Source organism: Silene latifolia, chromosome 9 (genome assembly GCF_048544455.1).
Source record: "Silene latifolia isolate original U9 population chromosome 9, ASM4854445v1, whole genome shotgun sequence".
NCBI classification, from domain to species: Eukaryota; Viridiplantae; Streptophyta; class Magnoliopsida; order Caryophyllales; family Caryophyllaceae; genus Silene; species Silene latifolia.
Genome location: NC_133534.1, coordinates 80,445,442 through 80,517,530, shown reverse-complemented (window position 1 = coordinate 80,517,530; position 72,089 = coordinate 80,445,442). Strand labels below are relative to the sequence as shown.

The 72,089-nt window shown below is 38.4% G+C and overlaps 2 non-coding genes across 2 annotated transcripts; one reads left to right on the top strand and one right to left on the bottom strand.

Moving 5' to 3' along the window:
- Positions 1 to 50,251: 50,251 nt before the first annotated feature.
- LOC141603765 (small nucleolar RNA R71) lies at positions 50,252 to 50,358 on the top strand. Its single transcript, XR_012525619.1, has one exon. It is a non-coding gene; the product is annotated as a small nucleolar RNA R71 (small nucleolar RNA).
- A 3,175-nt stretch (positions 50,359 to 53,533) lies between these two features.
- Positions 53,534 to 53,640, bottom strand: LOC141603970 (small nucleolar RNA R71). The gene has a single exon (XR_012525802.1). It is a non-coding gene; the product is annotated as a small nucleolar RNA R71 (small nucleolar RNA).
- Positions 53,641 to 72,089: the final 18,449 nt, after the last annotated feature.

Sequence of the window (72,089 nt, the reverse complement as noted above, 5' to 3'; positions counted from 1 at the left end):
CCATACTAAGATAAAAATTTCATAATTCAAAATTATATAAATAAAATATGACATTCATCAATGAAAAATGCAGCATTATTATATGATCTAACATGACAAATTAATGTGCTAAATTGCCCTACTCAAACCTTATATCGTATATAATCCGGTTTTATGGAAATGCGTGATACTTAAATTAAACTTAAGCCCAAGTTAATTATATTAACTCTCTTAGGACTCAAAAATTAGTCTTCACTCAATTTTTGACTATAATTCAACTTGGTGTTGTATTATTGCTTATTAAACTTCTTTTAATCATAACAATTATGAAATAATTCCCAATAAATCATAAAAAATTGGAAAAATTCGAAACCATATTTTTGTAAATACTGGAATATTACCACGATTCCAAAAACTCAATAAAATGTGCCCACAAAATATTTATAATTTATTTCATTAATAAATCGTGTAAATCATAACTGTTACCATTTAATTCCAAATTAGACATACAAATTATGGAAAAATCAAAATAAAAATTTTGAGCATTCTTGAATAATTTCCAGAACCTGGAAATGGCAAAATTTCAACCAAAAATTTTGAATTTATTTTTATGACTAATAAAGTTGCCCTTTTATCGATTTTATCACATAAAAATTAATAAATATACCAAATCAATCAAAATTAATCATGAAACTTTAGATCTGATGTTCATATCAATTATACAATATTAGAAAAAAATTTCATGCCATAAAATTCATTTTAGCTATTTTTGCTAAAAATAGTCACTATTTATATCATTTTAACCATTAAAATTATAAATCATGCATAATAAATCAAATTTATCTAAAATTTTACATACAATCTGTAAAATATGCATGTGATATCATATTAAAATTTCATGGCCTATTTCGAAGTTTAAATATTTTAGTCATTTAACCTCCATTTTTAGCATTTTTATCTCATAAAAATCATAAATCATGCAATATTAATCACATTAATATGAAATTTTACATACAATAAATAAAATATGCATGTGAGGTCATACTAAAAAATCACGGCCAGTAGTGAAGTTTAACTATTTTTAGTAAATAAAAGTTCATTTTACTCAATAAAATGTAATTATTTCCCTAAAAATCATTAAAATAAGCAATAATCATCCATAAATCATAAATATGACCTAAATATATTTTAGAACCAGAATATATAACATGCAAAAAATTTCGTGGCTTTTATCCTTATAAATCACTAAATATCTAGTTTTAATTAAGTTACATTTAACTCGGAAAAACAAAACCGATTATGCATGCAACACCAAAGCTCTGAACCAATTGTTAGGTTATTGTACCCCAATTAGACTCATCTAATCATTTTCTAAATTACCCATAATTTATATACTAGTGGATCTAGTTGCATGCATGATAAATTTAACAAAATGAGAAGAAGAAAATGATGTTCTTACATCACATGGACGAATTTAAAGGGCACTAGTTTTGGACTCCTTCCATTAGTAGATCATGAGCTATTACCATTATGGATGATCCTCCATGAACTCAAACTTTCAAATTCGAAAGTCTCCTCTTGTTGCACCCAAGATTCATTCCAAAACTTTAGTAAAATTATTAACTAGATAATATTTACTAGAACCTTAAATAATTATTTCTAATATTCATATTATTACTACACTAGTAATCTTGTGGTAATATTAGATTTTAGAACAAATTATATCTATAAAACAATTTTATGGAGTAAGAGAGAATTTTTAGATGAAGAGAGATTAAACTCCACTCATCAAAATAAAGAACAACAACTTGTCTTAAAAGGGGAGGGGGAACCGTGTAAAATGGAGTGGGAAGCACAAATTGCAATTTTCTATTTGCTTTTTGTCTTACCCATATACCTAGGGTAGGTCTAGTTAGTGTAGGGTAATTATGGTGTTTATTTGCATAAATAAGAACACCCATCATCACCCCTAATCACCCCAATTTCGTTCCACCCTTGATAAAATGGACATCCATTTTACAACTTATATTTTGTTATTTGTAATGTGTGACATGTGACACATAACATATCACAAGTAATTTTAATGCATATTTAACAAATTAAATATCATTATATTATCAAATAAATTACAAATGATAATTTAAATGGTAATTCACAATTACATATATGTAAAATGGGTCATTTTGAATTTAGTCAATATAATCTACAACATCTTGTAATTATAACTAACTAATTACTCTTATCTCAAATGTTTCACAAACATTAATCAATTTTAGTAATATAACAAATTAATTACTAAATTGAATCTTATTTAATCACATTACAATAAGATATATAATTCTCACTTATAAATAAATTTGTTCAATTTAAGGATTTAAATAATCCATATCAATATACGATTAATTAAATTTTCAGTTTGGGAATCATCCTATAGGTGTGACATTCAGGGATCAACTGATCACCACCGTCAAACGACAGTAACGTCAAACTCTAGTTAGCCAATCATTACTGATTAATGTTTATCAGTTGACTATATAATTGAATCATCCCTTACGTATTCTTATTATGAGATTTAATTATGATGTTTAATCATGTGATCGCACTATTGTTGTGGACACGTACTCCAACAGAAACATACCATAATCGTGTAAATTCGGCAAGTCAACGGTTGACTAATTCTACCTCTAGAACTCTTGGTTGACGAATTTCCTTAAATCCATCTACTAGCCCCGGATTACAAGATCGTCTTATACCCCGTTGAGTCCAACCAACTTTGGCGCGTGATAACCGTTTACCACCCTACTTACCCGAGGTAAAAAGAAAACACCCCGGTTCGGTTAGCGTGGCTCTAATGAACAAGGGATTCGTAGGTGTTACTAATTGGTTAGGCTAATCTCAATTTTAGTTATGTGAGAGATCTTGTCAATTTAGTCATAAATTCCCTATAAGTGAACTAAGTCGGTGAATGTAAATGACGTGAATTGACAACCGCGAAAGTAAAATGCATGTGAATGGCGATTTTGGCATGCGCGGAAAAATAAAAGCAAGCAAGCATATGAATAATCCTAGTATGGCCTCCTAGTTAATAAAAACTAGACTATTACATATCGGAATCAACTCCCTGGTTCCTTGCCTCTTCATAGGAACATCTTCCAAAGGGGCTTCTTCTAGTGGGATTTGGAACAGTTTTAAAAAAATAGACTCCGTCTCGATGTAAATCCGTCTTTTGGAAACGCCGGTAAAAATAACTATTACAATTAAATTACATAGCTATTCCTATTATACATTAATTAATCAAATAAATAAAAATATTAATTAATTACAAACCGACGATACGAGATCCTATTTAAATTACAAACAAATCGCTATTCCCATTCATTTCGGGTAATAACGATTAAAATAAACTAGGCCATACTAGGTACAACAAAATAAATACTTTAAATAAATGACAATCATTCATTCAACATAAATAAATATGCTTAAAATGCTGTAAAATGATGCCAAAATCGCCCTATCTTACAATCGTTGGTATCTTGCTCGGTTTTGTGGATTTAATCGATTTTTTACTTGTAAAAATCAATAATCAACTCTTAAATCTCATTTAAGTCCAAACTAATTTTCCAAACTATTTTGGACCTCAAAATTAGTCCTCACTAATTTGATGATAAATAATTAGTTTGATTTGGTGATATTTGCTAATTTAATCGGTAAAATCATAACTTTTAAGTAATAAATCCAAAATAATTGAAAATATCACAAAAAATTGAAACAAAAAATTTTGAGTATTCTGGAACACTCCCAAGAACACCAAAATGTCATAAAAAAATGCCTAAAAATTTTGGATAAAGTTTATGAAGAAAAAGATCGATATTTATCGGTTTTTAACCACTAAAACCAATAAACATCAAAATAAGGTGAAATCACATTTTAAATTTCACTTTTCACTTTTAAATCTTATTTCTAAATGTACATAAATTTATCAAGGGCAGGAACAAATGTTTCAAATATATGATTAATTTAATTCACTTTTATCGACTTTTATCTCATAAAATCAATAAACATGCAAAACTTCAAACCAACCTTCGAAAATTTACATACAATCTTTATAAAATACGCATGAAACAATATAAAAATTTTATGACCCGAATCAACTTTTAACTATTTTTAGTTAACTCTTAACCAAAATACGGCATTTTGACTCGGTTTTCTACAAAAAACATTAAAAATAGCAAAACAACTTCACAAATCACCAAATTTTACCACAAACCTTTTAAGATCAGTAGGTATACATGCCCAAAAATTTTCATACTAAAACCTCTTCTATCATAATTTTTGAGTTTTTCAAATTATCTCATAATTTGTTTAATATGCTTAAAATGAACATGCAAATTACAAGCCTAGCTCATAATACCAGTTGAAAGATCATAGACCTAAATTAGAATCTATAATTAAAAACAAATTATCTCATAATATGTTATTATAGTGATCTATGTAACATGCATGCTAATATAAAAGCATAATAATAAAGATTAAGGAAATACAATTTCCTTACATTGATTTTGACGGTGAAAATGGGCACAATCAAGATCTCCTATCTTGATTGTTCTTGAGCTTAAAATAAAGGACGATCCACCTTACCAAATCTTCAAAGAGAAGATCCTCTAACAATATGCACCCAAGAACAAATACCCAATACCTTACAAATATTAACAAGATATTTGATAAGATATACCCTTGATAATATGTGTAATATTACTAACAATCTTAGTAAATATTTTATTTTTACTAACAAGTAACAACTTAGTAAATAATTTTTATTATTTTAGAGAGAAGAATAATTTTCACATACAAATGTTCAAGTGTCTAAAAATGAACAATTGATGGAGTGTATAGGAGGGGGTGACCGGTTAGGAGAGAGAGGGACTGTAGTGTTGATTTTGTCTTATTTTAATATGCCCAATGGCGCATAATTTAGAAAAGAACAAAAGCATTTTTGGGAAGAAAAAATGTGTAAGTGGAATGATTGTGTTTAAAGCAACACACAATCCCATTTACACGATTTCCATGACCCATTTACGGGTCGAAATCGGTTCTTATATTTGTCGCACAAATACGTGTAATTTTACTTTAAACATCGTTTTATGTTTAAATGCTTCCCAATAAATTTAGTCCAAAATACTCCGTAAATATATTTGTACCGCTACACATATTATTTAGGTACTGATATTAATCACATTAATCAATTAGTACTATTTTAGTGAATTAACAATTAATTAACTAAAACCCGTCTCATAACATTTATTATTCAATTATCGCATAATTAAATAATAACTGCCGCGCCTCGAGTTCGCAACTCGAAATCTCTCTAAAAGGGATCGACTAACCTTTTAGTCTATAAATCAAGGGACTAAATAAATTGTATCTCATACATTTAATTAGTTGTCAATTGGGGTTCGGTCCTTTAGGTGTGACCGAAAGGGGTCAGTTGATTACCGCCGTCTCACGACAATAACGTCAAACTCTAGTCAGCCAACCGTTATCGATTTACGTTAATCAACTGACGAGGATCAAATAATAAATATCCTTATGATATTCCTTTAATGCGATTTATTATGTAAACGCACTATTGTGGAGGACACTAACTCCAACACATCCCATGCATCTTCATAGGTTATCCTCTCTCACAGAAGGGGTACAGAGTTTATGACATAGTGGAGCAAAAGGTCTTTGTGTCCAGAGATGTCAAGTTCCATGAAGGAGTGTTCCCTTGCAAAATCAAAATTTTTGCTCAGTTTATACCCTCTCCACACTCTGGGAAATACACACTTGAATAATCTCCACTAGTGAGCACTGCAGCAGATTTCCTTGACACTCCCAGTCACCTTGCTGATCAGCAAGTTACTTCTGAAGTCCCTACTTTCACTGAACCACCACTGGACTCTCCTCACTCTATTGAAGTCAGCACTCATTCTGAAAGGCCTAGAAGAGATAGGAGAGCACCAGCATGGACCAAGGATTTCCTTGTTAGTAACCCAGTCATGGCTCCCTCCACAATAGCTAATGTGGTTCAGCTTCACTTGGACAAATCTTTTGCTGGCCATGTCAGTGTCACAAGCACTGAGGTAGACCCACTGACTTTCCAAGATGCTATTCAAGATCCCAAATGGATTCAGGCTATGAATAGTGAACTCCAAGCCTTGCATGATAACAACACCTGGCTCCTCACTGATCTCCCTAAAGGTAGGAAAGCCATTGGATGCAAATGGATATATAAAACCAAGTATAATCCAGATGGGACTGTTGAAAGATACAAAGCCAGGCTTGTGGTGCAGGGATTCAGACAAATGTATGGGGTTGATTATGATGAGACATTTTCACCTGTGGCAAAAATGTCTACCGTTAGGGCCCTCCTTGCTGTCATTTCCATCAATGATTGGGAGACATGTCAGATGGATGTTGCTAATGCTTTCTTGCATAGTTTGCAAATTGCTGAAATCACTTTATGGCCTCAAACAGGCTCCTAGACAGTGGTTCTTCAAATTGTCTCAAGTCCTGGTTCAGTGTGGTTTCAGACAATCTCATGCAGACCACTCTCTATTTATCAAACAACACAATAACAGCACCACTATTGTCCTAATTTATGTTGATGATATGGTGATTGCAGGTGACAACTCAGCTGAAATTCATGCTCTCAAATCCCACCTTCATTCCTCCTTTCACATGAAAGATCTGGGATCTCTGAAATATTTTCTGGGATTGGAAGTTGAGAGGAGCAGCGCAGGGATATTTATATCTCAAAGGAAATACACTTTGGACCTACTAGCCTTCTTTGGTATAGATAAATCCAGAGCCATACAACTACCTGTCAATCCAGTCATTAAATTGGAACCAGGGAAAGGTACACCTGGTCCGGTTTAAAATCGTCGTCAAAAGTTACCAACCAAAACAATATTTATAACTTTACAAACTACTCTTAGCAAAGAGGCAAGTAAAGGTCGGATCCCAAGGGACGGGTATTGATGTAGGATTTTCAATTGTAAATGGTCATGTCTTAGGGTCTCACAATTTGGGTTGAGATATGAGATCAACTAAACTAATCAACAAGATAAAAGTAAAGCAATGAAAACAAGCAAGATGATTAAAAGGGGTGTAAACAATTGATTAAAGGCACTAGGATGTCATGGGTTCATAGGGGATTCATGGGAGTTGATCATACAAACAAGTTCTCAATTATATAGCAACCACTTATTGTTGTGATGGGATCGAGTTGGTGTATAAGCTTACAATCCCTAAGAAGGTTTGGGTCCCGGAGCCAAATCGATTAGGTTGTACAACACCTACAAGTCGAATTAATCCTTCCTATTCAACTATATGCATGGTCTAATGAGGCTTGAGTTGGTGTATAAGCTTACAAGCTTCATTGAAAAGATAGGTGATGGGTAAAAAATGTAAGGATTCATAGGCTCGCATTTCATCAAACATAACATGTGCATAAGTTGAAATCACAACAAGCAAGCAATTTAATTATGAAAACATATTAGATTAAGCATGAATCATTTCCCATGTTGGTTTCCCCTAATTCCCCATTAACCCTAGTTAAGGAAACTACTCACTCATGATCAAGTTTAGCATGTTAATAAGGTTGTCAATCATACTAACAAGGCAAAACATGATGAATAAATGAAAGTGATTAACAATAATTAAACAAGGTTAAGAGAGAATTATACCTATGAAGATGATTTCAAATAATAAAGTAAAGAATAATAGAAGTACTTGATGATTGATGGAAGGTTGTCAATCCTCCAAATAAACCCAAATAATCTTCTAATTACCCAAAATAAAGGAAGAACAATAGAGAAATTAAGGAAAGATTAAGATGTGATTATTGTTGAGAATTGTATTACAACTAAATTAAGACTAATTTGAGAGAATTACAAAGTGATTAAGGATGGATTAAGATTGCTTAAGAGAGTATGCTAATCTAGGTAGTACAAAGGGGTATTTATACTAAAGATTAGGTACAAAGATTAGGGTTACTAAGGGCTTAAATGACAATTAAGACCCTAAGAAAAGTTGAGGAAATGCTCCTCTTGAAGGAAATGAGCAGATTCCCGTGCTAGTCTTGCCACGATCCGCCCGTCCTGTGCTGTGGCACGGGCTCTCTGATTTGCGATCCGCTCGGATCCAGGGGGAAGACGCTCGGATCTTTGCGCTGCAATCCGCTCGTCTTGGGCACAAGACGCCCGGATCTTGCTGTTGTGAGACGCCCGGATCGTGCCTGATCCGCTCGGATTCCTGGGCAGACTGCTTCTCTTCTTTTTCTTCTTAACAATCAGCAAGGATCATTTCGGGGATGCAAGGATCCTTTCATCATTGCCCATTTCACTTTATTATCTACTTAGGCCTTCTAGTGTTGTCTTCTCTTTGATGCTTGGTCATTGGATGCGATCAATTTAGCTCCATTCCGCCTCATAAATGCAAGGTTAGCACTCCTTTCCTACCAAAGGGGACAAAACCTCAAAGAATATGCCAAATGGGAAACTAAAGATAGTAAATGACCCAATTATGTGCTATAAAGCATAGGAACAAGGTTAATTCGGGACTAAATGTGCTCAAAAATGAGTCACGTCAACACCTCTCCCACAACCAGACATATATAGGAGACTGGCTGGGAAGCTCATTTACTTGACTTTGTCCATACCTGATATTGTAATATCCCGATTTATTTCACTTTTTACGGGTTTCAAAATTGATTGTTTTATATATAAACAAATAAGAGGTTAATAAAAGAATTAATAAAAGAAAAGAAAATAAATCAACACTTGGTTCCTTTGTTGAGTCGGTCTCTTTTTCCCATCTTAGAATATATATAAGCCTTTTCCCTATTTCCTTTGCTCTTCTGTATAGAGTCGTCTTCTTCTTAAACCCCCACTATCTTGATTTTTCTTATTTTCTATTTATGCTGCTCTATCAAGTGATATTGCTGCGACAATCATCAATTTTTCGTTGTATTCAATAATTCATCAAGCTTTTGATCCTATTTTGTCCGTAACCGATAATTCTTACTGTGTCCTCCATGAATATGACATTGGTCAAGTTCTCTGATTTAAGGTAACACGATTCTATCGATCCTAATATTTTTAATATTGTTCGAGGTTGTATGTATTTTGGTTTTATCTGTCGTTTTGTTGTAAACGTGATTATAGACGGTGACTAATTATGATTGTTACGCAATATTATACATAGTAGTATTTTTATATTTTACCTAGAATTCTAGATAGGTATCTGACTGTGAGACGGGTAAGACGCTTGATGTGGATTTTATGAGTTATGGGTTTTAAATTTTGTTAAAAGCTTTAGATCGAAGGATGTTTGGTTATGGGTACAGTGAGCAAGGAACATTGATTACCTTTAATTTAGTTGAGCTAGCTGATGATGGTGATATTGTCATGGTAAGAATTCAATGGGTTTATTGCAATCATGACGATAAAAATAATGACGAGCAGCACTTGAACTTTTATATTAAGACTATGGTTTTTAGAAGATTGAGGTTTCGATTTTGTGTATTGTGCTTTTATCGTATTGATCTTTTGACCTTGGATAATGGGTGAGTAGCTTAGAGTTTTATTCTAAGTGTTGAGCACGGTTCTTTGAACCTTTGACGATATTGATATTGAGATTGAGATTGGTTACTGGTATTGAGTTATGAGTTATGGGGCCTTTGAGCCGAGTTATGTTAACGGTCCAGTGTGACCATGGTTACTGAGTTAGTTATATTGTTTGAAATCGATATTGAGATGGAAATATTGTTTCGCGGTTTTATCCCGCCGGTTCACTCACCCCTTGTCCTTGGCTTAGGTTCGACGATGAGAATACAATACTTGGTGGAGTATTATATTATGAGACAGAGTAATGAGTAAGACGGAGTAGCGAGTTGAGATTTGTTTAATTATGGTGGCGAGAGATAGTATTATATTATGGAAATAGAACGGAGTTGGTTTAAGATTGAGATTAGTCACGGGGAGTGGTTTTATTATTCTCTGTGTTTATTTTTATTTTTACGTGTCTGTGTTTCCACGCCATGACCAAAAAGTATTCTGCTTATATTGAGGTAGTATCTGTTTCTCAGCTTTCCGGCTGACGTGTTTTCTCCCTTCGGGGCTACTCGTCATGGGGTAGTTCCTTTCTGTCTTCTGGTTTCATTTTCAGGTTGCTTCCGCTGGCTGTTCAAAAGGATTTGTTTTCAAGTCAAGTTTTTATTAGAGACATTGTAAAAGTTTTATTTCATTTTCGATCTTGTATATTTTATTTTAAACTTTTGTAATAAGAGACTTTGTATATTAATTATAATATCCTTGTATTTCGGCCATTTTTGTATGTAAAAGTTAGTTTTAATTTAGCCGAAAAATCAGGGGTGTTACAATTGGTATCAGAGCGGGTACTTTCTTGGTCAGGTGTTGAGATCCTCATATCTTGACGCCAATTTTCAACTTTTCTAAGTATTTTCTTATACTGATGTTCGAGTCTTTTTTTTGGCTAACATTTTTTACTATTTCAAATTTCGATTTAACGTTTTATTTTAAATTCGAGGACGAACTTTATTTTAAAGAAGGGTGGATTGTAATACCATTAAAAGTTTTAACTTTATTTTATTTCCTAAATTCGAACTTCGGGGACGAAGTTCCTTTTAAGGAGAAAAGATTGTAATATCCCGATTTATTTCACTTTATACGGGTTTCAAAATTGATTGTTTTATATATAAACAAATAAGAGGTTAATAAAAGAATTAATAAAAGAAAAGAAAATAAATCAACACTTGGTTCCTTTGTTGAGTCGGTCTCTTTTTCCCATCTTAGAATATATATAAGCCTTTTCCCTATTTCCTTTGCTCTTCTGTATAGAGCCGCCTTCTTCTTAAACTCCCACTATCTTGGTTTTTCTTATTGTCTATTTATGCTGCTCTATCAAGTGATATTGCTGCGACAATCATCAATTTTTCGTTGTATTCAATAATTCATCAAGCTTTTGATCCTATTTTGTCCGTAACTGATAATTCTTACTGTGTCCTCCATGAATATGACATTGGCCAAGTTCTCTGATTTAAGGTAACACGATTCTGCCGATCCTAATATTTTTAATATTGTTCGAGGTTGTATGTATTGTGGTTTTATCTGTCGTTTTGTTGTAAACGTGATTATAGACGGTGACTAATTATGATTGTTACGCAATATTATACATAGTAGTATTTTTATATTTTACCTAGAATTCTAGACAGGTATCTGACTGTGAGACGGGTAAGACGCTTGATGTGGATTTTATGAGTTATGGGTTTTAAATTTTGTTAAAAGCTTTAGATCGAAGGATGTTTGGTTATGGGTACAGTGAGCAAGGAACATTGATTACCTTTAATTTAGTTGAGCCAGCTGATGATGGTGATATTATCATGGTAAGAATTCAATGGGTTTATTGCAATCATGATGATAAAAATAATGACGAGCAGCACTTGAACTTTTATATTAAGACTATGGTTTTTAGAAGATTGAGGTTTCGATTTTGTGTATTGTGCTTTTATCGTATTGATCTTTTGACCTTGGATAATGGGTGAGTAGCTTAGAGTTTTATTCTAAGTGTTGAGCACGGTTCTTTGAACCTTTGACGATATTGATATTGAGATTGAGATTGGTTACTGGTATTGAGTTATGAGTTATGGGGCCTTTGAGCCGAGTTATGTTAACGGTCCAGTGTGACCATGGTTACTGAGTTAGTTATATTGTTTGAAATCGATATTGAGATGGAAATATTGTTTCGCGGTTTTATCCCGCCGGTTCACTCACCCCTTGTCCTTGGCTTAGGTTCGACGATGAGAATACAATACTTGGTGGAGTATTATATTATGAGACAGAGTAATGAGTAAGACGGAGTAGCGAGTTGAGATTTGTTTAATTATGGTGGCGAGAGATAGTATTATATTATGGAAATAGAACGGAGTTGGTTTAAGATTGAGATTAGTCACGGGGAGTGTTTTTATTATTCTCTGTGTTTATTTTTATTTTTACGTGTCTGTGTTTCCACGCCATGACCAAAAACTATTCTGCTCATATTGAGGTAGTATCCGTTTCTCAGCTTTCCGGCTGACGTGTTTTCTCCCTTCGGGGCTACTCGTCATGGGGTAGTTCCTTTCTGTCTTCTGGTTTCATTTTCAGGTTGCTTCCGCTGGCTGTTCAAAAGGATTTGTTTTCAAGTCAAGTTTTTATTAGAGACTTTGTAAAAGTTTTATTTCATTTTCGATCTTGTATATTTTATTTTAAACTTCTGTAATAAGAGACTTTGTATATTAATTATAATATCCTTGTATTTCGGCCATTTTTTTTATGTAAAAGTTAGTTTTAATTTAGCCGAAAATCAGGGGTGTTACAGATATTGCCTACTCTGTCCAACTCTTGAGTCAATTCCTTAATGCACCCACCTCAAATCATATGCAGGCAGCAAGAAGGGTGCTCAGATATCTCAAGTCCTCACCAGGCCAGGGGATCCTCTTTCCCAGCACCTATGCAGCTCAACTCACAGCATATTGTGATTCTAATTGGGCTTCATGTGCCTTCAGCAGGAGGTCCACCACTGGCTTCTGTATTCTTCTTGGAGACTCTCCCATTTTATAGAAATCCAATAAATAAACTGTGGTGTCCAGATCCTCAGCTGAGGCTAAGTATAGAGCTATGGCAATGACCACATGTGAAGTGACATGGTTGGTGCAATTGCTTCAAGACTTGGGGCTCAAATATCTAGGACCAGCTCATCTCAAGTGTGACAATCAAGCTGCCCTTGCCATTGCAGCAAACCCTGTCTATCATGAACGTACAAAGCACATAGAGGTTGATTGTCATTTTATCAGGGAGAAAATTCAACAGGGCCTCCTCACCACTTTCTATGTCAACACAAAGGAACAAGTTGCTGATATCTTCACTAAGTCCTGCACTATCTCACAACACCATCACCTTCTCTCCAAGATGGGAGTTATATCTTCACTCCACTCTCATCTTGAGGGGGAGTGTAAAGAGGGTAGCAGGAAGCACAACAGAACAAATAACAGTCGAAGGACTCAGTAAGATAAAAGAGTTTATTCATATTTGAAACAAAGGAAGAAAAAGGAACTAAGGACAAACTAGGATAATGACATATGCAATATAGACTTCCTAGTTTGCCGGCATATTAGATTTACACTTCAATCCTTTGGTCTTTGTACAACTCAAGCTCTTGTCCACTGGTTAATAACCAATTGCTTTGTATTTACGTTACCCTACCCCCTTGGTGTAATTACTTCTAACTTCTACTCCCTCCGTCCCGGTCAATTGTTGTGCTTTGCTTTGTAGACACTATTCATAAGATCAATTGTTGTGCTTTGCTTTGTAGACACTATTTATAAAGGAAGAGAATAATTAAAATAATTTCCAATGCATAATACAAATATCGTCAGGAGGGATCTTGTTTCATTCGTCTTAATGAGCACGTTAAAAATATCAATTTTTTATAATTTTCATACTTGTAAGTAAAGATATTTACGAAATAAAATGAGCATTGACAAACGTGTAAAAGGCAAAGGACAACAGTTGATTGGGACAGAGAGAATAACGAGGGACGGGCAAGTTATAGATTGTCTTCATATGTCGAAAGTGGAATAATACTTTTGAACATGAAAAATACTCCTATAGTCCTATACCACGGTTTCACAATAAGATTTTTTTGAAGGTAAGGAAACTAAATTAATCCTCTGGTTGGACCAACTTATCTCATCCTTTTGAATGAGAGAGGTAAGTTGAAGCCACCGGCTTTCAAACCACCTCGAAAGCGTTGGACATGAATGTCCAATAGAAGTCATGAAGTCAACAACCTTGTTGGCTTCACGAAAACAATGTTTAATTATCACTTCATCAAAAAAATGAACGTCTAATTTTACATGTTTGATAATACTAGAAATTTCCCAAAAATTTTGCCAAGTACTACAGATTGAGTTAATAACACATAAATTATCACCCTCTACGATTAACTTTGGGATTCCTAAGATTTTAGCTGTTAAAATGCCTTCTTTTAAATCGAGAGCTTCCGCAACAAGAATACTATTGGATCCATATTTTTTTTTGCTCCTAACAAAACGACATTACCATTACGATCTCTTATAGAATATTCTAAAGCAGCTTTATTGTCTTCTATTCTCGATCCGTCAAAATTTAGCTTTAGAAAACCGTTTCTAGGTTTCTCCCATCAGATTTCTTCCTTACTAGAAGTTTTTCTAGCTGACTCGTGTTTCTCGAGATTGTTGAGATCCTTATGTCTAGTCTCATTCCAGGTCTTAGTGCTGTTATTACATAAAGTAATAAGTTTGCTGATATTGATATGAACATTATTAAATATAATGTCATTTCTATAAAACCATGTATTCCACCAGCAAATAAAAACAATTTTAGTGAAATCATCTTTTGGAATTAAGTCTTTGAGATAATTAAGTTTCATTATAAAACTTTGACTTGCAATATTATCATAAGTTGATAAAAATTGTTGAACCTAATAATGTTGATGGCTTGGATAACATACCCAATCAAGGGACATTCATAAAAGAAATGATCTTTTTTTTCAATAGGATAGTTGCACAAAACACAATGAGGTGGGACATTAATATGACTTTTGAGAAACTTACCTTTCGTTGAGAGGACGTCAACACCGGCTTTCCAAAGAAAAAATTTTAACTTTGGAGGGATATTCAATTTCCAAATCCACTGAAATTCACACTTGTCAAGAGCTTGATCGAACAAACCTTGCGCTAACCAAGTTGTTGTTCTGGTAGAGAAATTTCCATCCAGTGACAGCGCCCAGATGAGAGTATCTGGAATTTCATTATGTGGTAGTGGAATGTTAGTAATCTGATTCACAATATTGTTATTCACTAAATTGGATAGTTTACAAACATCCCATTGTTTGTCAGATGTTATGAAATATTTAACCAAAAGATTAAGATCACGACTACTATCATCATCAACCATACTACTCGTAAGTGGGTGTGAGAAAACCAAATTATCAAACCAAAATTTAATGTTGCTACCATTACCTACCTGCCATCTCAGTCCTTTTCTAAATAGAGTCCGAAGACTCATAAGTTTACGCCGTTGCCGAGAAGGACTGAATTAGGCTTATGATCAAAGAGTGAACAATTTCTCAAGTATTTTTTAGTTATCACTCTGACTCATATACTTTCCTTATCCATAAGAATTTTCCATAGAAGTTTCATTTGAAGAGCTTTATTAGCTGCTTCAGAAGATTTTATTCCCAGTCCACCAAAACATTTCAGTAAACAAACTTTATGCCATCCAATCAAATTAGGGGAGCGTTGTGAAGGATTTATTTTCCGGAGAAAGTCTTTGTTAATCTTATCTAATCTATTATGGATTGATGAGGGAAGAAGGAAGCTTTGCATTTGAAAAGTTCCCTTCAAGGCTAAATTAGCATTGACCAGAACTAGTCTACCTGGTTGCGATAAAGAATTCGCTTTCCATTTCGATAATTGGGTGCAAGAAGATTGAATAATACTGTCGAAAGTATTTTTAGTTACTCTGCTATCTATTATAGGACATCCTAAATACTTACCCAAATGAGCTTACTCGTTCATACGGAGAATACTTCTAAAGGATTCCCGTAGAGTTCGCTCAATACTTATAGTGCATTAAAAAGTGGATTTGTCAAAATTAACAAATAAATTGTCCTGATATCGTACAAAATTTATCTAAAATAGACTTAATGGTTCTGCAACTCTGATTAGAGGCTTTAGCGAAAATGATAGTATCATCCGCAAAAGTGAGAAACGGGAGTTTCTCAACCCCAGATCCAATTCTAATACCAATATAACTAGAACTAAGATCACTATTATTTTGTACAGATCTTGCTAAAATCTCGGCGCACATAATAAATATATACGGCGAGAGTGGGTCTCCCTGTCAAATACCTCGAGTGGGTCTAAAAACGTCTCCCGGTGTTCCATTTACTAACACCGAGAACGAAATAGTTTTTATACATTCCATAATCCAAGAAACCCATTTTAGCATTAAAACCCATGTGCTTAAAAGTTTCCTCAATAAAGTTCCATTCTAGTCGGTCGTATGCTTTCTCCATATCAAGTTTAATTGCAATCTAGCCACCTTTGCCTTTTTTACGTTTAAACGAGTTAAAAATCTTGTGTGCTATAAGAATATTATCTTGAATAAAGCGATTAGGTGTAAAGGCACTTTGAAACGGGTGTATAATCTTATGCAAGACACTGCGAAGATGAGTAGCCAGGATTTTCGAAATAATTTTATAGATTGTTGAACAAAGACTAATAGGGCGAAAATGATTTGCTGTTTGAGAATTATCAATTTTAAGAATCAACTAGGTTTGTGACCCGTGAAAATCACGGGTTTATCTTTTTTAGTTTTTTTATATTATAGTATTGTTAAGATTTGTTCGTGCAATTAGTTGATCCATTTAAAAAGATATAGAGTCTTGAAATACATAAAAGTCAGTTAGTTAATGCCTTATTTCTTTGACAACTTTGGTTTATTTTCAAAACTATAGATTGTACTTTAGTTCTTATTTTGAGTAATATACAAATAACATGTGGTTTTAAAAAATAATACATTCAATGAATCCAGTTGTGACACCTCCATATAACAAGGAGCCTTACTAAGACCTTCCCTAGCATATAAGGACATCACCATCTCGGTTGCCCGAGGAAAGTAATCATCAAAGGTCAATAAAAGAACATTTAAACTGTTTACAAGTGTTACAACCAAACTGCTAAAAGAAAGGTACAACTCATCACTAGAAACTATATCCTGTCGTAACTCGTGAGGATTCATCCCAGCCCGGACTCCAGCAACCATCCAAGACAACACCTCCTAAGACTCACTGCTCACCATAAGGGATCACGGCAGACACAACAAAGCAGACAAAATAAGCCAAACAAGGTCAGTAACTGAGACAAGACACAACAAACATAACCAATCTATGACAAGCACAACCAAACACACACACACACAGTCACAACCACTCCAACCAATCTTCGTCACCGACTGTCCACTGGACCAGCCCTGCCAGTTGGGGACCGCAGCCGTTCCCACCTAAGCCCCGCTCATCATATCGAGCGATAACCCTGTCCCATTAATATGCACATCCCCTCCCGTGGCGGGTTCCACGGAGGGCGAAACTAGGGCGTGAAGCCACTCCCGCAAGTGACTCGACTCAGCCGAGGACGTACCTCAAGAACCAGAGATAATCAACCACAGACAGCTGCAATACAACAACAACCAACAAACTGTATACACCAACCGATCACCACATATATCCCTAATTAAGTCGGGTAAATTGTTGGGTTGATAATTATGTTAAGTTATTTTATTTAACTCGCGTTGTATCGATACAAGTTAATTGAGACGGGTTTATATAGGATTCGAAATGTGAGCTAACCATTTGAGTTGGGCCATTAACTATTCAGCCCAATTAAACCCTAAGCCCAACTAAACCTAACTAACCCTAATAGTATACCCTAACCCTAATAACCCTACCCAAACCGCCTCCCTCATCTCACACTCCCTCAACCCGCCTCCCTCCTTTCTTCAGATCCAAACACCATCTTACACGCAATTCGAGAGAGAGAGAGAGAGAGTGGCTGTTGTCGGTGCAGCAAGGACGAGCAAGGGACTATTGTCGATGACCTAGGGTGGCCGTGGTGACTGTTGTGGTGGCAGGAAGGTAAGAACGCAACTCACTTCCTCTGTTTTTTCTTCTTTCTGTCGGGTTTTTGTGGGAGGGTGCGTGTCTGTTAGAGGTGTTTCTGGTGGTGGTTGTCGGGGTATATGGGTAGAGTGGTAAGGGACGAGTGAAATGGTGGTGGTTATGGTGGTTTTAGGTGGTGCTAGTGGCGGTGAGAGGTGGCAGCGACAGGGGGTGCAGCAACGGGTTTTATACACGGGTTTCAGGCGGGTTTAGATGGGTAGCCTTGGGGTGGTGCCACCGTCGACTAGGGGGAGGTCGACAAGGTGGTGCTAGGTTGTCTGTGTTCGTGGGCTGACGGCGAGCAAGGGCGTGGTGGTTTGGCAGGGGTAGGGTTGTTGGTTGCGGTGGTGGTAAAAGGAAAACAGGAGGTGTTTGGTGAGCCGTGGTGGTGAACCAGGCCAAATGGCGGCCATGGTTGGACTCGCCGGCGGCAGTCGACCCCAGTGAGGGGTGGCCGTTGGTGGCTGGGGCAGAGTGGGGGTTTGGTCAGGTGGTTGTCACGGTGGTGAGGTGGTGCGTGGGGTTGTGTGAGTGAGTGTGAAGGGACGGTGGTTGTGGACGGGTTGTATTTGTTTTGAAACGAGTTTTTATTAATTTAAATCGTTATAATTCGTAATGAGTCGTATTCTTAATTAATTAATTTAATTCCCGAGTCTTCTAAATAATTAATTAATGTAATTCCCGAATTATTTAATATAATTAGAAATGGTTTTTGAGTCGGGTTTGTTAAAATGAAAAGTTACTATATCGGGAAAGTTTCCATTTTGGGAGATTGCTATATTTAGTAGTTAGTAATTATAAATATTATAATTGTCTTAGGTGACGGATTCGTGAAGGATCGATAATCAAATTCATTGCTTTACTTTCTGGATCGCTTAATCGCTTAATTGGAAATTTGGCACTTTGAGGTAGGGAAATACACTTGTCCTATTATCGTCATAGTTGAATTGTGTTGACTTGATTCCTGGTTGTTGATTTACGTTATCATTTATATTTGGGAAGTGATTGACTGAATTTATCGTATTGAGTATGATATCACAACATCGGGTATCTGGCATGACTTTATGATTTATCGATTCGATGAATTATATACATATTGCATTGCATTAATTCTTGTTGAGCATTTCATATGCATTGGAGTTGGAGGATGATGTGGTGGTGATGATGTGGAGATACGATGTGATGTTGTGATAAGGCCCGGGCGTTCGCAGGACTTGCCCTGGTGTCCTCATTTGTTGGTGGCAGATCGGCTTCGGTCGATATATAGTCTACCGGGATCGGTATGGGTGGGCGTCCGGGGTATGAGATGTGTGTGATGAGTTGAGATGGAGATGGAGGTGTCGGAGTATCATGCATATCATATTTCTTTGTTTTATTGTTTTCCTACTCAACCTCGTGGTTGACCCTGTGTATTCGTGAACACCGGTGATGAACCGTTTTATGGGGAGCAGACTTGACTTGGGGTTTAAGAGGTAGGACGGGAGCTTGATGGGCGTGAGACACTGGATCAGACGACCTAGTAGCTAGATCATCATCTAGAAGACTTCACTTTTATTTACGTCAGTTCTTGTAATTTAATTTAAAAGGAGAATTTGTAATAATTAAGTTAAAATATTAAATAAATTGCCTTGGAGTTTAATTTGTTATTCACTACCTCGGGAAACCGAGATGGTAACAGTCCGTTTTATTAGAGAATGTCTTGACGAGGACTTCTTTTATAAACCGGGGTGTTACAAAGTGGTATCAGAGCGAACGATCCTCAGGCCTAAACCAATGAGCCCAATGAACATAGGAAGTGTCTAATTAAAATGAACCCCGGGATAGAACTGTTAGGAGCACACTAAGGTAAGGTATGAGTTAGGGGCCCCCTCACACCGAACCAGCGGCCCTCTCAGTTTGACCCGGAAACCCTGAGTGTATATGAGAGAAAGGGTAGAAAAGTTGCTTGAGGTTGAACATGAAATTCATATATCGTTGCCTAAGTGTTAACTGATTGATACATTGATTATTGCATAAAAGAGTTGATGTATACCTTGAGACCCATATATTCTAACCATTCTGCAGGACAACGCTACGGTAAGTATTTTGTATGAATGATGACGTGATCATATAACGTTGTGGAAATGAGAAATAAAATTTCGAGTTCAGGTTAATAATCAATGAAGTGTTGTGGTAGTCGTGAGCATGAAAATAATTGCGAGTCGATGATAGTTACCTAGGTGGATGTTGAATGATGTGCTGATAGTACTATTATGTCTAGTAATATGCGGTTATGTGATCCCAAAGCCATGCTAGTATAGTCTTGTGACAGTAATTAGAAACACTTTTGAATTACATGTTTATAGTCATAGCAATCGTGATTTAGATGTAAGGAGTAGATCGATATGCGAAGGGATTCTACGGGATAGATGTTTACGAAAGTACAGTGTGAGATTTAAGTTAGGATGGGTTAGTATCGATAATATGGTTGTAAGAGTTTGGAACATAGAAAATGAACGACTTAGTGCTGAAACTTGCTTTGTTTGATTGTACTCTTTAATTGACCTTACTGCCATTTCTTTTCTGTTTATTGCCTACGGATGAAAATTTTATGGGAGATAGCCTCGTGAGTTAGTGTTCATTTGGCGTTGGTTTCATGCTTATAGGATATACGGATTAGGAGTAATAAATATTTTAGTGGGCTGTGGTCGGGAAGTTTCGTGCAAAGTGATGTTTGACCAACGATTTTGTAAAAATCCTCATTTAAATTGTATTAATCATTTTCGCATAATTCTAACTCCATCAGTCATAAAATTCGCATATGTTTTCAAATTGATAAGCCACGAAAATTCTTGATGTCTCTATATTAAACGGTAGGTTTTGCAAACTGACCCAAGTTTTGGACCAATTCTTTGTCACATGTTTGTTTGGACCAACTGAGTTGTAAAATTCTTTAAAAATGAAATTTTTGTGCTTTAGACCTAATTCTTTTTCCCCTGTGTTTTTATCTCTCCGTGTTTTATAAAAATAATATGAATCAAGTTTTAATCGAACGGTTATTTATTCGTGATCTTTGAAAGTTACAACGTGAAACATGACTTGTAAATGTGTGTTCTAGGTTGAGTTTCATACAGTTGTTTGATTAATTCATGAGCCTTAGTAATGTGAATTTATAATGCTTTATATGACGATAGTAGCACGCATGTTCAGTAGTTATGTATCTTAACAAGTGATAAAATTAAAACTTAGTTGATAACATTGTTGGCATGATAGCGTGAGTAAAATTGGATAGCTTAAATTGATTCTTAATCAAGGGTGAAATATTTTAAACGAGTCCAGTTGTTGCATATTTTATGTATGTTTGGCATGTTGTAATATCTCTAGTATGTTCATCATATTTGCATGGTGGTCGGATATATATAAATATAAAACTAGGTTGTCATATCTTGGTAAAGTTGATGGCGTTAAAAGTTAATTTGATTGTTCTAATATACTCGCATGAATAATTATAATAATTATGTCTAAATGTTTACATATGTAAGATAGTAATGAGTATGTCTAAATGTTCACACATGTAGGATGCATCTAAGTTCTAATGTCTTTCATATGAGTTGTGTGCCAATAGTTATATTTATTACCTTCATCACATTAAATTATTTCAGTTGGACCTAAAACTATAACATGATAATAAACAATGTTGTAATTCCTTATTGAATATGTTCGTTATTATATTGTCATAAAATGCTAAAGTGATTCTTGCAATTGTATGGGTGTGATATAAAGGAAACTGTTTGATATAACATGACAATTGGCATATCTATATTCTCGAGTCGTTACTATCAATTATATTATAATAAAAAAAAAAAATTGTCATGATAACTATGTTGGCAATTATAATGGGATAACTCTTTTGATGATTCACATGATATGCATTGGTTTAAATGATAGTCATTATAGTTACATTTAATTGAGCCTACGAGTTGCCTAATTATTCAATCATGCAAATCAGAGAAGTTGTTCAAGTTGCTAATCTTTTATCATAGCTAGTGTTCTACACAGTATATGATGGCAAATGTATATGTTTAAACTATTTATACAATATCTCTTGTTTTGAGGAAAATGAATTATACTAAGTTGCTGGACACAATTGAATGATAGGGTTGCTAAAATGTGAAACATAGGTGTGATATGGAAGTAATGTTGTCGTTGTCATAGATCATATGTAGTTACTTTTATTGGGAAACATGTTTTCAGAATTGATATCGTGCAAACAATTTTTATAATTTAAAATATGAATTATGAGTATGTTGTTGATTGCTTAAATTCATCGACCTAATTCGTGACCTAAACCAGTGAGTGAGTAAATGGTTGTATGGACATGTCAATAAGATCCTGTGATTGTGATAGATAGTAGTGGTAGATCTATTTCTGTGATATGTTTACAAATGTGAGAAGTTCTTAAATTGTTTTGTTGATTTTGCTCTCGCTCGTTCATAGTCTATAATTGATCATCAAATTTGTTTAGTTGTGAAACCGTGTAAACCATGATTCCTTTCTTGTTGTTCTTTTAGTTTGATGTTGTGTTTTTAAGTTACGCATGAGCTAGTAATAAATGTTACTTGTTGACAACCAGTTAATTCCTTAATAAAACCTTGTTTCGACCTTAATGTTGATGCGCAATCTCTTATCATGTATTCTTTCCTGTCACATGTGGTTGATAATGATTTTGTTGCATAGGTATAATGGTGGTTACGAGGACGTAACCATGTTTTTAGTTGGGTAGGATTGTAAAATCTTGATGCTTAATTTGCACTTGTTTGTAGGTTATAATTGACCAATTTGACGTTTAGTTGTGGGGTACCTATGCAAATGAGTTCTATATGTTTTGTTCCTACTTCGGTTAGTTGATTGATGTGAAAAAGGAGAGTGTGATTAAACTACTGGTAATGAGTTATGAGTTGGCCTATGAGCCGAGTGATGATTACGGGAGTTATGTTTACGGTCCAGTGCGACCATGGTTATTGAGTTACTTGAGTTTGAGATCGGAATTTAGATGGAAGATGACGGTGTTCTCAGATGATTATATAGTTGTTATATATCTGTGTTCCCAGGTAATTATTAGTCGTAGTTAGTTGGGTTAAGTAAAGATGAGTTAAACTTCGGGACGAAGTTTATTTTTAGGAGGGCAGAATGTAACATTCCGTATTTGTTATGTTAATTGTTGTGTCAAAAGTGTGTGTTAACCGAGTTAGAAATGCGTGACGTCCGTAAGTACGATATACAATACCCTTCAGAGGTTTGGGTACGGGAGCGAACTTCGGGACGAAGTTCATTTTAAGGGGGGAAGACTGTAATACCCCGTATTTTTATATAATTAATTAAATGGATATTATTATTAAATATTATTGATTATACATTTTATATCCCTAATTAAGTCGGGTAGATTGTTGGGTCGATAATTATGTTAAGTTATTTTATTTAACTCGCGTTGTATCGATACAAGTTAGTTGAGACGGGTTTATATAGGATTCGAAATGTGAGCTAACCATTTGAGTTGGGCCATTAACTGTTCAGCCCAATTAAACCCTAAGCCCAACTAAACCTAACTAACCCTAATAGTATACCCTAACCCTAATAACCCTACCCAAACCGCCTCCCTCATCTCACACTCCCTCAACCCGCCTCCCTCCTTTCTTCAGATCCAAACACCATCTTACACGCAATTCGAGAGAGAGAGAGAGTGGCTGTTGACGGTGCAACAAGGACGAGCAAGGGACTATTGTCGACGACCTAGGGTGGCCGTGGTGATTGTTGTGGTGGCGGGGAAGGTAAGAACGCAACTCACTTCCTCTTTTTTTTTCTTCTTTCGTCGGGTTTTTGTGGGAGGGTGCGTGTCATTAGAGGTGTTTCGGTGGTGGTTGTCGGGGTATATGGGTAGAGTGGTAAGGGACGAGTGAAATGGTGGTGGTTATGGTGGTTTTAGGTGGTGCTAGTGGCGGTGAGAGGTGGCAGCGACAGGGGGTGCAGCAACGAGTTTTATACACGGGTTTCAGGCGGGTTTAGATGGGTAGCCTTGAGGTGGTGCCACCGTCGACTAGGGGGAGGTCGACAAGGTGGTGCTAGGTTGTCTGTGTTCGTGGGCTGACGGCGAGCAAGGGCGTGGTGGTTTGGCAGGGGTAGGGTTGTTGGTTGCGGTGGTGGTAAAAGGAAAACAGGAGGTGTTTGGTGAGCCGTGGTGGTGAACCAGGCCAAATGGCGGCCATGGTTGGACTCGCCGGCGGCAGTCGACCCCAGTGGGGGTGGCCGTTGGTGGCTGGGGCAGAGTGGGGGTTTGGTCAGGTGGTTGTCACGGTGGTGAGGTGGTGCGTGGGGTTGTGTGAGTGAGTGTGAAGGGACGGTGGTTGTGGACGGGTTGTATTTGTTTTGAAACGAGTTTTTATTAATTTAAATCGTTACAATTCGTAATGAGTCGTATTCTTAATTAATTAATTTAATTCCCGAGTCTTCTAAATAATTAATTAATGTAATTCCCGAATTATTTAATATAATTAGAAATGGTTTTTGAGTCGGGTTTGTTAAAATGAAAAGTTACTATATCGGGAAAGTTTCCATTTTGGGAGATTGCTATATTTAGTAGTTAGTAATTATAAATATTATAATTGTCTTAGGTGACGGATTCGTGAAGGATCGATAATCAAATTCATTGCTTTACTTTCTGGACCGCTTAACTGCTTAATTGGAATTCTTTGGCACTTTGAGGTAGGGAAATACACTTGTCCTATTATCGTCATAGTTGAATTGTGTTGACTTGATTCCTGGTTGTTGATTTACGTTATCATTTATATTTGGGAAGTGATTGACTGAATTTATCGTATTGAGTATGATATCACAACATCGGGTATCTGGCATGACTTTATGATTTATCAGTTCAGTGAATTATATACATATTGCATTGCATTAATTACTGTTGAGCATTTCATATGCATTGGAGTTGGAGGATGATGTGGTGGTGATGATGTGGAGATACGATGTGATGTTGTGATAAGGCCCAGGCGGGTTCTGCAGGACTTGCCCTGGTGTCCTCGTTGTTGATCGCGGATCGGCCGGTCGATATATAGTCTAGGGGATCGGTATGGTGGGCGCCCGGGGTATGAGATGTGTGTGATGAGTTGAGATGGAGATGGAGGTGTCGGAGTATCATGCATATCATATTTACTGTTTTATTGTTTTCCCTACTCAACCTCGTGGTTGACCCTGTGTATTCGTGAACACCTGTGATGAACCGTTTTATGGGGAGCAGACTTGACAGGTTTAAGAGGTAGGACGGGAGCTTGATGGGCGCGAGACACTGGATCAGACGACCTAGTAGCTAGATCATCATCTAGAAGACTTCACTTTTATTTACGTTAGTTCTTGTAATTTAATTTAAAAGGAGAATTTGTAATAATTAAGTTAAAATATTAAATAAATTGCCTTGGAGTTTAATTTGTTATTCACTACCTCGGGAAACCGAGATGGTAACAGTCCGTTTTATTAGAGAATGTCTTGACGAGGACTTCTTTTATAAACCGGGGTGTTACACCGGTATCCTCATTCAGCTCATGCCCCATACTCTCCATGCTAGGCTACCATCCGCCAATGTTCTCAACCATTTCAGGTCGAGTAAATAATCTCTATCCATGGTAGGCACTCGGGTGGCTAAGGGAACGTACTCGGAGGAAGCCTCAAAGGAAGCTAGCGTTTCAGCTAACCGGGTGGCAATCGCACCACAACTCAGGAACCTAGTACTAGAAGAGGCCATCAAAGCAAGGCTGGCACAAACCATAGCGGGGGCATTGAAAACCACTTTCTCGGTCCGCTCAGGGTTAAGATAGGCCATCAGAAGCAATAACTCGTGGGAGTTCAACTTACTCATATCAGGCCGCTCATAAAGAAGATTCGACACAGCACGTAGGAAGATCCTCAAGGTAATATGTTGCACATCATTAATCAACATGTTACTAGCGATGGGGGCTGATTTCCCGGTAATACAGGGCATAAGGCGGCAAACCCCGCACTCAGCTGGAATGTCACAGAGAGATCCCTTGGGAGGCTTAGCTAAACCAAGGTGGGAGGCAAACAGGTCCATGGTTAACATAAAAATGGTATTCATAAGACGGAACTGCATCGTCTGCGCAGCCGGCTCGTACATAAACGAGCTCATGAACTCCAAGGTCAGAAAAGCATAGGAATGTTTCCGTAAACGGTACAACCCAGTGAATCCCAAAGTCTCAAAAATATGACAGACATCCGTCTCAACACCCAGGTCCTCTAAAATAGTGGTGTCCACACAGCGAGTTGGTCTCATCTTGCAAGACTGTAAAGCGACAAACCTCTTCCGTTGGTTATAGTCTACAAAAACTATCGAAGGGTACTCTGGTACAGCTAGTACTACTGGTCCACTACCCTCCCCAACTTCGGGCTGGGAAGCCCTACCCCTCTTACTTTGTCGGATCCCAAAGTTTAGTCTCGGCATCTATTCAAGACATATAATTTAAATACACCACATGTATGCACCAAAACGTCCAAAGGAAGCATATTTTTTCATGGAAGACTCATCTAAGTACACACTATCACCAACAATTCCCAATTGACAAGTAAAACTCAAATTTTCAAAGTTCAGACGGTCTTTACAGCTGCGAAAATTTGTCATGATTGACATAAATTAACTCAACTATTACAACTTTTAGGACTCAAATCTTCCAATTACATCCATGTACAACACAAATTTTCCAAATGTTTACCACGAATTTCAATTTGGGGCACTTTTAAGACGGAGTTTTAAGGCAAATTTTGAGGTGAAAATCACAAAAATCAACTTCCCACATGATATATATAACATACATTACTCAATTTTCCCCTTTTTAAATACAAAAGACAACCAAAACCCAATTCAAAATCTCAAATCCCTAAAATTTTGAGTCACATAAACCCCCTTCTTGATTCGATTTTTGCATAACTAGCAACAATAATCAACAAATTGAAGCAACTAGATCATATGGTAACAATTACAAGCAAGATTTTATGCATATAAACTGGATTTCTCAACAAACACCAACCCTTATACATGCTTTTAATCAATTAAAACATAAGAGAAGATGAATTTCCTTACCTTGAGGAATTAGCAAGTAGAAGAACGGATCAAGCAAGAGAAACACAAGAATCAAGCACCAAAATTACAAGGCAAGAGAAACTGGAGAGAGAGACTAAAAATTTTAGGGTTTTTGATGAATGAAGAGTAAGAAGGAAAGAAGGTGAAAATGGTATATGAATCCCGTATTACACCCGGGTACTATTCACTTACTCGATCGAGTGTCTAGGGTACTCGATCGAGTGCCCTCTACTCGATCGAGTAGGCGCTATTTGATCGAGAATTTGTAGGAAATTCCTACTTCCTCGACGTCATAGCTTCCTAACTAGATCGAGTGAGGTCTACTCGGTCTAGTAAACACTCGCACTCGGTCAAGTAAAGTTGGGTACACGGTCGAAATAACGAGGTGAACTGAAGATTCCTGCAAAACAACATCACGTGTCGATTCCAAACCAAGTTCGGAAGTCGTCACTGGTTATCATATTCATTCACATTATGCCATTACTACTCAATTGTATCGCAACGGTTTCATCACTCAGATTCATATCATATTATTCTACAATGAACTTCACACGACATTATTTACCACATTATTGAATTGCTCATGTATTCATTTAATGCACTACCTTATAATTAAACCTTTGGCTACCATTCCGTTAATAAACTTATAAACACATTACTCTAATCGCTCCTTTAACATCAAATTTATAGGCATCATTCAAGTGTACTAGTAACATGATCATGCTTTAACCTAAGCAACCAATCTACTCAAATTAATCATATCATATGCGGAAGCTTTCAGCCATACATGTATCACGTTCATCAATTAACAGTATATAATTCTCATTACAATTCTATAACTCTTTTAATTACCATTATTAGCACTATTATAAGACTTATAAATCCGTATAGAAACTATCATGACTAACGACTTCAAACAAACACAGTCATTACCACATTTCATATCGCATCACATGTTTCTACTCTTGTCACATACTTCTATCGTATAAAACCTTTCATGTTCCTCATTATCATCATACACCCATGTTAGTTCCACCAAAACTTTACCATACATGTTTCTAACATAACTATCATGCACATGTTAACTTCAACATAGACTCGACCGTAATCAATCCCAACACTATCATCATACATATTAAGCACATAATGGCCGACTCAACATCCCCATACCCAGTGACTGGCTTAAGCACAATGGGGCCAGGATTTTGAAATGAGGGCGCCTACTCACCCAAAATCTAGCATCAGCTGGGGCTCCAATTATACATACACCAGGTTCATTTTATTAGACTCACTACGTTCATTAGGTTCATTTGTTACAGGTTCCAAAATCGTCGCTCTGATACCACTTTGTGACACCCCCATATACCAAAGAGCCTTACTAAGACCTTCCCTAGCATATAAGGTCATCACCATCTCGGTTGCCCGAGGAAAGTAATCATCAAAGGTCAATAAAAGAACATTTAAACTGTTTACAAGTGTTACAACCAAACTGCTAAAAGAAAGGTACAACTCATCACTAGAAACTATATCCTGTCGTAACTCGTGAGGACTCATCCCAGCCCGGACTCCAGCAACCATCCAAGACAACACCTGCTAAGACTCACTGCTCACCATAAGGGATCACGACAGACACAACAAAGCAAACAAAATAAGCCAAACAAGGTCAGTAACTGAGACAAGACACAACAAATATAGCCAACCTATGACAAGCACAACCAAACACACACACAGTCACAACCACTCCAACCAATCTTCGTCACCGACTGTCCACTGGACCAGCCCTGCCAGTGGGGGACCGTAGCCGTTCCCACCTAAACCCCGCTCATCATATCGAGCGATAACCCCGTCCCATTAATGTGCACATCGCCTCCCGTGGTGGGTTCCACGGAGGACGAAACTAGGGCGTGAAGCCACTCCCGCAAGTGACTCCACTCAGCCGAGGACGCACCTCAAGGACCAGAGACAATCAACCACAGACAGCTGCAATACAACAACAACCACAAACTGTATACACCAACCGATTACCACATATATTCTGCCACACAATTACAACAACACAACAACCACGACACAACAACCGACACACTAGACCATCTGCAGAAACAGAGTAGGCGAACCTACCTTTAACCAAACGCAGCGATTCCTCGATTAGCCACATGACATCAACCAAGTAAGCATCTCTAAACAAACCATACACAAGCCTATTACTACCTCTACAACCATACAAAGAACAACAAAGACAAGGACGATGATGATGACATACCTACGCATCTCACATCGGCGTTAAGACCGCTACCCGACTCAAGCAACTCATCCTCAAGGCATTAGCATCCTCAAAGGCTCCCATGGAAGGTATTTGGTGAAGGGAAGGAAGGGAGGTGACCCATAGATCTGGAGGAAGGAGGCGGAAATGATATGCGGTTTTGACAAAACACGATTATAAACCCTCGTTGGAAAGACGCTACTCGATCGAGTAACTGACGTACTCAATCGAGTGACCCCTACTCGATCGAGTGCCCAAGCTACTCGATCGAGTATCCTCTACTCTATTGAGCACCACCCTTTTCTAAAGCCAAACAAGGCATAAGATAACTCCGGCACGCGTCACTAAGGCTATTGTCTGTCCCCAAAGGTCGGTCAACGTTGGTCAACGGGTCCCTAAATGGACGGATATTACACCAGTAATTCATGACACCCATTTGGAAACCCATTCAACAAATTCATTAGTAACCCAACCAATTGATCAACATCCGAGCAACATTCCATAATCAAATAGGTAATGTAAATTGTAAATTATAAATTGTAAATAAGAGGTTAAACTTAGTTCAGATGATGTGTATGTTACTAAAATTGTTGAAATTACACATACCTTACCGCACCTTCACTTCTAATCTTTTAACTGTTTTGGCTTCTATTTTATAAGTTATAATATATTAAAACGCATGTGAGGTGAGAGTTATTTTAACTTGGCATGAATGAGAACGTGTCACCAGTCATTGGACGAAACATGAATAATAAATAAATCGAAATTAAATTTTATATTATTGATCCTATAATTATAAATACTAGTATTGGTGCCCGGCTTCACCCGGGCTACCTCTACTTACCATTAATTTTTTTCATTAAATAAAATTACTTAAAGTTGCATAACCCATAAATTTATCATTAATATATTTTTCTATGACATATCCTAAAATTACGATGAAATAAAATTTGAGACCAATTCACTACTCCCGCCATTAATATTTTACACTTATTAATGAAACAATAGTAATACCATTTCACTATTTGCCCGTAATCATTTTTACTTTCACTACTCCCGCCGTAATTATTGTTACTGTCACTACTACCGCATTAATATTGATAATTTCACTACTCCCGCCGTAATTATTATTACTTTCACGATTGCCGCATTAATATTGATTATTTCACTACTCCCGTTGTTGTTTCTACCATTTTCACTAATCTCGCTGATAATATTGTTACTTTTATTATTCAAATGAGTGATTACTATCATATAACTATATCCAATGTTACTACAATTCTTTTCTTTACTGACGAAACTATTACTTTTACTACTTAAGCATGCAATTTTAAGCGGATTATATATTTATATAAATATATAACAGCATTAAATCAAATCGAACCAATTACGCAATATTATATATTATGGAATCTAACTTGAATTATTTATAACCTACTTATATTATATTTGTGTATGTTAAATAATTAACATTTGTATACATCTAATAAACTATAAAGTTTGATAAAATTGCAAAAATTTTAAATTTAATATATAATTTTATGATGATAATAATAAATACCATAATTGTGCATGTTTATACTAATTAATTATTTTATTTTAAGAAAATTGACCATCTTCTAGTCTTCTATAAATATTTAGGAAAATTACTAAGCATCTTCTTTCTTTTAGAAATTGTCCATCTTAATTAATTATTTTATTTTAAGGAAATTCACCATGTTAATTAATTATTTTATTTTAAAGAAATTGACCATGTTTTAGTTTCTTACAAATGTTTAGGAAAATTACCAAGCTTCCATATAATTTAATTTTAACCCAAACTATATAATTTTTGCATTGAGATCCCTTAATCGGGTCCATCACACGGTGCTAGTGATTTAAAACTATATAGTATAATTAATTTATATAACTTTCTTTAATTACATTAAAGTCTCTTGGTTTCTGAAATTAATATACTATTGATATACATTAAATCAAATCAAAAGAATTATGCAATATTATATATTATGGAATCTAACTTGAATTATTCATAACCTACTTATATTATATTTTTGTATGTTAAATAATTAACATATCTATACATATAATAAACTATAAAGTTTAATAAAATTGCATAGATTTTAAATTTAATATATAATTTTATGATGATAATAATTAATACTATAAGTGTGCATGTTTATACTAATTAATTATTTTATTTTAAGGAAATTGACCGTCTTCTAGTATTCTATAAATATTTAGGAAAATTACCAAGCATCTTCTTTCTTTTAGTCTCCTTGAAATTGACCATCTTAATTAATTATTTTATTTTAAGGAAATTGACCATCTTAATTAAATATTTTATTTTAAGGAAATTGATCGTGTTTTAGTTCCTTACAAATGTTTAGAAAAATTATCAAGCTTCTATATAATTTAATTTTAACCCAAACAATATAATATTTGCATTGAGATCCCTTAATCGGGTCCATCACACGGTGCTAGTGATTTAAAACTATATAGTATAATTAATTTGTATAACTTTCTTTACCTACATTAAAGTCCCTTGGTTTTTGGATTTAATATATAGTATTGATTCGCCTTTAAAACCCCAGGAACATGGGTCAATGAACATGAACAAAATTAATTTCAAAGTTTCTGAAATATTAATTCTTTTTTATGAAACTAAAAATAATTAGTCATTCACATTCATGTTGTTAATCTTGTTGTTAGTTTATAATATATATTATATTATTGAGTGGACTGGAGAGAGTATTTATTTAAGTAATTCTAGTATTTCCCTTTTCATATAGTCATCTTTGGAATACTCCGTATTTTATAATTATATAAATAATATTATATTGTATTTTATACGAATTATGTATGAGACAGAATAATAATAATAATAATAATAATAATAATAATAATAGTAATAATAATAATAATGATAATAATAATAATAAGTTGTAATAATAATAAAAATTATAATAATATGAGATACGAGATACGATACATGTATACGTATACCGCACTCACCATATATATACTCCACCCTACCTTATCCATCCCACCCTATCCTATTGTAATCCCACAAAATCCTCAAACATGAGAGATGAGAGGAAGAGAGAAAAAGGAAGAGAAAGTGGAGATTATGTCCTCCGCCTCGGGATCGTAAGGTAAAACCATCTCACACTAGTTTTTATATTATTTTATTTAACCCGACTCGACCTTGACCGGACACAGACCACCGTTGACCACCCACTGACCCCGTTGACCACCCAATTGGAGGTTTGACCGAGTATATATACATGTTTATAGCTGTTTTGTGTGACCGTCTTAAGACGGGTTTTGAGCCATAATCCGTGACTGACTTGGGGTAGTATTGGGTGGGTTTTGTCGAGGATAGTGAGGAGAAGCTAGTGGTGATCTTGGGTGGTGGATTGGGTGGCTGTAGGTGTCGGGAATGGGTGGTAAATGAGGGTTGTACGAACTGTTTTGTGGTTTTTGTCATTGTTGTTGTTATTGTTGTTGTTGTCGCGTTTGGAGTTGTGGTGGCCGTGGTGGGAGCCAAGGGTGGCGGCTGGGTCCACCGTGGTCAGGGGAGGCCACAGTGGTGGCCGGCGCTTACAATGGTGGCGACCGGTGGTGATTATGGTTGTGTTTGGTGAGGTTGTTGGTTGTGTGAATGTGTGTGTGTTGTGGCGGTTGTGTTCGGTTATGGCGGCTGTTGCTGGGATTTTGGGTGCTGGCCGTGGACTACCATGGCTGCTGGTGGTGGCCCACGGAGGTGGCGGCCAGTGGTGGTTGTTTTGGTGGTGGTTGGGTGTTGACCGAGTCTTAAGACGGGTTTTTGGATAGCTTTAAGACGATGTTTTGTTTAATTAATTATATACTTAATTTAATTAGAGGTAAGACGGGATTTAATAATTAAATAATGGGTCATAAGTCGGGATTTGAATAGCTTAATTAAGACGGGTTTATATTTAATTAATTAATTTGTATTTAATTTAATTAGATTAGTTAGTAATTAAATATATTTGATTACTTTAATTAGGTGACGGTTTTATGAAGTGGAGTTATTATTGGATCGGGTTTGCTTATGGAGCTTGCGAAAAGGTAGGTTTATCCTACTCAGTTTTGATAATGTGTCTATTAGTTAAATGAGTTGTTTGTCATTAATTGCATTTAACAAGCCGGAATTTGGCATGTTATACGGTATCTTGCATTTATTGTGTTTGTCATGTATATTGGAGGATATTGTGGCGTTGGTTGGTTACTTGTTCTATGGAGACAGAAGGCGGTTGGGAGACCGTCTTCCGCTTGAGTCGCCTACTGGGGTTTCCCACCCCAATAGAAATGTGCATATTAATGACTTGAGTTTTGGAGGGACGCGTGTGGGTGAGGCACAACGTCTGGCAGGGGACCCGAGTCGCTCTTGGGCCTGGTACCACCGATGTGTTCGGAGTACCTTGTGTGAGTATGGTGTCGTGGACGTGTTCCTGGCACCAGTGGTTGTGGGTACGTCTGGGCGTGTCGCGGTACCGGCGTGACGGTTGGATAATTGTGTGTCATTCATATCATGGTCATGTTGTTGACTCACACACTTGAGTTGTGTCACACTTTATTTATCGTTACTGACGTTTGTTTGTCTGTGTAATTGTCACCTATCTCTTTTGGGGTGGCCTGTGTCGATCCATATGATGTTCTTTGGTCATATGAAGAGCAGGTTCAGTACAGATTGTTTGGATAGCACGTGGGAGACGGGACGAGCTTGATGAGTCACGAGACGAGTATAGTTGGCTAGAGAGTATAGTTGTCACGAGTTGTACTTTCATTCAATTGTTCACCTTTATGTAATCATTAAACATTATGTTTATTTATAAAATGTTCTTTTATCGAAGTTTTGAAACACTACCTCAGGAAACCGAGATGGTAACGCTCCAATTATCTTGGCCGGATAGTTGGGGTGTTACAAAGTGGTATTAGAGCGACGATTTGGGAACCTAAACCAATGAACCAAAATGAACATAGGAGTGTCTAATAAAATGAACCCGACATGAGTACAATAGGAGGTCGGTTTTGGGTGAGAAAGATCCCTCATTTCAAAACTAGATCATATTGTTTCGGTTGGTCACTACGTGGGTGGTTATGAGTCGGGAAACGTAAAGTGAAATGTTGCATGATCATGTGTCTTATTATTTTGTTTAGCACCTTACATGAGTTACTTAATCAATCGAAATGTTGTGTGATTACATGTAGTTTTGATCATAATTAAGTACCTTGCATGATATCATTATTTATGATGTGGTGTATCTTATCATGTGAAAACGTGCCCATCTTTAGGCGTTTTAATACCGTACATGTTTGAACTTCATTAGTGCCATAGTTAGAATGTGAGTAGTAATGTTTGTTAGTAGATAAGTCATTAGTATAAAATGATGTTTGTTAGTCGGAAATTGCAAACCATAGAGGGGCAACGAACCGAGTGCGAGCTAGTACCCGACCGAGTACATGTCACTCGACCGAGTGAACCCTATCACTCGACCGAGTAGACCATTTTCCAGAAAGTTGAAACTTTCTGGAAGTGAGTCACTCGACTGAGTGGACTCAGCAATCGACCGAGTGCCAATTTTTGGGTTGTGAATTTCGCAAAAATTGCATTATTGCCTTATTTTATCTCCTTATTCATTCATTTAAGATCATTTTGCTTGTAAAAATCATTGTTGATTGTTTGTTGCTCGAACTCAAGTTTTTACTCTACTTTAGTTCCTGAATTTGACTAGTTTCACCATGTGAGTGACGTTTTCTTTCCCCGTATCTTTCCAATTTGATTGTGCTTAAATCTACGCTAACTTCTTTAAATTTTGTCAATTAATGGCACATTTCGTTTGATTCATAATATTAATCTTATTTTTACATCAATTATGATGTAAGTATGAAATTTCATGTTCAATTTTACCCAATTTTTTTTATGAACTCGAAAATATATGTTCTTGAGTCAATAATTTGATTTCATGTTTGTTGTTTGGTTGATGGTTTAACAAGGACCAAAACTTGGTTGTTATTGCCAACTTTCTTGTACATTTGAAAATTTGCCTTGAAAATTTTGTTGCAAAATTTTCGAAACTTTAAGGTTCATTCCTAAATTTTGATTTTTCGTGTTTGAAACTTAGTTTAATTAACTAATGAGGCTATTGTCCTTGTTAGCAACGACATGTATCATCTTGAATTAAGATTTCATTTTTAAGAAGTTGCCCAAATCTTTTGAAATTTCATCTCAAAGGGAATATTTTTGATCTTCGCTTTCAAATGTGGCCTAATTATTCCTTGGTGCTTAATCCTTGTTGATGTAGTATTATGTTGATCCAAATGTTGTTTGAATGAGGTTAGGTATGGTCTTAAAATTTAAAAATTTTGTTTTAAAGTTTTCTTGACTTAATTGAGTGATATGACTTCAATTTTGTTAATAGTACTATACATTGCTTTAATTTGAAGATCTTATCTTAAAATTTAGCCATTTTTTTTAAATACCATAGGGTATATGATTAAATTTTACATGTTCGTATTTAAAACCTGGTTTCCTTGTTTCACAGTGTTGCAATTTTGCTAATAATGTGTTGTGGTGAGTCATGGGATGAATACTATTGGTTGAAACCTTGAATAATGTGTTAGAGATAATTTGGGTTTGGTTAATGTAGTGAAGTAAGTATTGTGAGTAAGGAATATTGAATGGAAATGAGTGGTATATGAGTGTATGTTGACAAAGTAGAGCATGGAAATCAAGAGACATGAAAGGGTAATAGGGAAATAATGAACGTTGGAGGAATAAGAATTTTATGCTAGTAGTGGTGTGGTGATCAAGAGAGTAATATTTCATTGTCTAGAAGTGTTAATGTATTTAGAGGGTTTAAAAGAAGGATTTAAGTGTGGAATTATTTATAGACATCAAGTTTTGGATTTGGGATAACTAGGAAGATGAGTTAGCCTATACAAAGTTGTGAGTGAGTGAGTTAATTACATGAGATGACCTTGTAAATAATAAGACAATGAGTGGTGATATTTGCGGTTTGGGGGAGTATTATTTTGCGATACAAGTTATGAATGTGTTTATTAGATTAAAGGGATACGTTAGGTCGTGATTTTGTATGTGATTTATGTTTGGAAATTGGGAATACAAGAAGGTGATTTAGCTTGCGTAAGGTGTCTTGAATTGAGTAGAATGATTGTCCGAGGTAATTGTTTTTTAGATAATGAGCGATTTGTGATGTAGGTCGAACCTTTGTTGATTTATTGAACTTAGGGATAATGAGTGAGGTTTGAGTTGCATATTGAGGGATATTGTTGTTGAACATGACTTGGAAATTTTGGTTAATAAATAAATGAGATTTGAATGGTGGAAGAGTGAGGAAGTAATTGAGGTACCGAAGGGTAGAATAAAGTGATAACTTGGGTTGTTCATAGTTGTGAGAATATGTAAATCGAATTTAAGGATTGATGAGAATTGAGAGATGGCAACAAGGATTTATGAAATAAGATAATAAAAGGGTATTAGATGGAATTTGAGGCGATCAATGAGATTTAAGGGTGCAAGATGTCTAGTAAAAGTCGTAGTAATAAATGAATGGCGAAACTATTTAAAAGTTGGTGTATGTACACGTGTGATATGGTAATTGATGGATATATTACTATACCGATGTCGGTTTTTCGGGGGATGTTATACTGTGAGACAAAGAGACGAGATCGCCCTTTTAAAGTCGAGTTTTCGGGGAATGTTATTTGTGAGATAAAGTTGTGGATTTAGTATTACCAAGCTTGGTTTTCGCGGTAATGAGAGTAAGAGTGTGGCATATAATATTTGAGAATTTAATCATATTGTTGAGACACTTAATTATTGGCGTTATATAGGGTAACCGTTTAATTTAAGTATGCATGCATGATGTGTGAGAGTAGTTTGTGAGATTTTGACCTATCAATGATAGTATAGATGTCGTTTGTAATGTTGCCTCCCAATCGTCGAGTGAAGCCCCAAGGTGTAAATCGTGATCTTGTTGTAGTACCTAATTGAGTGATGAAGTAGAAAAGCTTGGAAACGAGTTTGAGAATGAAAACATCCTGCCCAGGTGGCACTCGACTAAGCGCACCATCAACTCAATCGAGTGGCCTCCTACTCGGCCGAGTGGCCTCTTACACTCGACCGAGTGGTCTGCTTTGACCCTTATTTTGTTAATACTCGACCTAATATTGGGTCTATACCTTTATCTCACGGTTACGTTAGTTGAGTTATGTTTGGATGAACATGTTGACCTTACATAGGTGATATCCTTGTGAATTGTTCATACAATGTGGCTTTTGAGTGAGATATAATTGAAAGTTGTTGGTTGACATGTGTAATTGGATGACAAGAATGATATGATAATCTTGTTCGACTTTGTGTTAGTTGAGGTGATTTTGTTTTTATGGTGTACAAGTAAGATGAAAATGCAAGTTATGTGTCAAATAGTGGTCATTGCATGATGGTGACTGAGATCTTCCGTACGAGCGGAAGTATTGATGAGGAATGGGAACGGATATGGAAACATGTGTGTGATCACATGGTGGATTTGACGCGGTATATGCGTGGCATACTGGCATGATGTCCGGAAATGGGAATGTTGAATATGGTTGAGTCACATAATGAGAAATTTGCATTATTTGAGTGTTTCTTGTAGTCCGCATATTCGTGATTGATGTGCATACATGTGAAAGCATGAGATTTGACGTGATATAGATATGTAATAATAATCAAATTATAACCCGTGATAGATATGTTTACATATAACAAACATGAATTTGGAGTTGTTTATAGGACTTAGATTGAAACCGTGGGTTTGACCTAACGCTTGACTTTTGGGAGGCTTGTAGATGGGGGGGGGGGGTTATATCGATGGAATTATAACTATACGAGATCTGATTATGGATTTGCAATAGGTAAGAGAGAGTGTTGAACCTGAAACATAAGCATTTGTGGAATTTGGTAATGAGCGTATGAGAACACATTATGCGGTCTGACAGTTGAACTTCGGGACGAAGTTCTGTTTTAGGGGGAGTGAATGTAACAATTCGAAAATTAAGGAAAGAGAAAGTACAGAATATGAGAAAGTAGTGAGAATTCAGTGAAGAACTTTGGGATGAGTACGATGTTTAGAAAGAGCGTATACGGTTGATAGACATGTGCGGTGCGAGAGAATGCATGAGATTTGTGGAAAAGAGAGAGTGAGGTAAATTTCGGGGACGAAGTTCTTTTTAAGGGGGGAAGATTATAATACTCCGTATTTTATAATTATATAAATAATATTATATTGTATTTTATACGAATTATGTATGAGACAGAATAATAATAATAATAATAATAATAATAATAATAATAATAATAATAATAATAATAATAATAATAATAATAATAATGATAATAATAAGTTGTAATAATAATAATAATAATATGAGATACGAGATACGATACATGTATACGTATACGTATACCGCACTCACCATATATATATAATTCACCCTACCTTATCCTATTGTAATCCCACAAAATCCTCAAACATGAGAGATGAGAGGAAGAGAGAAAAAGGAAGAGAAAGTGGAGATTTTGCCCTTCGCCTCGGGATCGTAAGGTAAAACCGTCTCACACTAGTTTTTATATTATTTTATTTATCCCGACTCAACCTTGACCTGCCACAGACCACCGTTGACCACCCACTGACCTCGTTGACCACCCAATTGGAGGTTTGACCGAGTATATATACATGTTTATAGCTGTTTTGTGTGACCGTCTTAACACGGGTTTTGAGCCATAATCCGTGACTGACTTAGGGTGGTATTGGGTGGGTTTTGTCGAGGGTAGTGAGGAGAAGCTAGTGGTGGTCTTGGGTGGTGGATTGGGTGTTTGTAGGTGTCGGGAATGGGTGGTAAAGGAGGGTTGTACGAACTGTTTTGTGGTTGTTGTCATTGTTGTTGTTGTTGTTGCGTTTTGTCTTGTGGTAGCCGTGGTGGGAGCCAAGGGTGGCTGTAACACCCCCATACTCCAAGTGCCTTATCAGGACCACTCAGGTATAAGGATGCTATTATCTTGGTTACCTGAGGCAATGATAATCATCAGACAATAACGAAACAACATTAAATTGTATAACTTTAGTGAAAGGTTACAATCCAAAGCCAAATCCAAAATACGAATACAAGTTCTCAAGCCAACTGTCAAATCAGCTAAATGAAATGTTTATTAAACTACTAAAGCTACAGCGGAAGACTTCTATCATCAGACAGTGGCACATCCCAGTTATCCCAGTAACTCGACTCATACATGCTCAATAACTGCTCACCATCCCCGAATGGATCACCACAGTTTTTAAAACATTAAACGGGGTCAGTACTAATCACACAATTTATATAACCAACAAGACGAAGAAAAACAACACAGCTCAAACAGTCACACACAATCACCCACTCCAATCAATCTCCGTCACCGACTGTCCACTGGACCAGCCCTGCCAGTGGGGGACCGCAGCCGTACCCACCAAATCCTCGCTCATCATACCGAGCGATAACCCTATCCCATTAATGTGCACATCCCCTCCCGTGGCGGGTTCCACGAAGGGCGAAACTAGGGCGTGAAGCCACTCCCGCAAGTGACTCCACTCAGCCGAGAACGCATCTCGAGAACCAGAGACAAACATTCACAACCATTAAGCAGCAAATCAAACCAACAACCGTCACAATACGAATACGATTATATTCAACAATCACACAACACCAACAATGCATTATGGGACTAATACTGAGTAGGGAAACCCTACCTGGAAAGCACAACACAATCAGACGGTCTCACAGCTGATATCAAAAAGCTTCCTCTACGAATCCTCCTCCTAACATACAAACATATAATCACTACCAATCACAAAATACAACAAAACCCCCAAATCCCAATATTAGGGTTTAACCAACTTTAACAAAATACTATAAAAATGGTACATAGATCTTACCCTCGATGCAAGGATTACAACGGTATAAAGAAAGGTAAAATCCAACCTTCCAAGCTCCGGGATTTGCCAACAATGCGATTGATGCGAAGAACGTAGTTTGATTTCTCTCTTTGAAAGTAATTAGGTTTTAAAAGTGTTTAAAGAAAAGTGACGGAAGTTATTATATACTTAATCGCATTATTAACAAAACCCGACAAATCATCCCCCGTAAACCGGCTACTCGATCGAGTAGCTGAGGTACTCGATCGAGTGCCCCCTTACTCGATCGAGTATCAACGTTACTCGATCGAGTACCCAACAGGTCAGAAACTATTTTAAAACGCAACACACCCTTACTCGACAGAGTAAGGCCTACTCGATAGAGTACCCAGAGACTCATAAATCCGTAGTATTACAGTCTTCCCTCCTTAAAAAGAACTTCGTCCCGGAAGTTCAAACCACAACTAAACAAAGACTTACACTACAACACTCCCGACTCAACAACCAAAACAAAACTCAACATAAAACATGTTACTAACCCAAACTCAACCCGACTCAACCACAACAACATACCGACACAACATAAAAAGGGTATAAAAATTCTTAAAAACTCTTCGCGATCATCTCCTACCCCCCTAAAAGAAACAAGGTTACGTCCCCGTAACCATAGATACCTGATCAAAAAGGAAAGGGTAACACTCTCTCATGGCCTCCTCTGCCTCCCATGTAGCTTCCCCAGTCTCGTGGTTAGACCAAAGGATCTTAAGCAAAACTGTCTCACCACTTCTAGTCTTCCTAACCTTTCGGTCAAGAATCTGCTTAGGCACCTCAAGATATGATAAAGACTCATCTAGCTCTATGGTCTCTGCATCTAACACATGTGACGGATCACTCACATACTTCCGCAGCTGCGATACATGAAACACATTATGCACTCTCTCTAACGCAGCTGGTAAAGCCAGATGATATGCAACCTCTCCAACCCGCTCTAAGATCTCATAAGGCCCGATGAACTTCTGACTTAGCTTGCCTTTCTTCCCAAATCTCATAACCCCATGTTTTCAGAAGAACCTTATCCCCAACCTGAAACTCTATATCCCGGTGATGTAGATCTGCATAACTATTTTGCCTATCCTGAGCTGCTCTCATCCGTTCCCTGATCATCTTAATCTGTCCAACCATCTCATGTACCATCTCTGGTCCTAGAACCACTGCCTCGGCACTGTCGTCCCAACAAATCGAACTCCTACATCTCCTCCCATATAAAGCCTCAAACGGTGCCATGCCAATACTAGTGTGATAGCTGTTGTTGTAAGAAAACTCTCTCAAATCCAACCTCTGTTCCCAGCTACCACCAAAGTCTATCACACAAGCTCGTAACATATCCTCAAGAGTCTTGATCGTTCTCTCAGTTTGACCGTCAGTCGCAGGATGAAATGCCGTACTCATCTTCAAAGTTGTTCCCAAAGATTCCTGCAACTCTTTCCAAAACCTTGAGATAAATCTCGCATCTCTGTCAGATACTATGTCCTTAGGGACTCCATATAACTTAAGCACATTCTTCCGATAAGCCATAGCCAATTGTGCTTTAGTCCATGTATCTTTCATTGGCACAAAGTGAGCTGACTTGGTCAGTCGATCCACTATTACCCATATCACGTTGTTACCCTGTTGACTCTTCGGCAAACCCACGATAAAATCCATAGAAATGGATTCCCACTTCCACTCAGGTACCTCTAAAGACTGAATCTTACCTTGTGGTCGTCGTTGTTCCCCTTTAACTCTCTGGCATGTCAAACAACAGGCCACAAACTCAGCTGTTTCTTTCTTCATCCCAGGCCACCAAAACGTGTTCTTTAAATCCTTGTACTGACTTGTCACCACCTGGATGTACTTGAACACGTGTACAATGTGCCTCTGTCATGATTATCTTTTTTCGGCTCCTCATCATTAGGGACACACCACCTACCATCGAACCTCAAACTACCATCTGTATGAATAGAGAATCGAGACACTGTCCCTTTCTCTACTCCACTCTCCACTCAACCATCTTAGGATCCAACGCTTTGTTTACCTCGAATATCATCATAAAGATCAGCCAGCATGTCAAATCTCTCGCACAAAGATCCCCTCTCTACATCATATGTATCCCAAACTTCCCCACCTCATCTCTCAACCTCATCAAAGATAGAGCTGTACACAAAGAATGTACACTCTTCCTACTCAAAGCATCTGCAACAACATTGGCTTTCCCTTCATGGTAGATGATATCCATGTCATAATCGCCAATCAGCTCCATCCACCTCCTCTGTCTCATGTTCAACTCCTTTTGAGTGAAGATGTACTTGAGACTCTTGTGATCTGAAAATACCTTAAAGGTCGCCCCATAAAGGTAATGTCTCCAAATATTGAGAGCAAACACAACTGCAACCAACTCTAGATCATGTGTAGGGTAGTTCTCCTCATACGGCTTCAATTGCCTAGAAGCATAGGCAATCACCTTACCCTTCTGCATCAACACACATCCCAACCCATTATTTGAGGCATCTGTATAAACCTCAAAGTTCTCGATCCCTTCAGGCAATGTTAAGATAGGAGCTGTGGTCAAACGCTTCTTTAATGTTTGGAACGCCGTCTCACAACTCTCATCCCAACGAAACCTGTTCTCTTTCCTCATCAAAGCTGTCATAGGTGATGCGTGTCAATTATATGATGTTTTACACCTCATTTTATACGCATTTCAGAGCTCATTTATGTAGTTTAAGGCTACTATTTGCCCCATTTTGTCTACTTTCGTATTTTTATGTAATATTGCAGATTTATGCGGAAATGGGTAGAAATCAAGCTGAATCCGTCCCCGAGTATCTTGCACTGCATTTGACATGAAGTATTTACTTAAGGAACGAGCTTGGTGCGCATTTCGAGGCCCGAAAGATAAATCCACGAGAAGTTAGAAGTCAAGTACCAGCTAAAGCAGTCGATCGACTGGCCCCCTTAGTCGATCGACCAATGCATGACTTACAGAAGCTACTGTACACTGCAGAGCAGTCGATCGACCGGTCACAGTGGTCGATCGACCACACCGCTAATTCAGACGTGAACTAAAAGATCGAGAAACTCAAAGCCCATTGTATTTTAGATTTTAGAAATAAGTGTTACGTATACTTCTATATAACGTAACTTACATTAAGCATTAATCATCAAGTCTTTTATCAGAAACTTTAGGGAAATAATTAGGGTTCTAAGTTTGTTCGGTATTTTATACAATTTATCTTCGTTCGGTTTTTGATCCTTCCTCTGCGATTTCTTTCACACGGTATTCTACTGTTCTTATTTCAGTTTCGTTGTTTATTTTTTTCGTAGTATAGGATTTGTTAGATTTGTTTCCCAAAGCCAATTTATCGCCTTATGTTCATTGTTTATTTCGTCGCTTCAATCATGAATTCCTCAGTTTTATTAGCAAATTTTATTGTTGTTATCCCTAGCATGAGTAGCTAAATTCTTTGTGCTAGGATGTAGGGGAATTATAGTGTAGGCGGCATTAGAATTAGGGAACCCTGAGTCGCGTGTCGGTCGATCGACCGTCCTACCTGGTCGATCGACTGACCCCGTGAGTTTTATTACGTTTTAATTGCTTTAATTGTTATATTTGATGAATCGAATGCATGCGACTAGTTGAATGCTTAGTATATGACTGACCCATTAGATCGAAAGATAGGGAAGGTTGTTAGACTACCAATTAAAATGACTAAACTATGCTAAGATCGAAAGATATGTAAAGTTTAGACCTTTTAGTCACTTTTCAGGACGAAAGTTAGTATTAGTGATATTAGGGACCTGTAGCGAGATCGAAAGATGCTACCTGTGAGAGTGGACCGAGAGGACTTCTAATTTTCCCGTCTCACGTGTTTGATTTAGACCCATCTAGTATGCAGCCGCCGAAACTATAGTGAACCGACCATACTAGTACCCTTCTGATACCCGTCGTTGTGAGTACCAAAAATAAGATTTATAATTTCCTATTAAAACTAACCTAGGCTAGTGGTAACAGGGTCGAACCACAAGGAGGCGAATGTAATTTCTAATTGTCTAATTTAGTCTAAGGTAACGAAAATGGGGGTCGATTTGATTTGGTCTATACTAAAAGCAATAAAAGACAACAAACTAAATAAACAGATAAAACAGATAAAAGAAGGGGTACTAGGATGGTCGGTTCGTTATAGGTTCGGCGGCAGCATACTAAAAATGTCTAAATCAAACACATGAGGCGGGAAATAAAGAGGTCCTCTCGGTCCACTTTTAACAAATAGCATCTTTCGATCTCGCTATAGGTCCCTAATATCACTAATACTAACTTTCGTCCTGAAAAGTGACTAACGGTCTAAACTTTACCTATCTTTCGATCTCAGCATAGTTTAGTCATTTTAATTGGTGATCTAACAACTGTCCCTATCTCTCGATCTAATGGGTCAGTCAAATATTAAGCATTCAACTAGTCGTGTGCACTCGATTCGTCAAATATAACATTTAAATCAATTAAAACGAGGGTAAACCTCACGTGGCCAGTCGATCGACCAGGTATAACAGTCGATCGACTGATACGCGATTCAGTCCGTGTTATTCTATTGTCGCCTACACTATAATTCCCCTACATCCTAGCACAAGCAATTTAGCTACTCATAACTATGATGAAAATAATAATAATATTGACGATATAGATTACTGAATTCATGCTTAAAACAGTTGAACAAACAATTAACATAAAGCGGTAATTACGGTTTCGGGAAACTAGCTAGCAATTTCTAAACTATCAACGCAATAAAGATGAACTGGAATAAGAGTAAGTGAATACCGAAATTGCAGAAGGATTGTAACGGAATGATTGAAAGCACAACGAAAATCCAATGCGAAAATAGTTTCCCAAACCCTATTTATGATAAAACTCCACTGAATGTAAGCGAGGTAAAAACTAGATGATTGTATATGTCAACTAGGTTACGTTATATAGGAAATATACGTAACTATTATTCCAAAACGTAATGTATCATGGGCTTGCTATTCCTCGATCTTTTAATTCTCGTCTGAGTAGCGGTGTGGTCGATCGACTAAGCACGGCGGTCGATCGACTTAGTAGCAGTGTACAGTAGCTTTTGGATCCCGCAAGTTGGTCGATCGACTAATGGTACTGGTCGATCGACCGCTCTAGCTGGTACTTGACTTCTATAATCTCGTGGATTTGTCTTTTGGGCCTTGAATTGCGCACCAAGCTCGTTCCTTAAGTGAATACTTCACGTCAAATGCAACGCAAGATACTCGGGGACGGATTTAGCTCAATTTCCGCTGAATTCTTCACATTTCTGCAATAATGTACAAAAACACGAAAGTAGATGGAAATGGGGGAAATGGTAGCTTAAACTACACAAATGAGCTCTGAAATGCGTGGAAAATAGGATGTAAAACATCATATAAAAGACACGCATCAAACTTCCCCAAACCAAACCCTTGCTTGTCCCCAAGCAAGAACTAGACTCGATCTAATGACCTAATGGAACGAGTTCAATCTCAGAGCGAATTACAACATGTAAAGCCTAAACCAATTTAATGCAATAACTAACAATCAATTAGTAATGCGAATCATGCAAACGAGTTATAAGGTCGTTAAAAACAGCGGAACCGTCAACTATAGAGACTTATCAAATCGGACTCTCACGGGTCGCTCATATCACACATAGGCACAGGTGAATATATAAGAGGATAGAAAGAATTCATTTTGTAGAGACTCTCACCTAACTACGACCTATGAGAACATGCTTGCAGTATAATATGAAAGTAATCTCTATGACCGTACATATGCATTCCAGCCAACAAATGACCATGACACATGCCGAGGTATATATGGATAATGTGAGGTAGGGGTAAGAAGAGGCAAAACATTTATGGAAAAGTGGAGGTACAGGTGATCAAGCTAGTACCCAAACGGAACCATCTAGCAACATCCAACTTCTTGCTCAAAATCCAATCGACACGGTGCTATAGCAAGCACAAAACTCACAATCCCTGGTATAAAGCAATCAACCAACTCCCCATAAGATATGAATAATACATGGGAGCAAAAATCGCCATAAGATAAAGGCTTGAATTATGCGAATTGATTCTTTCTTTTTTCTTTCGAACTCCAGTCGATCGACCCGAATTTGCAGTCGATCGACTGCTTTGAACAGTACATAACCTCTTTTTCTCTTTTTTCGAATCATTTTTCTTTTCTTTTTTTTCAACTTTTTCAGTTCTTTTTTTTCTTTCTTTCCTTTCTTTTCATTCTCCCAACAACATCTCAATCGAGCAAAAGGCTACCAAAAACGAAGTGACAATCCCAACAACTAAACTACTAGCTTGACAAGGGCAGGCTAAATGTAGGATGTAGTAATGGGACAAAAAGGCTATTTTTGGCAGTGTGGAGCTTATGGGCAAAACGAATAAAGGAAAACCTCTACCACGTGTGTCAACAAACCACAAACCGAATGCATACAGGTATTAAGCAGATTAAGTTCATATTTATGCACATTGATGTAACATGTCTCATAAGGAGAACTACTCACATTCCTAAATAAACCGGTCATGAATGACACCAGTTATAGGCTCTAATAACTAAGAATATATAAGTAGTTTGCCAAAAATCTAAGTCAAGTCTCAAGTTCAGCAAGTAAATTAACGAAAACTAGTAGACTATGCATATGATTCTACTAATAACATGTCAATTAGCAAGGCTTAGGCATAAACAAATGCAAATGCAATATCATCCTTGAAATACTACCGTTCCGACTCAACCTATATGCTAGAATAAACGTGCATTTTTTTGAAATTTTTGAAATTTTTCAATTGTTTTGAATTTTTGGTATACATATATAAAATGAAATAAACAATGCAAAACAGAATGTAAACGTGAATGCAAGCAAATGATATGCGACGCAAAACCCTTCCCCAAGCCAAATCGCACAATGTCCCCATTGTGCAAAATCATGTAATGAAGAAAAGAGAAATGGGAATTTGCGAGAAAATAAACAAATAAATATGACATGAAATGGAAATCGGGAACTCACAAGACTTTAAGCGCAGCAAAGGAAACCTCCCCAAACCAGCGTGAGCTAGGAGGTTTCAAAGAGTAGCAGTGATGCTACTAATAAGTACCTGAAAAGACAAACAAAGTACCACGCATAAAATCGAGAAAGACAATAATGAAGCGGTATTATGTGCATAATTGAGAAAAATTGAAGAAATAAATAAAATGACGGAAGATAAAGTGGAGTAGAAAACTCCCTCAATTCCGCAAATCGACCAAACACAGCAGGGGAGAGGTCGTGAACAAGTACAAGAAGCGGGCGGCGGTCGATCGACCACATAGCTGATCGATCGACATGTGGTGAAAGGAACAGAGCTCCGAGAAAGCGCGAACGATCGATCGACCAATGTTGCCAGTCGATCGACTGAAGATACTGCTGTAACTTCTTATTTCTTCGTATTTGCTCAATAACGTGAGCTATTGAGCTCTAAAAACCTAAAAATGCACAATAATACGCGCCCAAAATTGCGCAAAACCCAAAGTAAAGTCTAAAGCGTATAGAATCCTAAGCAAGCAAAGTAAAATACGAAGTTTCGCGCACACAAAAGCAATAAAAAGTGTCTAACAAAAGCAAATAAAATGTTTGTAAAACACGTGATCAACTAGTAGTTGATCAAGAACGGCCACGGAATGGCCCACTTGGTCGGCTTCTGGCTACTAGAGGTAGCCTCAACGGTGCTTATCTTCTCAGCTGCACCCTTCTTAACTTCCACGTCCGTATGGCTCAACGTATCAATAGCTTCATCATCTCCCCAGTCAATGATCTCTTCGGACACGTCAGAATCTAAATCGGACTCTGTCACTTTGACCGGCTCGTCATCAACTTCCTAATCAGTGCCATAGCTAAGGCAACCAAGACCTCCTCTTTGAATGATCGGCTTCTTCACAGCTGGAGCGACTTGCGGCTCTTCCTTCCCCAAACCAGCTCCTGCAATATCAGAAATAGACAAATCTTCCTCCAATTTGCTCCCAACCCGGGGCGGAGGTGTTACAACAGGAATGGGACTAGAGATAGGTATATCAGGAAGTATAAAATAAGATTTCTTTTCAGAAACCGTATTGCAAGTCACGGGCCACATGGGGTCTTTTTTCTTAGCAGGTTGGGCAAAAACAATGGAATGCTTCCCTACTTTAAAAGTCAAGGTACCCGAACCAACATCTATGACTGCACCAGCAGTGTGCAGAAATGGCCTACCCAAAATAATGGGAATATGGGCATCCTCAGGCATGTAAAGTATGACGAAGTCAACAGGGAAGAAGAACTTCCCTATTTGCACGGGGATGTCTTCTAAGACTCCTATTGGCTGGACCGCAGATCGGTCAGCCATCTGTACTGTTATGTCTGTCACTGCGAACCTAGTCAATTTGAGCTTCCTAGCAAGACTCAAGGGCATTACACTTATACTAGCTCCTAAGTCACATAATGCCTTCTCAATAGAGAAGGTACCTATATTGCAAGGAACAGAAAAACTACCCGGGTCTTCTAGTTTGTGAGGTGCAGTGTGAGACAAATAAGAGCATGACTCTTTGGTTAATGCGACAGTATGCACAGTTTCAAGTGACTTTTTCTTAGACAAGAGTTGTTTCATGAATTTAGTGTAAGCAGGCACTTGATTAACTAACTCAAGGAAAGGCACTTGTACATTCAAGCTACGAATAACTTTTTCAAATTTATTGAAAGATACCTGTTCCTTCATCGGCACTAGTCTTTCCGGATATGGGGCTGTAAGAAGTAGCTTAGCCCTCTCCTCTAAATCGCGCATGCCGGTATCCGTGGACTTAGGCTGGAAGTCCACTACTTTCTCCTTGTTGAAGCTTGAACCCTCTTCAGACCATCTCAAATGTGAACCATTAATCGACATCGGGTCGTAATTCGGAGCCGGGACTGACCCATCAGCACTCGGGTCTTGCCCCAATGTTTTCGGGACTGTCGTACCCCGAAACAAATGTTCCCTCAAGTTGTCGGGCATCGGAGGACGAAAAGTCTCACTATCAGCAGCGATCTCAGTCGATCGACCAGTGATGTCAGTTGATCGACTGAGATGAACAGGACCAGAAGCTTCTGTAACTCGCACTTCAGTCGATCGACCGGGTATGTCAGTCGATCGACTGATATATACCTGGTAGACGCCTTTTTCTTTCTCTTGCTCGTTCCAGCTTTGTTTTGACTCGATTTCGCGTCATCTTTTGCAGCATCGTCCTCGACCATAGCAGGCCCCTCCAGGGTGGACCCACTCCTCAACGTGATGGCATTAAGGGTCTCCTTTTGGTCGGTTTGAGTCGGTAAGTGTCCCGGAGCTCGAGTGGTCTTCATGCTAGCCAATTGAGCAATTTGGCTCTCTAGCATCTTCATCCCGACCTCTCTAGCTTGGGACTCCTTCAGCAATAAGTTCTTCAACTCTGTGAACTCGGAATTTTGGGATTGTTGCTACTGCTGAGGAACATACGGAGGCTTTTTATATGGCTGCTTATGTGGAGGCACATAAGGCTGCTGCTGCTGCTGCTGCTGTGGAGGTTGAGTCGGATTCAGTACATTCTGGCTACTCCACCTCAAGTTGGGATGGACATTTGGCTCATAGTATGTGTTTGTCTGCCTATAATGTTGAAAGGCAGCACAAGACTCGAAGGGACTAGGACAATTTTCTGAAACATGTCCATCAGCTCCACATCTCCTACAGACGAAATGACCGTCTGAAACAGCATTAACATGGTACATCCCTCCTTTTAAAGCTCCTCCCAATTCGTATTTGTCAAACCTTGCAGTGAGAGCTTCTAGTGCAGCTACATAGGAAGATTCTGCAGCTCTTCTTTGATTTCCTTATGAATTTCCATACTCAGCTTTGTGGGTGGCTAAGTCATCAATGATCTTCCACCCCTTAGTCTCTCCCATATTTTCAGCAAATCGGCCATTGGCTGCAGCATCCAAAATAGCCCTCTGATCGTCATACAACCCGTTATAGAACTGATTGCAGAGACTCCATTTTTCGAACCCATGGTGTGGTATGGTTCGCACCAGCTTCTTGAAACGGACCCATGCTTCATGAAAGTTCTCATCAGGCCCCTGTTTAAAGCTCGTGATCTAAGCTCTAATGGCATTTGTCTTCGAGGCAGAGAAGTATTTCTTGTAGAATGCCAAAGCCAATGAATTCCAGTCGGTGATCCCATGAGCGGCTCGATCCAGGTCTCTATACCACTCCCTTGCAGCATCACGAAGAGAGAAAATGAACATGGTCTCCTTGATCTGGTCTTGGGTCACACCGGTCGGCGGGGGTATAGAGCAGCAATAATCAATAAAAATCTCCATATGCTTGGCTGCATCTTCATTTGCAGCTCCCCCGAACTGGTTTCACTCAACCAGGTTAATATAGGAAGGCATCAGCTAGAATTTTCTCGCCTCCCCTGGTAGTTCGAATCCTTTGTAAAGATTCGCAGCTGTCGGCTCTGAGTGACTGGCAATGGTTGCTTCTTCAGCCATGACTGGAATTTCTGGAGAAGTGACTGTCTCAGCTGAAGAAGTAGAAGCAGGTGATATAGGTGGATCTTCTTCGAACAGAGCGTTCTCGTAGTAACTTGACAGAGTACTCAGCTCTTCCTCTGTCGGCAATACCCTTTGTGATCGCCTCAACTCGCGCAAGGATTTCTCAATCTCAGGATTGAACGGTACTAGTTCACCACCCTGTAACCTGCGCATAAGAAGAAACTACAAAAAGAATATGAGAAAAGTTTAAGGAACGGATGTCCCTTAAACTAAGAAAGACTAAATAAAAACAACTAAAAATTAGAACAATTGCCTCCCCGACAACGGCGCCAAAATTTGATACCCGTCGTTGTGAGTACCAAAAATAAGATTTATAATTTCCTATTAAAACTAACCTAGGCTAGTGGTAACAGGGTCGAACCACAAGGAGGCGAATGTAATTTCTAATTGTCTAATTTAGTCTAAGGTAACGAAAGTGGGGGTCGATTTGATTTGGTCTATACTAAAAGCAATAAATGACAACAAACTAAATAAACAGATAAAACAGATAAAAGAAGGGGTACTAGGATGGTCGGTTCATTATAGGTTCGGCGGCAGCATACTAAACAGGTCTAAATCAAACACATGAGGCGGGAAATAAAGAGGTCCTCTCGGTCCACTCTTAACAAATAGCATCTTTCGATCTCGCTATAGGTCCCTAATATCACTAATACTAACTTTCGTCCTGAAAAGTGACTAACGGTCTAAACTTTACCTATCTTTCGATCTCAGCATAGTTTAGTCATTTTAATTGGTGATCTAACAACTGTCCCTATCTCTCGATCTAATGGGTCAGTCAAATATTAAGCATTCAACTAGTCGTGTGCACTCGATTCGTCATATATAACATTTAAATCAATTAAAACGAGGGTAAACCTCACGTGGTCAGTCGATCGACCAGGTATGGCAGTCGATCGACTGACACGCGATTCAGTCCGTGTTATTCTATTGCCGCCTACACTATAATTCCCCTACATCCTAGCACAAGCAATTTAGCTACTCATAACTATGATGAAAATAATAATAATAATGACGAAATAGATTACTGAATTCATGCTTAAAACAGTTGAACAAACAATTAACATAAAGCGGTAATTACGGTGTCGGGAAACTAGCTAGCAATTTCTAAACTATCAACGCAATAAAGATGAACTGGAATAAGAGTAAGTGAATACCGAAATTGCAGAAGGATTGTAACGGAATGATTGAAAGCACAACGAAAATCCAATGCGAAAATAGTTTCCCAAACCCTAATTATTTGATAAAACTCCACTGAATGTAAGCGAGGTAAAAACTAGATGATTGTATATGTCAACTAGGTTACGTTATATAGGAAATATACGTAACTATTATTCCAAAACCTAATGTATCATAGGCTTGCTATTCCTCGATCTTTTAATTCTCGTCTGAGTAGCGGTGTGGTCGATCGACTAAGCACGGCGGTCGATCGACTGAGTAGCAGTGTACAGTAGCTTCTGGATCCCGCAAGTTGGTCGATCGACTAATGGTACTGGTCGATCGACCGCTTTAGCTGGTACTTGACTTCTATAATCTCGTGGATTTGTCTTTTGGGCCTTGAATTGCGCACCAAGCTCGTTCCTTAAGTGAATACTTCACGTTAAATGCAACGCAAGATACTCGGGGACGGATTTAGCTCAATTTCCGCTGAATTCTTCACATTTCTGCAATAATGTACCAAAACACGAAAGTAGACGAAAATGGGGGAAATGGTAGCTTAAACTACACAAATGAGCTCTGAAATGCGTGGAAAATAGGATGTAAAACATCATATAAAAGACACGCATCACCTTCTTTATATTTGATTTAATACAATTCTTTAGTTTAATTTATATTTCTTTGCCTTTAGCTATAGACCAAATCAATTCAAACCCCCACATCATTGTTACCTTAGACCTGAATTGGACAACTAGAAATTACATCTGCCGCTCTGTGGTTCGACCCGACTACCGCTAGCTATAGTTGTAGTTGGAATTATAAATTTATTTTTGATACCTCACGACGGGTATCAAATTTTGGCGCCGTTGCCGGGGAGGCAATTGTTCCAATTTTTAGTTGTTTTATTTTAGTCTGTTACTTAGTTTAAGGGACATTCGTTCCTTAAAATATTCTCATATTCTTTTTGTAGTTTCTTCTTAAGCGCAGGTCACAGGGTGGTGAGTTAGTACCTTTTAATCCTGAGATTGAGAAGACCTTGCGCGAGTTGAGATGATCATCTAGGATATTGCCGACAGAGGAAGAGCTGAGTACTCTGTCTAGTTACTACGAGAACGAGCTATACGAGGAGGATCCACAATCATCTCCTATTTCCACTTCTTCAGCTGAGACAGTCACATCTCTAGAATTTCCAGTCATGGCTGAAGAAGCAACTATAGCAAGTCACTCTGAGCCGACAGCTGCAAATCTATACAAGGGGTTCGAATTACCGGGAGCTGATAGAAAATTCGAACCGAGGCCTTCTTATATCAACTTGGTTGAGAGGAACCAGTTCGGGGGAGCTGCAAATGAAGATGCAGCCAAGCATATGGAGATATTTATTGATTATTGCTGCTCTATACCCCCGTCGACCGGTGTGACCCAGGACCAGATAAAGGAGACTATGTTTATATTCTCACTCCGTGATGCTGCAAGGGAGTGGTACAGAGATTTGGACCGAGCTGTTAATGGGATCACCGACTGGAATTCTTTGGCCTTGGCATTCTACAAGAAGTATTTCTCTGCCTCGAAGACAAACGCCATTAGAGCTCAAATCACGAGTTTTAAACAGGGGCCTGATGAGAACTTTCATGAGGCATGGGTCCGTTTTAAGAAGCTGGTGTGAACCATTCTGCATCATGGGTTTGAGAAGTGGAGCCTATGCAATCAGTTCTACAATGGGCTCTATGACGATCAAAGGGCTATCCTGGATGCGACGGCTAATGGCAGATTCCAGGAGAATACGGGGGAGACTAAGGGGTGGAAGATCATTGATGACTTGGCCACCCACAAAGCTGAGTATGGGAATTCCCGGGGAAATCAGAGAAGAGCTGCTGAATCTCCTTCAGTAGCTGCATTAGAAGCTCACACGGCAAGATTTGACAAGTACGAGTTGAGAGGAGCTTCAAAAGGAGGGATTTACCACGTAAATGCTGTTTCAGACGGTCCTTTCGTCTGTAAAAGATGTGGAGCTGAGGGACATGTTTCAGACAATTGTCCTAGTCCCTTTGAGTCTTGTGCTGCCTTTCAACATTATAGGCAGACAAACACATACTATGAGCCGAATGTCCACCCAAACTTGAGGTGGAGTAGCCAAAATGTCTTGAATCCGACTCAATCTCCACAGCAGCAGCAGCAGCAGAACTATGTGCCCCCTCATACGCAACAACAGTACCAAAAGCCTCCGTATGTTCCACAACAGCAACAACAAGCCCAAGGTTCTGATTTCAATGAGTTGAAGAATTTGTTGCTAAAGGAATCCCAGGCTAGAGAGGCCGGGATGAAGATGTTGGAGAGCCAAATTGCCCAATTGGCTAGCAAGAATACAACTCGAGCTTTGGGATATTTACCGACTCAAACTAATCAAAAGGAGACCCTTAATGCCATTACCTTGAGGAGTGGGTCTACCCTTGATGGGCCCATTATGGTTGAGGATGTCACTGAAAAAGATGAGGCGGGAACAAGCAAGAAGAAGGCAGTGGCGAATAAAAACAAGAAAAAGACGATCAGGGTAGTATGTCGATCGATCGACATACCGGTCGATCGACTGAAGTACGACAAACAGTAGCTTCTGGTCCTGTTGAAGTCAGTCGATCGACTGACCAACCTGGTCGATCGAATGAGATTGCTGCTGAAGGTGATTCTTTTCGCCCTCCAATGCCCGACAACCTGAGGGATCACTTGTTTCGGGGTACTACTGCCCCGAAAATATTGGGAACAGACCCGACTGCTGATGGGTCCGTTCCGGTTCCGAAGTACGACCCTTTGTCGATTAATGGTTCACATTTGAGACGGTCTGAAGAAGGGTTGAGCTACAACAAGGAGAAGGTTGTGGACTTCCAGCCTAAGTCCACCGATGCCGGCATGAGAGATTTAGAGGAGAGGGCTAAGTTGCTACTTTCAGCCCCTTATCCAGAGAGATTAGTGCCGACAAAGGAACAGGTATCATTTAATAAGTTTGAAAAGGTTATTCGTAGTTTAAATGTGAAAGTTCCTTTCCTTGAGTTAGTCAATCAAGTGCCTGCTTACACAAAATTCATGAAACAACTCTTGTCTAAAAAGAAGTCTCTTGAAACTGTGCACATTGTCGCACTCACTGAGGAGTCATGTTCTTATTTGACCCATACAACACCCCTTAAGCTAGAAGACATGGGTAGTTTCTCCGTCCCATGTAATATTGGCACCTTTCCTATAGAGAAAGCCTTATGTGACTTAGGAGCCAGTATTAGTGTAATGCCCTTGAATCTTACTAGGAAGCTCAAATTGACTAGGTTTGCAGTAACCAACATGACAGTACAGATGGCTGATCGCTCTGCGGTCCAGCCAATAGGAGTCCTAGAGGACATTCCCGTGCAAATAGGGAAGTTCTTCTTCCCTGTTGACTTCGTGGTACTCGATATGCCCGAAGATGCCCACATTCCTATTATTCTAGGTAGACCATTCCTGCACACTACTGGTGCAGTTATTGATGTTGGTTCGGGTACTTTGACCTTTAAGGTAGGCAAGCATTCCATTGTCTTTGCCCATACAGCTAGGAAGAAAGACCCCATGTGGCCCGTAACTTGTAATAAGGTTTCTGAAAAGAAATCTTATTTTATACTACCTGATATGCCTGTCTCTATTCCTACTCCTGTTGTGACACCTCCGCCCCAGATTGGGAGCAAAATGGAGGAAGATTCTTCTGTTTTAGACATTGCAGGAGCTGGTTTGGGGAAGGAAGAGCCACATGTTGCTCCAGCTGTGAAGGAGCCGATCATTCAAAGAGGCGGTCTAGGATGCCTTAACTATGGCACTGATGAGGAGCCTAAAGATGAGCCAGTCAAGGCAACGGAGTCTGATCTGGATTCCGATGATTCAGAGGAGGTCATTGAGTGGGAAGATGTCCAACATGTTGATCCGTTAAGCTTGACGGACGATGAAGTTGAGAAGAGTGCCGCTGAGAAGATGAGCACTGTTGAGGCTACCTCTTGTAGCCAGAAGCCAGTCAAGTGGGCCATTCTATGGCTGTTCTTGATCAACTATTAGTTGATTGGGACTTTTTCACAAACTATACATTTTATTTGATTTCGTTGAACCTTTTTATTTATTGCTTTTGTGTGCGCGAGACTTCGCATGTTATTTCGGTTGCTTAGGATTTTAAACACTTTAGATGGTTACTTTGGGTTTTGCGCAATTTTGGGCGCGTATTATTGTGCATTTGCAGGTTTTTAGACCTCATTAGCTCAAGCTATAGAGCTAAATAGACGAAATCAGAAAGTTACAGCAGTATTTCCAGTCGATCGACCGCCTACCCTGGTCGATCGACTGAGGTGCGACTTCCAGGAGCTTCTGTTCCTGTTCATTCCAGTCGATCGACTGCCTGCTATGGTCGATCGACCGTTGTTGCTGCTGTACCTGTTCACGACCTTTCCCCTGCTGTGTTTGGTCGTTTTGCGGAATTGAGGGAGTCTTTCCTCCTCTTTATTTTCCGTCATATATCTGATTTCTTCCATTTTCTTAATTTTACACATAATTACCGCTCCCACATTGCTTTCTCGGTTTTATGCATGGTATTTTCTGTCTTTTCAGGTACCTATTGGTAGCACTGCTGGCTACTGAAACCTCCTAGCTCACGCTGGTTTGGGGAGGTTTCCTTTTGCTGCGCTTAAAGTCTTGTGAGTTTCTAAGCCTTACTTCATGTCCTTTATAGTTTTTCTCGCAATTCCCGTTTTCCTTTTCTTCATTACATAATTTTGCACAATGGGGACATTGTGCGATTTGGTTTGGGGAAGGGTTTTGCGTTGCATTTCATTTGTTTGCATTCACGTTTACATGTTGTCTTGCATTGTTGTTTACTTTCTCATATATACAGAAAATTCAAAAAAAATTGAAAAATTTCAAAAAATTTCAAAAAATTGCATGTTTATTTTAGCATATAGGTTGAGTCGGAACGGTAGTGTTTCGATGATGACATTGCATTTGCATCCGTTTTTGCCTAAGCCTTGCTAAATCGACATGTTATTAGTAGAATCATAAATGCATATCTACGAGTTTTCGTTAACTTATTTGCTGGACTTTAGATTTGACTTTGATTTTTGGCAAGCTACATCATATTTCTGAGATTTAGAGCCTATAACTGGTGACATCTATGACCAGTTTATCTAGGATGTGAGTAGTTACTCCTTATGAGACATGTTTCATCAATGTGCATAAATATGAACTTAATCTGCTTAATACCTGTATGCATTCGGATTGTGGTTAGTTGACACATGTGGTAGAGGTTTTCCTTTATTCATTTTACCCATAAGCTCCACACTGCCAAAAACAGCCTTTTTGTCCCATTACTACATCCTACATTTAGCCTGCCCTTGTCAAGCTAGTAGTTTACGTTCTGGGATTGTTACTTTGTTTTTGGTAGCATATGCTCATTCTAAGATGAAGTTGGAAAGATAGAAAAAGAAAAAAAAAGAAGAAAAGAAGAAAAATGATTCGAAAAAGAAAAAAAACAGAGTGCTGTACTGTATAGGCAGTCGATCGACTGGCAATTATGGTCGATCGACTGGGTTCCGAGAAGAAAAAAAAAATCAATTCGCATGATTCAATTCTTTATTCAAATGGCGATTTTTGCTCCCATGTTGCATTTATATCTTATGGGGAGTTGATTATTTCGGAGATTGTGAGTTTTGTGCTTGCTATAGCACCGTGTCAATTGAAGTTTGAGCAAGAAGTGGATATTGTCACATGGTTTTGTTACGGTACTAGCTTGATCACCTGTACCCCCACATTCCCATAAATGTTTTGCCTTTCCTACCCATTACCTCACATATCCTATATATACCTCGGCATGTGTCATGGTCATTTGTTCGGTTGAAATGCATATGTACGGTTGTAGAGATTACTTTCATATTATATTGCAGGCATGTTCTTATAGGTCGTAGTTAGGTGAGTGTCACCAACAAAATGAATTCTTTCTATCTTATACTTATATTCACCTGTATTTATTGAGTGATTTGAGTGACCCGTGAGAGTCCAATTTGATAAGTTTCTACAGTCAGCAGTTCAGCAGTTTTTAACGACTCTATAACTCGTTTGCATGATTCACATCTCTAATTGATTGTTGGTTGTGCATTAAATCGGTTTAGGCTATTCAATTGCATTTCGCTCTGAGACTAAACTCGTTCCTTTAGATCGAGTCTAGTCCTTGCTTGGGGACAAGAAAGGGTTTGGTTTTGGGAAGTTTGATGCGTGTCAATTATATGATGTTTTACATCTCATTTTACACGCATTTCAGAGCTCATTTATGTAGTTTAAGGCTACTATTTGCCCCATTTCGTCTACTTTTGTATTTTTATGTAATATTGCAGATTTATGCGGAAATGGGTAGAAATCAAGCTGAATCCGTCCCCGAGTATCTTGCACTGCATTTGACATGAAGTATTTACTTAAGGAACGAGCTTGGTGCGCATTTCGAGGCCCGAAAGACAAATCCACGAGAAGTTAGAAGTCAAGTACCAGCTAAAGCAGTCGATCGACTGGCCCCCTTAGTCGATCGACCAATGCACGACTTACAGAAGCTACTGTACACTGCAGAGCAGTCGATCGACCGGTCACAGTGGTCGATCGACCACACCGCTAATTCAGACGTGAACTAAAAGATCGAGAAACTCAAAGCCCATTGTATTTTAGGTTTTAGAAATAAGTGTTACGTATACTTCTATATAACATAACTGACATTAAGCATTAATCATCAAGTCTTTTATCAGAAACTTTAGGGAAATAATTAGGGTTCTAAGTTTGTTCGGTATTTTATACAATTTATCTTCGTTCGGTTTTTTATCCTTCCTCTGCGATTTCTTTCACACGGTATTCTACTGTTCTTATTTCAGTTTCGTTGTTTATTTCTTTCATAGTATAGGATTTGTTAGATTAGTTTCCCAAAGCCAATTTATCGCCTTATGTTCATTGTTTATTTCGTCGCTTCAGTCATGAATTCCTCAGTTTTATTAGCAAATTTTATTGTTGTTATCCCTAGCATGAGTAGCTAAATTCTTTGTGCTAGGATGTAGGGGAATTATAGTGTAGGCGGCATTAGAATTAGGGAACCCTGAGTCGCGTGTCGGTCGATCGACCGTCCTACCTGGTCGATCGACTGACCCCGTGAGTTTTATTACGTTTTAATTGCTTTAATTGTTATATTTGACGAATCGAATGCATGCGACTAGTTGAATGCTTAGTATATGACTGACCCATTAGATCGAAAGATAGGGAAGGTTGTTAGACTACCAATTAAAATGACTAAACTATGCTAAGATCGAAAGATAGGTAAAGTTTAGACCTTTTAGTCACTTTTCAGGACGAAAGTTAGTATTAGTGATATTAGGGACCTGTAGCAAGATCGAAAGATGCTACCTGTGAGAGTGGACCGAGAGGACCTCTTATTTTCCCGTCTCACGTGTTTGATTTAGACCTATCTAGTATGCTGCCGCCGAAACTATAGTGAACCGACCATCCTAGTACCCTTCTTTATATTTGATTTAATACAATTCTTTAGTTTAATTTATATTTCTTTGCCTTTAGCTATAGATCAAATCAATTCAAACCCCCACATCATTGTTACCTTAGACCTGAATTGGACAACTAGAAATTACATCTGCCTCTCTGTGGTTCGACCCGACTGCCGCTAGCTATAGTTGTAGTTGGAATTATAAATTTATTTTTGACACCTCACGACGGGTATCAATAGGTCTAGCTATCTTGGAGAAATCTTTCACGAACCGTCTGTAGTATCCAGCTAAACCCAAGAAACTCCTGATCTCAGCAACATTCTTTGGTGCTTCCCACTTTGTCACTACCTCAATCTTTGCCGGATCCACAGCTACTCCCTCCTTAGAGATCACATGCCCCAGAAAAGCAACTTTCTCTAACCAGAACTCACACTTGGACAGCTTAGCATATAACTCATGCTCTCTCAAAGTCTGCAACACAATCCTCAGATGCTCCTCATGCTCCTCCTTAGTCTTAGAGTAGACTAAGATGTCATCGATAAACACCACCACAAACTTGTCCAAAAACTGTCTGAAGATTCTGTTCATCAAATCCATAAACACAGCCGGTGCATTAGATAACCCAAACGGCATCACCACATACTCATAATGGCCATGCCTCGACGTGAAAGCTGTCTTTGGTATGTCCACCTCTCTAATCTTCACCTGATGGTACCCCGACCTCAAATCAATCTTGGAAAAGACTGATGCACCACTCAACTGATCAAACAGGTCATCTATCCTTGGCAAAGGATACTTGTTCTTCACCGTCACTCGGTTCAGTTCTCTGTAATCTATGCACAACCTCAAACTCCCATCTTTCTTCTTCACAAAAAGAACTGGTGCTCCCCACGGCGATACACTAGGTCTAATGTATCCCTTCTCTATCAGATCATCTAACTGTTTCCTGAGTTCCTCCATCTCTTTAGGACCCATCCGGTACGGTGCCTTAGAGATTGGCCCCGTCCCCGGTTTCAACTCAACTGTGAAATTTATCTCCCTCTTCGGTGGCAACCCCGGAATCTCCTCTGGAAAAACATCTGCAAACTCTCCCGCCACTGTATCTGATCAACTGTCGGCCTCTCTATCTGGTCATCTCTCACATGGCACAAGATCAAAGGGCATCCCTTCCTCAGATAAGACTTCAAGGTGACAGCTGCAATCAACTTAACTTTGGGTTTGACTAGAAACCCACGATAAGACACACTAACACCCTTAGGACCTCTCAAAGACACTTTTTTTTTATGACAGTCTATCTTAGCTTTATACTTTCCCAACCAATCCATCCCGACTATCATCTCAAAACCGTCAAAAGGAAATTCTAGCAAGTCTACAGGTAGATCAACTTGCCCAACTATCATAGGCACATATCTATACAACCTCCCACATGATACAGACTCACCCGAAGGTATAAAAACTTTCTCACTTACAGACTCATATACCCTCAAACCCAACCGTTTAACATGACTCGAAGATAAAAACGACTGAGACGCCCCCGAATCAAACAAAACAAAGGTATGAATACCGTTAACAAGAAAAGTACCAGTGATAACATGTGCATCATCCTCAGCTGCTTTCTTGTCCATCATGAATAGCTTTCCACTGGTCTTCTATCACCTCCCTGGATAGTACTGGCTGATGTGGTCGGCTTAGCACCCGACCCCTGATTGTTGTTGTTGTTCGTAGCTGGTTTCTGATAAGAATTACCGCTATTGCGGTTACCTCCACCCTGATAGCTCTGACTTCCCCGTTTAGACCAAGACCCAGACGGTCTATTGCTCGCATAACTCTGTGCAGGCCCCTGAGAATAGCTCCCCCGAGCCGATCCCTGAAAAGCTCCAGGCATACTCGTGCACTCATGTCTCTTGTGGCCTACACCGCCACAGCCATAGCAGGTCATTCCCCAACTACCAATACTACTCACACGGCCACGCCCAAAAGAAGCCCCAGCACTGAATCCTGACCCAGAAGAAAACCCTCTAGCTTGATTGTGATTGCCTTTCTTGTGACTAGATTGGCCACCACCCTCACTCTCAGCCTTTCTTTTCTCACCCACTCTCTCCTGAGCCATCTCCACCAACCTCTCAGCTCTCCCAGCCCTCTCATAAGCTTCCTTAACATCAGTAAGGACTCCAACGGGTAGCTTATCCATGATCTTAGGGGTCAACCCCCTCTCAAAACTCAGGGCCAGATTCTCCTCACTCAAACCCATATCCTCAAAGATACCTAGACTTCTCATTAAACTCGCTTGTAGTACTCAAAGAATCGACATATCAGATGTCATCTTAAACCCATCAAACTCTTCTCTCAACTTACTCCTCACATGTTCCGGTACAAACTTTTTCCTCATAGCTCTCCGAAACTCTTCCCAAGGTATAGCAGGTAAGCCCTGGTTCGCATACATCTCCCTAACACTCACCTTCACTTTATCCCACCACTCGCCAGCTGCTTCCCTCAGGTAGAACGCAGCTTGTTCTACTCTCATCTCATCAGGACAAAGTGAACAGGTCTAGTATGTTCTCCATCTCACGATGCCGTTGTCAAGAAGATTTGGTTCCCGGTTCCCTTGTACTCTTTTGGGTTAAACCTCGCTATATAAAGGCTGATCTTAGAGTGATCAGCCTCCTTATCCTTTCCCACTTTCTTTAAGGCCTCGGTAAGAGCATCCTGATGCTCCAACATCTTAACGATATCATCTATGTTCATGGTCTCAGCTCTCGCATACAAAGCGTTTCTCTTGGGCGGCATCTTGAAACTATATAAGAAAGGGTAGATATAAACATACGCACTAAAACTTCAAAACACGAAAGCAGGCTGCCCAGAACACACTCGATCGAGTGCCTAAACCGACTCGATCGAGTAGCGGCTACTCGATCGAGTGCCCACCATACTCGATCGAGTGCCCTGACATCAGACCCCAAACAGACCTTCTGATCTCTAACATACTCAACCGAGTAGCACCGCTACTCGATCGAGTGACCCCCTACTCGATCGAGTGCCCTATTTACTCGATCGAGTACCCAAAAACCACGATTCTGGTTGTAAAAATGCCAAATACCCACTCGATCGAGTCAGACCCACTCGACCGAGTACCTCACCTACTCGATCGAGTACCCCCTTACTCGATCGAGTCATGCTGACTCGTACATACTACCCGCATGTTATCTCACATATCCCAACACACTATGCAACATTATAAACTCAACATTATAATATAGTTAAGCATGCAATTCTACCAAGCTTTTCATATGATCAACAAAACAACTATATCATATTATCAAACGCCACATAGTAAACATCCAACATGCTTCTTGTTCAAACAACAGTTCTATATACTTCACCAACCTTTCATTCACAATCTCAACTTCTACTCCAAACATCCAACAATTACAACATACATCATCACATCCACATACAAGCTAACAAGCATCACATACAACCTTGACATATACCCCCCATGTGACCGGTTCAAAATTGTAGGGCGAGTTTGCGACTTTAGGACGTCTCCCAAGCCTTTGCATTAGCTCCTACAACCTTTACCCCGGGTTCATTTTAATTGACTCCCTATGTTCATTAGATTCATTGGTTACAGGTTTCAGGATCGTCGCTCTGATACCATTTTGTAACACCCCCATACTCCAAGTGCCTTACCAGGACCACTCAGGTATAAGGATGCTACCATCTCGGTTACCCGAGGCAATGATAATCATCAGACAATAACGAAACAACATTAAATAGTATAACTTTAGTGAAAGGTTACAATCCAAAGCCAAATCCAAAATACGAATACAAGTTCTCAAGCCAACTGTATAATCAGCTAAATGAAATGTTTATTAAACTACTAAAGCTACAGCGGAAGACTTCTATCATCAGATAGTGGCACATCCCAGCTATCCCAGTAACTCGACTCATACATGCTCAATAACTGCTCACCATCCCCGAATGGATCACCACAGTTTTTAAAACATTAAACGGGGTCAGTACTAATCACACAATTTATATAACCAACAGTACAGTAAACAACACAGCTCAAACAGTCACACACAATCACCCACTTCAATCAATCTCCGTCACCGACTGTCCACTGGACCAGCCCTGCTAGTGGGGGACCGCAGCCGTACCCACCAAATCCCCGCTCATCATACCGAGCGATAACCCTGTCCCATTAATGTGCACATCCCCTCCCGTGGCGGGTTCCACGGAGGGTGAAACTAGGGCATGAAGCCACTCCCGCAAGTGACTCCACTTAGCCAAGAACGCATCTCGAGAACCAGAGACAAACAATCACAACCATTAAGGAGCAAATAAAACCAACAACCGTCACAATATGAATACGATTATATTCAACAATCACACAACACCAACAATGCATTATGGGACTAATACTGAGTAGGGAAACCCTACCTGGAAAGCACAACACAATCAGACGGTCTCACAACTGATATCAAAAAGCTTCCTCTACGAATCCTCCTCCTAACATACAAATATATAATCACTACCAATCACAAAATACAACAAAACCCCCAAATCCCAATATTAGGGTTTAACTAACTTTAACGAAATACTATGAAAACGGTACATAGATCTTACCCTCGACGCAAGGATTACAACGGTATAAAGAAAGGTAAAATCCGACCTTCCAAGCTCCGGGATTTGCCAACAATGCGATTGATGCAAAGAACGTAGTTTGATTTCTCTCTTTGAAAGTAATTAGGTTTTAAAAGTGTTTAAAGAAAAGTGACGGAAGTTATTATATACTTAATCGCATTATTAACCAAACCCGACAAATCATCCCCCGTAAATCGACTACTCGATCGAGTAGCTGAGGTACTCGATTGAGTGCCCCCTTACTCGATCGAGTATCAACGTTACTCGATCGAGTACCCAACAGGTCAGAAACTATTTTAAAATGCAACACACCCTTACTCGACAGAGTAAGTCCTACTCGATAGAGTACCCAGAGACTCATAAATCCGTAGTATTTTAGTGGCGGCTGGGTCCACCGTGGTCAGGAGAGGCCACGGTGGTGGCCAGCACCGACAATGGTGGTGATCGGTGGCGATTATGGTTGTGTTTGGTGAGGTTGTTGGTTGTGTGAATGTGTGTGTGTGTGTTGTGGCGGTTGTGTTTGGTTGTGGCGGCTGTTGCTGGGGTTTTGGGTGCTGGCCGTGGACCGCCATGGCTGGTGGTGGTGGCCCACGGATGCGGCGGCCAATGGTGGCTATTTTGGTGGTGGCTGGGTGTTGACCGAGTCTTAAGACGGGTTTTTGTATAGCTTTAAGACGATGTTTTGTTTAATTAATTATATACTTAATTTAATTAGAGTTTAGTCGGGACTTAATAATTAAATAATGGGTTATAAGTCGGGATTTGAATAGCTTAATTAAGACGGGTTTATATTTAATTAATTAATTCGTATTTAATTTATTAGATTAGTTAGTAATTAAATATATTTGATTGCTTTAATTAGGTGACGGTTTTATGAAGTGGAGTTATTATTGGATCGGGTTTGCTTATGGAGCTTGCGAAAAGGTAGGTTTATCCTACTCAGTTTCGATCATGTGTCTATTTGTTAAATGAGTTGTTTGTCATTAATTGCATTTAATGAGTCGGAATTTGGCATGTTATACGGTATGTTGCATTTATTGTGTTTGTCAAGTATATTGGAGGATATTGCGGCGTTGGTTGGTTACTGGTTCTATGGTGACAGAAGGCGGTTGGGAGACCGTCTTCCGCTTGACTCGCCTATTGGGGTTTCCCACCCCAATAGGAATGTGCACATTAATGACTTGAGTCTTGGAGGGACGCGTGTGGGTGAGGCACGATGTCTGACAGGGGACCCGAGTCGCTCTTGGGCCTGGTACCACCGACGTGTTCGGAGTACCTTGTGTGAGTATAGTGTCGTGGACGTGTTCCTGGCACCAGTGGTTGTGGGTACGTCTGGGTGTGTCGCGGTACCGGCGTGACGGTTGGATAATTGTGTGTCATTCATATCATGGTCATGTTGTTGACTCACCTACTTGAGTCGTGTCACACTTTATTTATCATTACTGACGTTTGTATGTCTGTGTAATTGTCACCTATCTCTTTTGGGGTGGCCTGTGTCGATCCATATGATGTCCTTTGGTCATATGGGGAGCAGGTTCAATACAGGTTGTTTGGATAGCACGTGGGAAACGGGACGAGCTTGATGAGTCACGAGACGAGTATAGTTGGCTAGAGAGTATAGTTGTCACGAGTTGTACTTTCATTCAATTGTTCACGTTTATGTAATCATTAAACATTATGTTTATTTATAAAATGTTCTTTTATCGAAGTTTTGAAATACTACCTCGGGAAACCGAGATGGTAACGCTCCAATTATCTTGGCCGGATAGTTGGGGTTTTACAATCTTTCTCCAATGAACCATCCCTACCAAAAAAACCATTGAGTGATTAATAACAAACAAAATGGTAGGATTTGATTTATGTAATATTAACCTTATCATTATTAATTTAAGTTTTCCCTGAAATAATGAAAGAAACAGGGCATTAAATCATAAAGATGTAAGTATATTTACCTTTGAATAACGCAACTCCACAAATCTTGATAGCCTCTAAATGAGGACAAAACAACGTTTATGTGAAGTTTAAAAATGTGATGAGTACTTCATAACCAATTAAACTTAAAAATAAATAAATAAATTATTAATTTAAAACCTTAATATATACTTACCTTACCTTACCTTAATATATTTACCTTGATGTTGATACAAAGATAAGAAACACTATTGACACATACAATTCTCTTGGTGATGAGGTTAAAAAAAATATTGGCTTGAATTTTGGCTCACAAATGTTGCTTTCCATCAAATATTTATATCCAATTGAGGATAAGTTTTAAGACTTTTAGACGTCTTTTTTATTATTATCAAATTTAATATATACATAAATATGTAGCAAGGTTTTATGTTTGAGCATTTTTTTTCATTATTAGCAAATTTAATACAAACATAAATATAGAGTAAGGAGAAATAAAATGTAAAAGGTTTGTTTTAATTAATTTCTTTATTTTTATTTGCTTAAAATATTCTAACAATAAGCGTCGAAATTTAAAATTTAGTATGAATTTTGATTTTTAATTGTTGTTTAATTTATCTAAAAATTTAAAAGGCTAAAGTTTAATGTTTGTTATGCTATTTGCATTTAATGTTTCAATTTTTATTCTTTTTTCCTTTTTAAATAAGAAATAATGATGTAACTTGCTACGATTTTAATTGTAAAATGAGATACTTTTGGCTTGCCTTTTTCTTTTATTTATAGATTTATAGATAAATGAATAAATCAATGTCATATAATAAATTGATAATCCATGTCACATTAATTCGCCATGTCACATTAAAAATTGCCATGTCACAATTAAACTTGCCATGTCACATTTTTTAGGTTAGCCTTTTAATAAGATTTTATAGATACTTTGAAAGTATGATTTATTTATTCACAATAAGATGTTGGTTAGACCAATTCATATGATTGGATAATTATTTTTTGATTTTTATTTATCTTTTCTTTTTATTGGATGAGGTGTCTAGTTATAGATTAGTCTAACATTATATAGTAGTATAAATTTGTCTTTTAGACGACTAACTAGTTAACTGAACCAAGGTAATTAGGAAATGTTACGATCTCGGTTTTCCGAGACAGTGAAATCGGAATTACAATTAAGGAACTCTTTATATAAATAAATAGTTTAGTGATTTACATAAACGTAAACAAATAAACGAAGAAAAGTACAACTCATGACAACTATACTCTCTAGCCAACTATACTCGACTCGGATCTCATCAAGGCTTGTTCCGTCTCCCACGTGCTATCAAAGATAACCTGTACTTAATATGCTCCTCATATGATCGGAAATATCATATGGATCGACACAGGTCACCTCGGAAATAGGTGACAATTACACAGACACACAACACGTCAATTTCAATAAATAAAGTAAGACACGACACAAAGTGTATGAGTATGCAACATGACTATGATGTGAATGAGACACGATCAAACCATCACCACGCCGGTACCGGGACACGTCCAGACGTACCCACAACCACCGGTGCCAGGGACACGCCCACGACACATCACCACACAAACAGGTACCGGGACATGCCTAGACGCACCGGGTCCGGAAGCCAACCGGATCCCCTGTGAGACGTCGTGTCTCAACCACACGAGTCCCTCCATAACTCAAGCCATTAATTTGCATATCCCTCATGGAGTGGGAAACTCCAAGAGGCGACTCAAGCGTAAGATGGTCTCCCAACCGCCTCACGTCTCCATAACAACAAGTACCCCACCATGTTCTCCGACATACAAAACAACACAAATATGCAAGATACCGTATAACATGCCAATTATCGACTCATTAAATGCAAATAATGACAAATGACTCATTTAGCAAATAGACACAATATCGAAATTGAGTAGGATAGACCTACCTTTTAACAATCCCGCTAAACAATAAAGCAACCGGATATAAATGTGCTCCTCCATAAAGGCGGCACCTAATTACGATAATTAAATATATAATTACTAATTAATCTAATTAAATTAAATACGTAATTAATTACTTGAATAAAAACCCGTCTTAAGCTATTCAAATCCCGCTCAAACAACCCATACAGACGCATGGTTTAAACCGTGTAATTGAGCTACCAAGATGGTCCCTGATACACCCCCACATCCACGGCCAACCTCCACCTAGACGACCCCTTGTCACTTCCACCGTGGGCCACCACCACCACCATCCATGGTGGTCCACGGTCAGCACTCCACAACCACCAACAACACACGACACGACACTAACATCACACACACGACACACTCCCTCTAACACCACCAAATCGTCATCAACGCGGCCACCATCGTGGGCCACCACCACCACGGTGGTCACGACATGACCCCATGCCTGAGCCACCACCAGCTGAGCCCACTATCACCAGTAACAGCAACCACATTCGATAACAAAAACCACCAACACGACACACACACACACACACAACCCGTATACGCTCCTTTAACACCCCTTTGCACCACCAACCGCCACCCATTCCACCACCCATGACCACCACTAGACTCTACTCACCACCTATGATTTATTTATTCACAATAAGATGTTGGTTAGACCAATTCATATGATTGGATAATTATTTTTTGATTTTTATTTATCTTTTCTTTTTATTGGATGAGGTGTCTAGTTATAGATTAGTCTAACATTATATAGTAGTATAAATTTGTCTTTTAGACGACTAACTAGTTAACTGAACCAAGGTAATTAGGAAATGTTACGATCTCGGTTTTCCGAGACAGTGAAATCGGAATTACAATTAAGGAACTCTTTATATAAATAAATAGTTTAGTGATTTACATAAACGTAAACAAATAAACGAAGAAAAGTACAACTCATGACAACTATACTCTCTAGCCAACTATACTCGACTCGGATCTCATCAAGGCTTGTTCCGTCTCCCGCGTGCTATCAAAGATAACCTGTACTTAATATGCTCCTCATATGATCGGAAATATCATATGGATCGACACAGGTCACCTCGGAAATAGGTGACAATTACACAGACACGCAACACGTCAGTTTCAATAAATAAAGTAAGACACGACACAAAGTGTATGAGTATGCAACATGACTATGATGTGAATGAGACACGATCAAACCATCACCACGCCGGTACCGGGACACGTCCAGACGTACCCACAACCACCGGTGCCAGGGACACGCCCACGACACATCACCACACAAACAGGTACCGGGACATGCCTAGACGCACCGGGTCCGGAAGCCAACCGGATCCCCTGTGAGACGTCGTGTCTCAACCACACGAGTCCCTCCATAACTCAAGCCATTAATTTGCATATCCCTCATGGAGTGGGAAACTCCAAGAGGCGACTCAAGCGTAAGATGGTCTCCCAACCGCCTCACGTCTCCATAACAACAAGTACCCCACCATGTCCTCCGACATACTAAACAACACAAATATGCAAGATACCGTATAACATGCCAATTATCGACTCATTAAATGCAAATAATGACAAATGACTCATTTAGCAAATAGACACAATATCGAAATTGAGTAGGATAGACCTACCTTTTAGCAATCCCGCTAAACAATAAAGCAACCGGATATAAATGTGCTCCTCCACAAAGGCGGCACCTAATTACGATAATTAAATATATAATTACTAATTAATCTAATTAAATTAAATACGTAATTAATTACTTGAATAAAAACCCGTCTTAAGCTATTCAAATCCCGCTCAAACAACCCATACAGACGCATGGTTTAAACTGTGTAATTGAGCTACCAAGATGGTCCCTGATACACCCCCACATCCACGGCCAACCTCCACCTAGACGACCCCTTGTCACTTCCACCGTGGGCCACCACCACCACCATCCATGGTGGTCCACGGTCAGCACCCCACAACCACCAACAACACACGACACGACACTAACATCACACACACGACACACTCCCTCTAACACCACCAAATCGTCACCAACGCAGCCACCATCGTGGGCCACCACCACCACGGTGGTCACGACATGACCCCATGCCTGAGCCACCACCAGCTGAGCCCACTAACACCAGTAACAGCAACCACATTCGATAACAAAAACCACCAACACGACACACACACACACACACACACAACCCGTATACGCTCCTTTAACACCCCTTTGCACCACCAACCGCCACCCATTCCACCACCCATGACCACCACTAGACTCTACTCACCACCTACGACACAACCACCCAAAAACCAACCTAGGTCAGTCATGGTAAGGGGGTTAAAACTCGTCTTAAGATGGTTTCACAATAAAAACAATAACCATGTAGATCTACTCGGTTAAACCCCTTTTTGGGTGGTCAACGGTGGTCCCATTGTGGTCAACGACGGTCCTAGGGCGAGTCAAGGTCGAGGAGGGTCAATGGTATAAATTAATTAATATATAAGCTAGTATAAGGTGGTCTTACCTTACGATCTCGAGGCGGAGGGACAAAATCTCCTTCTTTTCCTCTCTTTCTCTCTTCCCATGTTTGTGTGGTGGATTTTTTGAGATTGTGAATGGATAAGATGGGTGGATAAGGGGAGGTGGAGTATATAGGATGGGTGTAGTATATGTGTATATATACATGTATCGTATATTATTATTATTCCGTCTCATACATAACTCGTAAAATACAATATAATATTATTTATATAAGTATAAAATACGGGGTAGTACAATCTTCCTCCCTTATAACGAACTTCGTCCGCGAAGTTCACCTCACTTTCTTCTTTTCCAATAACTCCCTGAATTTCGTCATCGATTTTCAAGTACTCTCTTTCGACTCACATGCTTGTCTACCGTATACGTTACTTTATAAACATCACAATCATCCCAAGGTTCTTTGTTCAACTCTCATTACTTCCTCGAATTCCGTACTTTCTCTTTCCTTAATTTTCGAAATGTTACATTCACTCCCCCTAAAAGAGAAATTCGTCCCGAAGTTCAACGGCCAAAATATATATAATCCTATCACCCTAGGGTTCCCAAAGAGGTCAAAGCGCGAGATCAACCGAGGGTTTATGCTCTACTTCCCTAAGCTACTTAAACTTGGTTAAGCATATATATCTATCAAGACTCCACAATTAATACATATACATATACATATCATGTTATATATACATACATATATATATATATATATATATATATATATATATATATATATATATATATATAGAGAGAGAGAGAGAGAGAGAGAGAGAGAGAGAGAGAAGAGAGAGGGGCAAGATCCGGTGAGTTTGCCACTTTTCGTGAGTTACCCCCGCATTTATATACCATTAGATCTAACAAGATCAAGGGCTGAGACTATAACAAAAAAAATACACACACTCTTTTTTTTTCTCTCTCTTCCACTTAATCTTACGTTTCCCTTTTTTCTCCTGCCTTCTTCATTCTTCACCTCTTTTTTTCTTATTTTCTTCAAATTCAAGGCATAATCCAATCAAATCTTCACGAAACCGGAGTAATTCAAGTCGAAAACATGAAATTAATTCATTATCTTCATTCAATTTGATTGATACACGCATGAATCGTCAGTTTTTGCCCAAAATTTGAAGAAACCTGAAAGAAAAGTAGATCTATATACTCAACATATTCATATATGTTTTAAGTTAATTTAATCATAAAACTAATTGGTGATCTTATGCATGCAAACAATAAACAATATAAAGAAGAAATCTTTATCTTACATTGGATTTTCGGTTTATTAGGGCACAAGAGAGATCTCCTTCTCTCTTGTTCTTGTGCTTTCCTTAACGAAAGAACAAAGATCCAAGTATAGGATCTCTCCCAAAGTTTAATACCCAAAGCACACTCTTAATAAAATTAATATTATGAATACTAGTACAATATTAATTTAGCATAAAAATGACCCAAAATAAATTGGTTTTTGGTCTCCTAAAAACCGGTTTAAGAGAGGAGAAAAGGAAGAAGAAAATATTTTATCTCTCTAAAATATTTTATGAATGAAT